Source organism: Diceros bicornis, chromosome 31 (assembly GCF_020826845.1).
Source record: "Diceros bicornis minor isolate mBicDic1 chromosome 31, mDicBic1.mat.cur, whole genome shotgun sequence".
Taxonomy (NCBI): domain Eukaryota; kingdom Metazoa; phylum Chordata; class Mammalia; order Perissodactyla; family Rhinocerotidae; genus Diceros; species Diceros bicornis.
This window is the reverse complement of record NC_080770.1, coordinates 21134533-21201460: the sequence shown is the minus strand read 5'-3', so window position 1 is coordinate 21201460 and position 66928 is coordinate 21134533. Positions and strand designations below refer to the sequence as shown.

At 35.7% G+C, this 66928-nt stretch overlaps 4 protein-coding genes and 1 pseudogene across 4 annotated transcripts; 4 read left to right on the top strand and 1 right to left on the bottom strand.

The window, feature by feature from the left end:
- Positions 1 to 8900: 8900 nt before the first annotated feature.
- On the top strand, positions 8901 to 9831 carry LOC131395788 (olfactory receptor 4C11-like; annotated as a pseudogene).
- Positions 9832 to 19542: 9711 nt separating this feature from the next.
- LOC131395787 (olfactory receptor 4C11-like) lies at positions 19543 to 20475 on the top strand. Its single transcript, XM_058527608.1, has one exon. It carries the CDS (start codon positions 19543 to 19545, stop codon positions 20473 to 20475), a length of 933 nt encoding a protein of 310 aa, XP_058383591.1.
- A 15126-nt stretch (positions 20476 to 35601) lies between these two features.
- On the top strand, positions 35602 to 36534 carry LOC131395785 (olfactory receptor 4C16-like). The gene has a single exon (XM_058527607.1). It carries the CDS (start codon positions 35602 to 35604, stop codon positions 36532 to 36534), a length of 933 nt encoding a protein of 310 aa, XP_058383590.1.
- A 17324-nt stretch (positions 36535 to 53858) lies between these two features.
- On the top strand, positions 53859 to 54806 carry LOC131395784 (olfactory receptor 4S2-like). The gene has a single exon (XM_058527606.1). It carries the CDS (start codon positions 53874 to 53876, stop codon positions 54804 to 54806), a length of 933 nt encoding a protein of 310 aa, XP_058383589.1. The 5' UTR covers positions 53859 to 53873.
- Positions 54807 to 60156: 5350 nt separating this feature from the next.
- On the bottom strand, positions 60157 to 61083 carry LOC131395783 (olfactory receptor 4P4-like). The gene has a single exon (XM_058527605.1). The coding sequence runs from the start codon at positions 61081 to 61083 to the stop codon at positions 60157 to 60159; it is 927 nt and encodes a 308-aa protein (XP_058383588.1).
- Between the last annotated feature and the right edge of the window lie 5845 nt (positions 61084 to 66928).

Below are 66928 nucleotides of genomic sequence, written 5' to 3'. Positions count from 1 at the left end.
CAGGCCCCTAAAGGTGAGGTACAAAGTGTGACACGTGAGGAGGTGCACTGCACTCCAAAATAACTACTTGAGTTTTCTAATTATACAGACAGAAATCTGGGAAATATGTATGGGAATAGATATTAAAGTTATGGGATAATCATAGAAGAAACATCAAGTTTGATCAGGCTGAGTTTATTGATGTGGGCTCACTAAGCGGAGATTCCACTTTTAACGTTGTAGCTGGGGGAGTTAAGAAAGGCTCTAGCAGTTTGTGTTGTTGGTGGCAAACACATGAACCAAATGGTGGCCCACAGTCAGAGACTTAGAAATACCAGACCTGCCTTGGTTTAATGTAGAGGAAGAAATTCAACAGAGTAAGGAAATTAGAATGCTAGAGTGGATTTTTCATTTAAGATCTACTCAGCCACACTGGGAGGGTCCAGAGAACATACCTTTCATCACAACCATAAAAAATAAATTGGAGGGGGGTACCCTGGCATCCTTGAAAAGCTCTGTGATTACTCTTTTCTGTAGACCAGAGCTTTAATGGGAACTATGGTCACTGAATTGGGAAATCTAAATGCAGTGGGAGTAATGTGATCCTGGGTGACAGTGGCCGAGTGATGGCACTCAATCCCTAAAGGCAAGGTGGGCATTGTTACTGTCGGGGGAAGACGGAGAATCTCCCTCTGCCCTTTTCCTTAAGGTTCTTATGGCTAGCCAAATCATCAACAAGACAGGTTAGCAGGAGAAAATAATACCAAGTTTAATAACATGTATACACGGGAGAAAGCAGGGACACTGTTTCTCAACACAATAGCAGAAATTGTCGTCTTAAATACCATGTTCAGCCAATGACAAAGGAGGATGTTGGGGGTGGGGGGAGTCAGTTACAGGAGATAACCACTAAAGCACAGTAAACAAGAGTAAGGTTATTATGCAGATTTAAGGCCTCACCTTTCACATTGATAAGCCTCTAGAAATGAGGCCATCCCCCCTTCTTCCCAAAACAGAGAGGGAGATACCTTTACAAATGGAGATTTCCCTTATAAATGTAAACGATTGTCTGGCAACTCCTCGCAGGGCCATCCAGAGAATGTGACCAGAGAGACAGAACTTCTGATAAGAGGGGCTTGTTGGTGCCTTTCCTATTGTAACCTCCATCCTACATTATCTTTACAGCCATCATGATAGATCTGTTCCAGGAAGGAGCCATCATGTCAAAATCTTTAGGCAGTTAGTTGGGGAGGTCAAATGTCCCTAGAGAAAACAACCAAGGTAAAGAGATAGATTTCAGGGTGGCCAAATCTTGATCTCCCACATTACCATAATGGACAGCAGAGTCAAAACAACAATCAGAATAATCAACACAAGAAGACTTAACAGTGTTGGCTAGTTGATCATGATGTTCCTAGAAGTGAAATAGAGAAAAAGCCAACTCAATTTTTCACTGATCTGTGTCAGCAGAGAGGTTCTAGGTTAAGAAAACAGTAGTCTAACTTGAATCACAAAAACAGAGCCATGGCCTCATAATCAATTCCCAGACTTGAGCCAGTTTACAGACTGAATGCTTTGAATGAAGGGGAGATCAAGTCCCCTTGAGGAAGGACCCCGGAACACTGCTAAAAATTTATATATTTTTATTTTTCCCAGCCTTCCCCAAAGGGACCTAAGATCTTTTATCAGGGTAACTGTGCACTGTGGAAAAGAAAATAATCAGACCTAATCAGGAACTACTGGACACTGGCTGTGACCCGACGATGATTCCAGGAGACCCAAAAACAACACTGTGGTCCACTAGTCAGAGCAGGAAATTATAGAGTTCGATGATCAATGAGGTTTTAGCTTAGGTCTATTTCACAGCAGGTCCAGTGGGTCACCGAACCCGTGCTATGGCTTTTTCCCCAGTTCCAGAATGCGTAATTGAAATACACATAATTGGCAACTGGTAGAATGATCACATTTGTTCTCTGACCTGTGGAGTAAGGGCTATTATGGTGGCAAAGGACAAGTGGAAGCCACTAATACTGCCTTTACCTAGGAGAATAGTGAACCAAAAGCAATACCACATTCTTGGAGGGGCTACACAGATCAGTGCCACTATTAAGGCCTCAAAGATATAAGGGGGGAGTTCCCCACCCTCACATTCAACACTTCTATTTTACCTATGCAGGTGACAGATGGATCATGGAGAATGACAGTAGATAATTGTAAGCTTAACCAGGTGGAGACTTCAATTGCAACTGCCGTACGAGATGTGGTTTCATTGCTTGAGCAAATTCACAGATCATCTGGTGCGGGTTATGTAGCTAGAGATCAGGCAAATGCTTTTTATTTCCCTGTCAATAAAGACCACCAGAAGCAGTTTGATCTCAGCTTGCAAGGCCAACAGTGTTGTCCTCTGGGAGGGGTATGTCAACTCTCCAGCACTGTGTCATAATTCAGTTCATAGGGATCATAATTATCTTTCATTCTATAAGATATCATGTTGATCCATTATATTGACATTGTTTGGGGTTGTGTCTGTGACGTTTGTCTGGATGATATTAACACTTGAATCAGTAGACTGAGTAAAGCAGATTGTTGTCTTTAAGGTAGATGGTCCTCATCCAATCAGTCGAAGGCATGAAAAATACGAAAAGCTGAGATCCACTGAGTAAGAAAGAATTTTGCTGCCTGAGAGCCTTTGAACTGAAACATCAGCTCTTCCTGTCTTACACCCTGCACACTGGCACATTAACTGCCTGATTCTACGGCAGCTTCCTACGGACCTGAACTGGGACATTGGCTCTTACTAGTTTACAGTAGTTTCTGGCCTTTAGGCTCAAACTGGGACATTGGCTCTACAGATTTTGCGCTTGCCAGCTTCCATAATTACAAGAGCCAATTTCTTATAATAAATCTCTCTCTTTCTCTCTCTCTCTCTACATATATAGCTATGCATCACTTAATGACAGGGATACATTCTGAGACATGTGTCATTAGGCAATTTCATCATTGTGCAAATATCATTCAGAGTATACTTACGCAAAACTTGATGGTGTGTGGTAGTAACCTTGTGTGGCCACCATTGTATATGCAGTTCATCATAGACTAAAATGTCCTTATGCAGTGCATGACTGTATATATGTTATTGGTTCTGAAAGATATTTCATTTTCATGGATTGGAAAACTTAATATTGTTAAGATGTCAGTAATACTTAAAACAATACAGATTCAATAAAATCACTATCAAAACTCCAGTGACGTTTTTTGCAGGCACAGAAAATTTATCTGAAAAATTCACATGGAATCTCAAAGAAACCCATAGTCAAGAAAATCTTGAAAGAAAAACGAAGTTGGCGGTCTCACACTTCTTGATTTCAAAACTTACTGTAAAGCTACAGTAATCAAAACAGTGTGGTACTGGCACTAAGACAGGCATATAGACCAATAGAATAGACTAGAGTTTAGAAAAACCCATCACATGAATGGTCAAATGACTTCTACAAGGGTGCTAAGACCATTCAATGAGGAAAGGACAGTTTTTTCAACAAATGGTATCGGCAGAACTAGATATCTACGTGCAAAAGAATGAAGGTGGACCCTTAACTTACACCATATGTACAATAAACACAAAATGCACTGAAGACCTAAACATGAGAGCCAAAACAATAGAATGCTTAGAAAAAGTAGAGAGGATAGCTTTAGGTCATTATATTAGGCAATAATTTTTGGAATATGACACCAAAAACACGGGCAACAAAAGAAAAAAATAGAACAATTGAACTACATCAAAATTAAAAACTTATATGCATCAAACGACTCATTCAACAGAAATAAAGGGCAACCCTTTGGTTAGGAAGAAATTATTGCAAATATACATCTGATAAGGGGTTAATATCCAGAATATATAAAGAATTCCTATAACTCAATAACAAATAATAACTAGATTAATAAATGGACAAAGGACTTGAATAGACATTTCCTCCAAAGAAGATATACAAGCTGCCAATAAGTAATGAAAGGATGCCCAACATCACTAATCACACTTGTGCACTCTTCATGGGAATGCAAAATGGTGCAGCTGCTATGAAAGACAATGTGGCACTCCTCAAAAGTTAAAAATACAATTACCATATAATCCATCATTTCCACTTCTGGGCACATACCCTGAAAGCAGGGACTCAAGGAGATATTTGCACACTCATGTTTGTAGCAGTATTATTCACAACAGCCAAAATGTTTAAGCAACCTAAGTATTCACCAATACATGAATAGATAAACAAAATGTGGTATATATACAATGGAATATTATTTAGCATTAAAAAGAAAAGAGTTTCTGACACATGCTACAACATGTACAAACTTGGAGGATGTGTTAAATGAAAGAAGCCGTTCATTTTTAGTAAACTTTATAACAGGTTTATATTTATAGGGAAGTTGTGAAATTGATACTGAGAGTTTCCATATACCCCACACTCAGTTTCCCCTATTATTTTCTTATGTTAGTATGGCATATTTATGACAAATAATTAATTATCATTATTACATTTTTTTTTAACTAAAATCCATGCTTTATCCAGATTCATTAGTTACTCTACTAAAGGATTTATCTTCTCCAGAATCTGCTCCAGGACACCACACTACATTCAGTCATCAAGTTTCCTTCAGCTCCTCCAGACAGTGACCGTTTCTCTGACTTGATCACCTGGCTGAGGTAGTGTTTGTCACATTTCTTCTCCATAAACGTACTCTTTTCCCTCCTCCCATACTGTGGTCTTGGAAGGAAGCCTCTATGTACAGCCTATGCTTAAGAGGTGAAGAGTTTGAGGGCAGAGTAGTTACATAAATCACGTGGAATTCTTCTGTATATTCTCCCTTATTTAGTTATTTATTCAGTTATTTATATCATTATAACACATGGATATTTATTTTGTACTTTGAGTTATATTTGAATTCAGCGTTATTTATTTTGTTGCTCAATTTTTTTTCCAGCTTTGGCCATTGGGGATCTTTCTGTTGGCCCCCGTGTCCGTTTGGTGTATCCTTATCACTGTGTGAGTGTGTGTGTGTTAGCACTTCTATACTTTCTAGCACTACAAAGTGCTTAAGTTCATCTTTACAATCCCTGCTCCAGACCTAGAATCAGCCATTTCTTCAAGAAGTCCTGATTGATTTTATTGGAGAATGGTGTTAGAAACCAAGACTGGGCACTAGATGACTAGCCTTTTTTATTCTAATCAAAAGATGTCATTTATGACCCGTAAGAACATCTTTAATTGCAAGAATAGGCCACCTTTTTTTTCATAACTTAAGATGGCAAATTGAAGATTAAGTTCTTTGTAACATCTGGTTCATGTTTCTTAATTGGAAGAGAAGGCACACTTTAGGGAATAACCTTACCCAGACTCCTATACTGTGCGTCATTCATGTTAAATCCTCCTACAGGAAAGCCAGAAGAGAAGCATTTCCAAGTCAAAATCCTGTGTGAGCATGGATTTCAGAAAGAGTGGGGTGAATCTGAGACCATTTTAGCCTGCCCTTTGGCATGAAGGTGAGAATTTAAGCCTCTTTGAGAGATGAAAGAGATCCTGGTTCCAGATAATCAGACAGAATTTAAGAAACATTTTTTATTCTCATTTGAGTAAAGGGTGTCCAAATTGCCTTGGGAAGAAAAGAGGGCAACTGAACATCCTAAGCTCTGCATAAGCTCTTACCAAAGCTGGTAAGATTTGTATTGGGGATTAACTTAATACTTGGAGAAAATGAATCTGATCAACGCTACTATGAGTATCTAATACATACAATGCATTTGCAGATGGATAGAAAATTTAAGACATTTCTAGGAGTGTTTTACATTCTAAAGTGAGATGATGGAAATAAAAAATGTGTACAGCAGCTCCTGATGGAAATAGCACTATTAGGTAAGGGGTATTGGAATGAAGGTGTGAGAGAGAAACAAATAGAAATACTATCCACTTTCCAGGAGTTCCAGGAAATGCTCCATAGACATGATGATGTGGTGGTGGATATAACAGGATGCAGGCTTCCCTTTTCCTCAATGGCATCTGAGTACAGAATAGCGCAGAACACTATTGGATTGTATTATAGGGTATTTTCTTAATTCTTTCATTAATTCAACAAATATTTATTAAGCACCTAATTTTTTTAGATGCTGAAATTCAGTAGTTTATGGACAAAAATTCTTATCCTTATGTTGCTTCCTTCTAAAGTGTGTCATTTGTGTATATGGAATTCTGATATGTATATATCTATATTTCTACATACACGTAAAGATAAACAGATATAGATAAGGAGAGATATTTATATAATATTCTTAATTGATATAAACTGCAAACAATTTTCCATTTGTTTGTTGAAGAGGTTTGAGAAGAGTGTATTTGGAAAACATCCAAGAAAGCCAGGGAGCCTGTAGTTAACGGCAGTGTGGTGGTGTGTGACGTGATTATAAAGCACTGAGTTCCAGAACTGCCTCTGTAGTTAGCTCACTGCCTCACTCACACTCTTAGTCCTTATTGTTGCCTCAAAAATATTGCTCTTCTTCCCGCCTACATCAGGCGACAGTGGTTATGTCTCAGTGATATGCCAGTGTGAACGACAGACCATCTCCTAAGATAAAATACTGTTTTAAAACACTGTTTTTTGGGGGGATGAAACACATGATAGTGATGTGTTTTTAAATTTTACCAAAGAACACATCTTAAAAATTAGGTATCGCTCACATCTCTGATGCCAAGAATGCAGTTTCCCCACACAGAGAGTACAAACGCACGCTTTTGTTGATATTCTTCTAAGTACAATTCACTTACATTAGAGTGTATGTATGTAATATGTTTATTCTGCTTTTAATTAAAACTTACCATCTTAGCATACAGTTCTGTCCTCTTATTTTTAACTTTAAAATATATTTTAGAGACCATTGCATACATATCAGCCTTTTTTAAATCAATGGTTATATCAATGGGCAGTATTAATAAAAGTACCATTCTTGATTCATTCAGCTCTCTTCAGATGGATTTTAGGTTCTATCCCATCTTTGGCAGTGAGAGTATATGTAGAATATAGAATCACTATGTGAAGTTATAACATTATTGATGTTGAAAATCATCCCCTGAGAGGTTGTACCCACTTAACTCCTACCAAAATGAGTGGGATTGACTATTACCCACAACTTGTCAGCACTACATGTCAACAAATTTGTATCATAAAAATTACTTTATTAAAATAAGTGAAAATTATATCTAATTGGAAATTTAATTTAAATGTACTAAACTAGGAATGAAATTAAGCATCTTTCCATACGCTTAATTATATTTAAGAAGTAGAAGAGTATCTTTTTAAATTGACCTTTTGGCCTATTATTCATTTTACTGTGGTTTTTTTTTTTTTGCAGGGGAAGGGTCGCCTTAAGTTAACATCTGTTACCAATCTTCCTCCTTTTTCTCCCCCCACAAAGCCCCAGTACATAGTTGTATAAAGTTGTAAATTCTTCTGGTTCTTCTATGTGAGCTGACATCACAGCACGGCTACTGACGGACAAGTGGTGTGGTTCCATGCCTGGGAACTGAACTCCAGCTGCCGAAGCAGAGCTCACCAAACTTTCACCACTAGGCCATCAGGGCTGGCTCAATTTTTCTGTGTTTAAGGTTGGTGAGTGAAATTCATTTATATTTGAAAATTATGCTTTGTCTGCTATATGAGTTGTAAATATACTTTACCAGTTTGGTACTTATAATTTGCTATTGACTGTGCGATTATTTGGAGAATACAAAGGCACATAAAACAATCTGTCCACTGTTTGGCATGTAATTAGATATGAGTAAATATAAATTCTCTTTTTATTTCTATCTTCTCTTACTTGAAGTGAGAGTACAGGACATTCAAGATATATATCACAAGAATTCTACTAAAAAGTTTCGGGTATGACTTAGAGCTTCATGAGCTCATTTTCTATATCCCTTATGCTTAATCTTCAGTCTGAAATTTGAAAAAATGTTCTGAGTTATGGCAAATATTCTCCCTCTATTTTTTCTTCATTTTAGTCTCAGTGAGTCCCTGTGTCTTAAGAAAACATATTGAAAGACTTAGAAAAATAATAAATAAGGGGACAAATTTAACTTTAGATAACATAGTATAATTTAGAAAGTACAAAGTTTAGTAATAGAAGCTGAATTTAGAATGTAAACAATTAGAAAGGTTTGAGAAGTAAAGTAAAGGAAATAAATTTAGTCAAGGCAACGGATTAAAATAAGTCTCATGATGGACTGGGCCAACTGGATGGGTGTCCATTGTTAAAATTTTAACTTTATTGTTTCTCTCTCTCCACCTCCCTCCTTCTATTGTGTGTGTGTGTGTGTGTGTGTGTGTGTGTGTGTGTGTTTGTTTAGGTTTTATCAAAGAAGACATTCGGAAATGTGTAGACAATCGTTCTCTAATACTATATTCACTAGAAGAGTATGTTATAACTGGACTCTTGGTTGAAGAAATGTGAAAGCACATTGAATAAATCATGTAAAACTTTCCTCTACTTCTGCAACACGCTACCCTGATATTGATACGTCCTTGATGAAAATAGAAGAAAACATTCAGCTGAAGAAGTTATTCACTCATGCCAAATAACCCAAATTAACATTTATTATGTCTGAAGAATCATTTACTTTTTCATTAATTTTCTATTTCTTGTATCATTATTTTCATAGGCATTGGGTAAATAGATTGAATAAGTATTATAAATTCCATTTCATTCAGATAAAAGCAGTACACAGCAGGGAAGGGATTACCTATTGGAAAGCAGCAGTTCCATGATCCAGCATATGTAGTCAATCTCCAAATGTAGTATTCATTTTAAAATTCTTTTTTCTTTTCTTCTTTGCAGATTATTTCTAACCAGTGCTTTCCCTACATTGACTGAAACAATGTAGCAAAATAACAGTGTAACTGAGGTCATACTGTTGGATTGACACAAGATCCTAAGAGGCAGAAAATAGTGTTTGTGATCGTCTTCATTTTCTATGTGGGAACTGTGGTGGGAAATTTGCTTATTATTGTGACCATCAAGTCAAGCCGGACTCTTGGAAGCCCTATGTACTGTTTCTTATTTTATTTATCCTTAGTGGATACCTGCTTTTCAACGTCCGCAGCCCCTAGACTAATTGTGGATGCTCTCTCTGAAAAGAAAATCATTTCTTACAATGAGTGCATGGATCAGATCTTTGCACTGCATTCATTTGGCTCCATGGAGATCTTTGTCCCCATCTTTATGGCCGTTGATCGCTATGTGGCCATCTGTAAGCCCCTGCATTATCCAACCATCGTGAGCCGGCAAGTCTGCATCATCCTGATTGTTCTTGCATGGATAGGGTCTTTTATACATTCCATAGCTCAGATTATCCTGGCCTTGAGATTGCCTTTCTGTGGACCCAATTTGATTGATCATTATTGCTGTGAATGCAGCCCTTGTCGAAACTTGCCTGCGTGGATATTTACGTGATCAACCTACAGGTGGTGTCTAATAGTGGGTCCCTTCGCACAAGCAGTTTTGTGATTCTGATGATCTCATATGTTGTCATCTTGCATTCGCTGAGAAACCGCAGTGCAGAAGGGAAGAAAAAAGCTCTCTCCACTTGCACTTCCCACATCATTGTAGTCGTCTTATTCTTGGGCCCATGTATGTGTATGTATACATGCCCCCCAACCACTTTCTCCGTGGACAAGGTGGTGGCAGTATTTTATACTATTGGAACTCCCTTTCTCAATCCACTCATCTACACGCTGAGGAATGCAGAAGTAAACAATGCTATGAGAAAGTTACGGCATATCAAAATTACCTCAGAAAGCAAAAAATGAATTGAGGTCTTGGCCTGATTATTTATTGAGTCATGGTTTGACTGAATCTGTACAGATATCAGATATGACAGTCTGACTATTGTGAGAATAACAAACAGTCATATATGATTGTGAGTTGCTATTTTTTTCCTACTTCACAGTCAAGATGAATGCCACGGCTTCTAATTCTCTAATTGCGCCAAACTTACCAGTTCCAGCTATATCCTCCTGTCAAAGATTATTTTGAAATAAATTCAGTAAAATAACCTGAGTTTTCTTGTTCTCATTTCATTTTACTTTCCAGGTCATTATGAAGCTCATTGTCTACCCTGGTGTCTCAAAATTGGCATGTCATACATGAGGAGGGCTGAGTATTTACCAGAGAATGGAAATGTCGTGATGCCATTGTAAACTCATTTAATCTATAGCTCCATAACACCAGCACACACACATACAAAAAATACAGGATTTCATGGTTATTTGCATTTCAGAGGAATGAATTAATGAAGGTAAAAGATATAGAAGAAAATAAAATAAGCTAACATGTAACTGAAAAAATGAAGTTAAGATAATAGAATAAGAAGTTACATAGAGAAGAAAATCTAGAAGGTTTATATGGTTCAAAAGAACTTGTAGTTAAATTAAAACTAGAAAAATAGTGTAAAAATTTTTTAAATTTCTGGGACACAATATCCATCCAACGTATAGTTTTGAAGAGACCATCCACCCTCAAAAGTGATTCTACTTAAAGAGAAACTATGAATTCTAATTATTCTTTCATTTTAGGAAGAAGTGGAATGCCTGAAATGTGTTCAGTGAACTTTTTTATCATCCTTGTGTCTCATAAAAATAGTACAAAGTTAGGTATGTTTACTGAAAATTTACAGATGAAAAATCTAAAGTTCAGAGAAGTGAACAAATTCTATGAGCTTGTTCTGCTAAGAAGGACTAGAAGCAAAGTTTTAAAGCAGTCCTGTATGTCTCCCAAATCACTAATAAATGCTTCTGTCTCACTTTACCTGTTAATTCAAATATCTCTACAAGATGGCTTAAAATAAAGGAAACATTTGGAAGTGGATGAGCGATCACGAACTATATTCATTCTGGCTTTAAGATGGGTGGTATAATACAATGATTGAGAGTATGAACTGTGGACTAGAACTCATAAATCCAAATCCTGGCTCTACCACTTTATAGCCCTGTAGCTTTAGAAAAGATATATGAAATCCTGGGCCTAAATTTTATCTGTAAATTAGAAATGAAAATAGTCCCTATTTTATTGGCTTGTCATGAGGATTAAACAAGACGGTATACATAAAGAGCTTAGGAGAAAAAAATTTAGTATGTGTTATCTATTTTCATCATGATAAGAATGAAATTTTCAAAAAGAATTTTCAAAATATATTTACTAAAAGTTATATTTTTAAAATAAAAACCCCCATATATGTTTACTAACAGTATTTTTATTTTATTCAGAGAATGTAATTTATAATTATAATGGAAGGTAAATTTTAACTGAAAATATCAGTGAAGTACTGTTTTAAGAGGATTAAATAGAAACCTAAGAGAATGTTAAACGCATTGGTATTACTTAAGAAAGAAAAGAGACTCTTGAGAACATGCTCCAGGCTGTTTACATTTTGCATCATGAGGTTTAAAGATGACTTATATGTGGAATCTAAAAAAAAAAAGAAAAGAAAGAAAGAAAGAAAAGTTAAACTCATAGCAACAGAAAGTAGAAAAGTGTTTTCCCAGTGCTGGGAGGTAGGGGAAATAGGGAAAGTTTGGTAAAAGGGAACGAACTTTCAGCTATAAGATGAATAAGCTCTAAGGATCTAATATAAAACATGGTGACTATGGCTGAAAACATGGTGACTGTATTGTGTAATTGAAATGTACTAAGAGAGGAGAACTCAATTATTCTCACCAAAAAAAAAAAAAAAAGATAAATAGGTGAGGTGACGGATGTGTTAATTAACTATTTGAAGAGAATCTTTTCACAATGTGTACAATATATCAAATAACAAATCACCATGATGTATCCATTAAATAGCTTAAAATTTTATGTCAATTATACATCAATATCTGAAATTAAAAAAAGAAAAAATATTTACTCTATGTAAAGGGAAGAGAGGAACGTCTATCTGTTGTGAGCATGTGAAGAAGTATTCAAAAATGGGGCAGATGGGCATAAATTCAGATTGACATCTTGCACGCAATTGAGGTTTGAAAATAGAAGAGATAAGAGATGCAAAAATTTCAGAATATCATTCACGCTGATAGTCAGGTGCTGCATAATGACTTTTCGGTCAATGATTGACCGCATATATAACGATGGTCCCATAAGATTAGTACCATATAGCCTAGATGTGTAGTAGGCTATACCATCTAGATTTGTGTAAGTACACTCTATGATGTTCACATGACGATGGAATCACCTACTGATGCATTTCTCAGAACATGTCCCCATCATTAAGTGATTCATGACTGTCCTGTAGCTTTGTAGTACAGTTTGAAATCAGAAAGTGTGATGCTTCCAGCTTTGTTTTTCTTTCTCAGTAACACCTTGGCTATTCAGGGTCTTTTGTGATTCCATACAAATTTTAGAATTGTTTGTTCTATATCTGTGAAAAATGTCATTGAAATTTTGATAAGGATTGTGTTGAATTCTATAGATGGCTTTGGGTAGCCTGGTCGTTTTAACTGTATTAACACTTCCCATCGTGAACAGGGGATGTTCTTCCGTTTATTTGTGTCTTCTTTGATTTCTTTCATCAAAGTTCTGTAGTTTTCATTGTACAGATCTTTCATTTTATTGCTTAAACTTATTTCTGAATATTTTACTGTTTTTGATGCTACTGTGAGTGGGATTGCTTCCTTTATTTCTTTTTTAGATATTTTGTTGTTAGTGTACAGAAACACAACTGATTTCTGTATGTTGATTTTGTATCCTGCAACTTTACTGAATTTATTGATTAGTTCTGACTTTTTTGTTTTTGGTGGAGTCTTTACTATTTTCTCTATATAAGATCATATCATCTGCAAATGGAAACATTTTTACTTCTTTCCAATTTAAATGCCTTTTATTTCTTTATCATGCCTGATTACTCTAGCTAGTATTTCCAGTACAATATTGAATAGTAGTGGTAAGATTGGACACCCTTGAGTTATTCCTGGCCTTAGAGCATAATCTTTCAACTTTTCACCTTTGAGTATGATGTTAGCTGTAGGTTTGTCATATATAAACTTTATTATGTTGAGGTATGTTCCTTCTATACCTAGTTTATTGAGTATTTTTACCATGAAAGTATCTTGTATTTTGTCAAATGCTTTTTCTTCATCTATTGAGATGATCATATGATTTTTATTTTTCATTTTATTAACATAGTATATCACATTTAGAGATCCAAGAATACGCAATGGGGAAAAGATAGTCTCTTCAATAAATGGTGTTGGGAAAACTGGATAACCACATGCAGAAAAATGAAACTGAATCCTTATCTTATACCCCTCACAAAAATTAACTTGAAATGGATTAAAGACCTAAACATAAGACCTGATATGATAAAACTCTTAGAAGTGAACCAAGGGAAAAACTCCTTGACGTTGGTCTTGACAAAAAGTTTTTGTATATCCCATCAAAAGCAAAATATCAACAAGTGGAACTCTATCAAACTAAAAAGCTTCTGTACAGGAAGATAAACAATCAAAATAATGAAAAACCAACTTATGGAATGGGAGAAAATATTTACAAACCATATGCCTGATAAAGGGTTAATATCCAAAATATAGGAACTGAATAGACATTTTTCCAAGAAAGACATCTAATGGCCAATGAGTACATGAAAAGGTGTTCAACATCAATAATAATCAGAGAAATGCAAATCAAAACCACAATGAGACATCACCTCACACCTGTTAGAATGGCTATCATCAAGAACACAAGAAATAGCAAGTGTTGGTGAAGATATGGAGAAAAGAAAACCCATGTGCCCTGTTGGTGGGAAGGTAAATTGGTACAGCCACTTTGGAAAACAGTACAGAGGTTCCTCAAAAAATTATAAATCAAACCATCATATGATTCAGCAATCCCACTCCACTCTATATATCCAAAGGAAATAAAAACAGGATATTGAAGAAATAGCTGCACTCACTGGTCCATTGTAGCATTATTCATAACAGGCAAGATATGGAAACTATCTAAGGGTCTGGGGTCCATCAATGGATGAGTTGATAAAGAAGATATGATGTATCTGTGAATATAAATATATATGTATATATAAATGGAATATTATTCAGCCATAAGAAAGAAAAAAATCCTGCCATTTGTGACAACATGGTTAGAACTTGATGGTATTATGCTAAGTGAAATATGTCAGACACAGAAAGACAAATACTGTTATGATGTCACTATTATGTGGAATCTAAAAAAGCCAAACTCATAAAAACAGAGAGCAGAATGGTGGTTACCAGGAGTTGGAGGTTGGGGTAACAGAGGAGGAGTTGTTCAAAGGGTACAAAGTTGAAATTAGAAAATGAATTAGTTCTAGATATTTAATGCACAACATAGTGATTATGGTCAACAATACTGTATTATATACTTCATATTGCTAAGAGACCAGATCTTAAATATTCTCACACACAAAAAAATAGATGATTATGTGACGTGATAAAGGTTATCTAACACTGCAGTGGTAATCATATTGCAATATATTAATATACCAAATCAAAACATTGCATACCTTAAACATACACAATGTTATATGTCAATCATCTCTCATTTAAAATTTAAAAATGGGGGCTAGCCCAGTGGCGCAAGCGGCTAGGTGCATGCACTACACTCGGCGGCCCGGGGTTCGTCGGTTCGGATCCTGGGCACACACCGAGGCACCACTTGCCAAGCCATGCTGTGGCAGCGTCCCGTATAAAGTAGAGGAAGAAGGGCACAGATGTTAGCTCAGGGCCAATCTTCCTCAGCAAAAAGAGGAGGATTGGCATCAGATGTTAGCTCAGGGCTGATCTTCCTCCCAAAAAAAAAAAAAATTAAAAATGGACAAGAACTTGAATAGACGTTTCTAAAAAGAAGATATGCCAGTGGCCAATAAGCAATGAAAAGATGACCAAACATCACTATTCACACTTGTATACCGTTCATGGTAATGCAAAATGGAGCAGCCACTATGAAAGGCAGTAAGGCATTCCTCAAAAACGTAATTAGAATCAGCATACGATCCAGCATTTCCACTTCTGGGTATATACCCCCAAAATTGGAAGCAGGGACTCAAAGAGCTATTTGTACACTCATATTCATGGCAGCATTGTTCACAATAACAAAAACGTGTAAGCAACTCAAGTGTCCATCAATATTTTAACAGATAAAATGTTGTATACATACACTGAAATATTCTTCAGCACTGAAAAAGAAAATAATTCTGACGCGTACTACAATATGGATAAATTTTGATGACATGCGAAATGAAATAAGCCATTCACTTTTATATTTTATAATACATTTATATTTACAGGGAAGTTGTGAAAATAATCCAGAAATTTCCCATATACTCCACACTCAGTTTCCCCTGTTATCCTTTTACATAGTATGGTACATTTGTCACCACTAAGTCATTGATGTTAACACACTATTTTTAAGTAAAATTTGTGCTTTATTCAGATTCCTTAGTTTTTAACTAATGCCATTTTCCTTCTCCAGAATCTGCTCCAGGAAACCACATTACACTCAGTTGTCATGTTTTCTTCAGCTTCTCCAGGTAGTGACAGTTTCTGACTTTTCTTGTTTTTGATGAACTTAACAGTTTTGAGAAGTCCTAATCAGATATTTTGTATAAAAGCCATCAATTGGAGTCTGCCTGATATTTCACTCAAGATTAGACTGGGGTCATGGATTACTGGGAGAAAGACCACCGAGGTAAAGAGCCATTTCCATACATCACATCAGTGGGTGCATATTCTCAATGTGACTTCTCACTGTTGGTGTTAAGCTTGATCACCTGGCTGAGGTAGTGTTTGTCACGTATCTCCTCTGTACATTTATTCTTTTCTCCCCATTCCACAGTGTATCTTTTGGAGGAAGGCACTACGTACACTCTAAATAAGAGATGGAGAGTTATTTTATAATTCTTGAAAGCAGAGTAGTTATATAATTGTTATGAATTCTTTTTCATGTGAGATTTGTCTAATCTACCCTATTTATTTAGCTATTTACTCAATTATTTACATTACTATGAACTCATGGATGTTTTTAATACTATGAGTTTTACTTCAATTCTGTGTTATTTATTTTGTTGCTCAATTTTTTTTCCAGCTTTGGCCATTGGGGCTCTTTCAGTTGGCTCCTGTGTCCCTTGGGCAGGTCCTAATCACTGTGTGTGTGTGTGTGTGTGTGTGTGTGTGTGTGTATTTTAGCACTTCCATACTTTCAAGCACTACAAGATGCTGCAGTTTATCTTGTGCATTCACTGCCCTAGACCTAGAATCAGTCATTTCTTCAAAAAACCCTGATTCATTTTATTGAAGAATGGTATTAGAAACCGAGACCTGGGCACTCAATGATCATCACTTTTTATACTAGTCAAAAGATGTCATTTATGGCCCAAATGAGCACCTTTAATTGTGAGAATAGGCCATCTTTATTTTCCCGTAGTGTAATAAGATAAATTGATTATTAAGTTCTTTATCACATCTGGCTTATGTTTGTTAATTGGAAGGGAAGGGACACTTTAGGGAATGACCTTGGCCAGACTCCTATATGGTGCATCATTCACTTTTGTATACTCCTACAGGGAAGGCAAAAGAAGCATTTACCAGTCCAAACCCTGAGTGAGAGTGGATTTCTGAAAGTGTGGGATGAATCTGGGATCACCCTTTCTGCCTTCTTTCATGCAGGTGAGAACATAAGCCATAAGATGGAAATAAAAGATGTGCACAGCAGCTCCTGTTGGAAATGGACACTAGGTGAGGGCTATTTTTAGACTAAGGTGTGAGAGATAAGCAAAGAGAAATAATATCTGTTTGAATGTTCCACGGATACGATGATTTTGCTGTGGAATATAGGAGGATGCAGGCTTCCCTTCTCAATGGTAACCGAGTATAGAATAGGGCTGAAAACTATTGGATATTATCTGTAGGAAATTCTCGTAATTTTTTCATTCATTCAACAAATATTTATTATTAAACACCTAATTTTGTGTAGATGCTTAAATTCAGCAGTGAACAGACAAAAATTACTTTCCTTGTGTTGCTTCATTCTAATATATGTCACTCTTTTATCTATCATTCAAATTTATACATATATATACACATATATATCAATTTTGTGAACTATACAAATGTATCCATCTGTCTATATCTCTATCTAGTAAGATAGATAAGTAGATAGATGATAGATAGAGAATCTTTTCATAATTCTTATTTGTTAGAAACTGCAAATAAGTTTTCATTTGTTTGCTGAAGAGTTTTGATAAAGAGCATGTTTGAAAAACCTCTAAGACTGTAAGTGGACCTGTAGTTAATGGTGGTGTGGGGGTGTGAAATGTGTTAAAGAGCACTCAATTCCAGAACTGCCTCTATGGCTGACTCATCATCTTACTCAAACTCCTAAATCTTAATGTGCCCTAAAAATTTTGCCGTCCCTCCAGCCTACATCAGAAGACAATTGTTTTAGATAAGTAGTATGCCAATGTGAATAACAAATCACTTACTGAGATAAGCTTTCTAAAAGCTTTATTTTTAATGCAGCATGATTATGACATATTTTCAAATATTACCAAAGGGAATGTATTAAAAGTCAGGTCATCTTCCCAACTCTGATATTAAGAATGCAATTTCCCCAGCTGGAGACCACAAATATCATGCTATTTTAGTTTTCTAAATACAATTAATTTATGTAAGAATGTAAGTGTATGTCATACATGTTATTCTGCTGTTAATGAAAATATTACCATCTTAAGCACAAAGTTCTGAATTCTTTCACTTTACAGCATATTTTCAAAACCATTGCATATATATCTGCTTCATTTTGATTAGTACTTGCATAAAGAACCATCCCTGATTCATTCATCTCCCTTCTGATGGCCCCTGAAGTTGTTTCCTATCTTTTGCTACCAGGGAAAGGGCTGCAATGGTTGTCTTTGTGCCTGTAAGTGAGATTTTCTGCAGCAAATGGAATCACTAGACTTATGTGTATATGCAGTTGTAATATCATCGATGTTGAAAATCACTCTCTAAAAGATTGCACCCAAACTCCTACCAAAAACGTGTGGGATTGATTGTTTCCCACATTATTTTCAGTACTGTTTGTTAGAAGACATTTATTCAAAAAGATCACTGTTAATCTAGTAGGTGAGAAAGGTGTCTAATTGGAATTTAAACTTGAATGTATTTAGTTGTGAATGAAATTGAGCATCTTTTCACATGCTTAATTATTTTTAATAAAAAAGATTTCTTTTTAAATCAGTTCTTTTGTCCATTATTCACTTGCTCTGTGTTTGTAAAGATTGCTCTCTGAAATCCATGCATATTTGAAGAAATTATGCTTTTGTCTGACACGTATGTTGCAAATATATTTTACCAGTTGGCACTTATCTTGTGTTTTTAACTTTGCTATATTTGGAGAATATATGTGATGAGGTACACAAAACAATTTGTTTTCTGTTTGGTATATATGAGTGAATATTAATTCTCTTCTATTTCTATCTTCTCTTACTGAAGTTAGCAGATGAGACACTCAAGAACATAGATCCCAAGAATTTAATTTGAAAAGTTTCAGCTATGACTCGGAGCTTCATGAGCTCATTTTCTAAATCCCTGGTGCTTAACACAACATGAAATTTGGGAGAATATTCTGATTTATGAAAAACATTTTCTCTCTATTTTTCCTTCATTTTCATCTCAGTATCTCCTTGTGTCTTAAGAAAATATGTTGAAAGACTCAGAAAAATAATGAATAAAGGGAAGAATTTAACTTGGGCCACACAGTATAATTTAAAAAGTATAAAGTTTAATGATAGAAGCTGAATTTAGAACTGTAAACAACTGGAAATGTTTGAGAGAGAATGTAAAAGGAGATAAACTTAGTCAAGCCAAAGGTTGAAAGAAGTCTCATGGTACTGGACCAACTGACTGGGTGTTCATTGCTAAATTTGTGTTTGTTTCTCTCTCATTCTCTTCCTCTCTCTCTCTCTCAATCTGTGTGTGTGTGTGTAAGTTTTATTAAAGAAGACACGATCAAATGTTTTATCATTCCTTGAATATTCAGAATACTTACTAGAAGATATTTTATAACTGGACTACCAAGTTTAAGTAATGTGAAAGCATATTAAGGTAAATCATGCATAAGTTTTCTCTATTTTCACAACATGCTTCAAATAAGTCCCTGCTGAAAACTAAAGGAAGACATTCAGCTCAAGAAGTTATCCACTCATACTAAATCTCCTAAATTAATGTTTATTATGGCTGAAGAATCATTTACATTTTCACCGTGTATATATTTCCTTATTTTCATAAGCAGTCAGGTGAGTACATTGAATAAATATTTTGCTTTCCACTTTATTCAGGAAAAAACAACACAGAACATAGGTGAGTACCCATTGGTAAGTGGCACTTCCATAATACAGTATATGTATTTGAACTCCAAATGTAGTATTTATTTCATATATTTTTTCCTCTGCAGGTTACCTATTTCTAACCTGCACTTTCTGCACTTTGACTGAAACAATGGAGCAAAATAACAGTGTAACTGGGTTCATACTGTTAGGATTGACACAAGATCCTATAAGACAGAAAACGGTGTTTGTAATCTTCTTCATTTTCTATGTGGGAACCGTGGTAGGGAATTTGCTTATTATTGTGACCATCAAGTCCAGCCGGACACTTGGAAGCCCCATGTACTTCTTCCTATTTTATTTGTCCCTTGCTGATTCATGCTTTTCAACTTCCACAGCTCCGAGACTAATTGTGGATGCTCTGTCTGCAAAGAAAACCATATCTTACAATGAGTGCGTGACTCAAGTCGTTGCACTACATTTATTTGGCTGCATGGAGATCTTTGTCCTCGTCCTCACGGCCGTTGATCGCTATGCGGCCATCTGTAAGCCCCTGCGTTACCCAACCATCGTGAGCCCGCAGGTCTGCCTCACCCTGATTGTTCTCGCGTGGATAGGGTCTTTTATCCATTCCATAGCTCAGATTAGCCTGGCCTTGAGATTGCCTTTCTGTGGACCCGATTTGATCGATCATTATTGCTGTGATTTGCAGCCCTTGATGAAACTTGCCTGCATGGACACTTATAGGATCAACCTCTTGTTGCTGTCTAACAGCGGGGCCATTTGCTCAAGCAGTTTTGTGACTCTGATGATCTCATACATCGTTATTTTGCATTCACTGAAAAACCACAGTGCAGAAGGGAAGAAAAAAGCTCTCTCCACTTGCACTTCCCACATCATTGTAGTAATCTTATTTTTTGGTCCATGTATATTTATATATACACGCCCCCCAACCACTTTCCCCATGGACAAGATGGTGGCAGTATTTTATACTATTGGAACACCCTTTCTCAACCCACTCATCTACACGCTGAGGAATGCAGAAGTGAAAAATGCGATGAGAAAATTATGGCATATCAAAATTAGCTCAGAAAGCAAAAAGTGAATTGAGGGCCTTGGTAGATTACTTATTGAGTCACAGTTTGACTGAATCTGTACAGAAATCAAATTTGATAGTTATATCTTGACTCCCTCATGCAATCTAATATAATGCACCTGATTTCCTTACTTTTGTCTGTGCTTCTGCCCTCAGTCTAGTAGCTCCTCTCACATTTTCAGTCTGACTCTTTCTTTACCTGAGTTCTCAGTTCTGGCATTGCTTATGGTGAACTACAGTTCACCTCATAACATAGTCTATACTCTGGTTTGATAAGAAGAAAGACATTATATAATCACAACTGTTCAAACGTGAGCATCTATAAGTAAACTGTAGCTAGTGTTCTATGATTTGTATTCTTTCTATTGCACATTTCAAATAAGGTATCCTGCTTTTTCTTGAACATCTCCAGAGCAAAGGAACTAACTTTGTGTATTAAGTTCATTTCATTATGTCATTAGTTTATCTTTGAAGAGTTTCATATTATTGAATCAATCTTTTTTCGTAAATTGATATTCTAAAATAATTTTTCTTATTGTTTTCTTTGGCTATTAAGATAACTGAGACATTATGTATGTGATTTTTTAAAAATAGTGTTACAAATGTACCTTGAGATAGTCAGCTGTTTGTGTGATTGGTGTATAGGAACTACAGCAATAGAGTCCTATAACTCTAAGAGGTAAGAAAGTAAAATGGTGTATGTTGTCAGGATATAATGAACATTGAAAATGCACCAGAGATACAACATATTTTCTGAGACTAAAGTACAGGAAGTAGAACCTGGTTTGAAGAAAAAAATGTATAATCTTATTTTATTTGAAGTTGGATTATGTCAATAACATAAGAGAAAGTACTACAGGCACTCAGAAAACGCTCACTAGACTGGTCTCTAATTAGTGGAGTTAGAGAGAACACACTACTGCAACAGGAAGCCACTTTCTCTATTTGTACTTTCTTAACAAAGGGATAATACAGATTCATAAGTTAGAGTTGTCAATAGAATGTTGGTGCCCAGAGTGGGCAAAGCAGATTAACACACGTGTGCCCTGGATGTGCATGCCAGGGGTTATATCATGAACTTTTAATATTTATCACTTTCAGTATATTAAAGTGTACCACATTCTTAGTGACTGTTACAATATTCCATTTCATTTTTAATACTGTTTCTCATTATTTAATTGGAAAATCTTACTAATATTAATATTATCTTCCTGTCAGAGATTATTTTAAAGTAAATTCATTAAAATAGCGCATTTTCAGTGTTCTCATTTCTTTTTGCGTCTGGGATATTTTGAAGCTCAGTGTCTGCACTGGTGTCCTATAGTTAGCACGTCATGTGTGAGCCAGGTCATATAACTAACTCTGAATGGAAATGTCATGATCCATCATAAATTCAATTAACCTCTTATACCTTCTCTATTACACCAGCACATGTAAACACACACACACATACTATACAGGCTTTCATGGTGATTTGCATTTCAGGTGAATAATTGAAAGTAGGAGGTATAGAAGAGAAGAAATAAGCTAAAATATAAACAAAAAAAATCAAGGCTGTAAAATAGAAGTAGAAGCAGCTACATAGGGAAGAAAAATTTGAAGAGTTTGAGTGGTTCAAAAGCACTTTTAGTCAAATTAAAACTGGGAAAATGAAGTAAAATTTTTAAAATTTCTGGGCTATCATATGCATCCAAATAGACACTTTTGAAGTGACCACCAGGTCTCAAAAGTAATTCATCTAAAAGAAAAAATTATGAATTCTAGTTATCCTTTCATTTAGGAAAAAGTAGTATCTAATATGTGTCCAAGCCTTCCTTGTTGTTACCATATTTGTGTCTCACAAAAATAGTAAAAATTTATGTACTCCTATTGAAAATATAGAGATGAAAAATCTAAAGGTCAGAGAAATAAACACATTCCTTCAGGTTGTTTTACTAAAAAGTACCAGAAACAAGGTTTGAAACCAGTTCTGTGTGTCTTCCAAGTCACTAACAAATGCCTCTATCCTATATCATGCCTTACTTCAAACATCTTTGTAAATGACAGAAAGCAAAAAAAACATTAAGAAGTTGAGGCAGTGATCATAAACTGCCCTTATTTTAGCTTCAAGGTAGGTGATAGACTATAAAGATTACAAGCATAACCTCTGGAGTCAGACTGCATGAATCCAAATGCTGGCTTCACTTTTGTTAACAGCTTTATTGAGATATTTTTTGACTTACAAAAATTGCACATGTTTAATGTGTACAGCTTGATGTTTTGATATATATATAATGTGAAAAGATCACCACAATTAAACTAATTAACATACTCATTTTCTCTACATAGTTTCCATTGTGTGTGCATGTGTGTGTGATGAGATTTAATTTAAAATTTATCCTCTTTGCAATTTTAAGCATACAACATGGTATTGTTACTCATAGTCACCATGCTATATATTAGATCGCTAAAACTTATTTGTTCTACATAACTAAAACCATGTCCCCTTTGACCAACATCTTTCCATTTTCCAAAACCCCCGGCCCCTGGTAACCACCATTCAATTCTCTGCTTCTATGATTTGAGGTCTCAGGAGATGCAGGAGAGCCTGGGGTTCTGCTTTTATTGGGCTCAAGGATGGGGGTCTAGGGTCTTGTCGGGGGAAGAGGGAGAATCTCCCTCTGCCCTTTTCCTTAAGGTTCTTCTGGCTGGCCAAATAATCAACAAGACAGGTTAGCAGGAGAAAATAATACCAAGTTTAATAACATGTATACATGGGAGAAAGCAGGGACACTGCGTTTCTCAACACAATAGCAGAAATTCTCGTCTTAAATATCTTTTTCAGCCAATGACAAAGGAGGATTTTGGCGGTGGGGGGAGTCAGTTACAGGAGATTACCACTAAAGCACAGTAAACAAGAGTAAGGTTTATTATACAGCTCAAGGCCTCACCTTCCACATTGACAAGTCACTAGAGATGACCTCATCCCCCTCTCTTCTCCAAACAGAGAGGGAGATACCTTTACAAATGGGGATTTCCCTTATAAATGTAAATGATTGTCTGGCAACTCTTCTCAGGGTCATCCAGAGAATGTGGCCAGAGAGACAGAACTTCTGATAAGAGGGGCTTGTTGGTGCCTTTCCTATTGTAACATTTACCCTACGTTATCTTTACAGCCATCATGATAGATCTGTTCCAGGAAGGAGCTACCATGTCAAATTCTTTAGGCAGTTAGTGGGGGAGGTCAAATGTCCTCAGAGAAAACAACCAAGGTAAAGAGATAGATTTCAGGGTGGCCAAATCTTGATCTCCCACAGTCTCTAGGGCTCACTCTTCATTGGCAAATTCAAAACATAAGGGAGGGAATTTAAACCAGGGGAAGGGAGAAAAAAGAAAGAAAAAGATAACAAGAGGCTCAAATAGCCAATTATCTAAATCAACCAGGATCTCTAAAACAAAGGAGCCACATGGTGGGGGCTGGAGGCCCACATCCTGGCTCTTTAGCTGGTCATGTGGCCGGCAATGTGTTTCTTTGAGATAGCCTTCCTTGAAGTGGATGCCTCTGTGAAATGGATGCCTTGGTAATCAAAGCTTTAGTCAGGCACTTGTATTACAAAATGAAAGGCCAACTGTCAGGGCTTACTAAACACACACACACACACACACACACACTCATACACACACACACACACACACCGTATTTTCTTTGTCTGTTCATCTTTTGGCAGAGTTAGATTGTTTCATATGTTGGCCATTTGACTAATGCTACAAAGAAGATGGAACTGCAGAAAGCTCTTCGAGATCCTCTTGTAATTTCCTTTGGGTCTACCCAGAACTGGGATTGAGAGATCATATGGTAGCTAGATATTTAATTTTTTGAGGAACCGCCATACTATTTTCTACAGTGGCTGTACCAATTTACATCCCTATCAACAGTGCACCAGGGTTCCCTTTTCTCCAAATTCTCGCCAACAATTCTTATCTCTTGTCTTTTTGATGGTAATTATCCTAACAACTGTGAGGTGATATCTCATTATGTTTTTGATTGGCATTTCCCTGATGATTAATGATGTTGAGCACCTTTTCATGTACTTGTTGGCCACTTAAACGTCTTTGGAAAAATGTGCATTCAGTTCTTCTGCCAATGTTTTAATCAGATTATTATCTTTCTGTGTATTCAGTCTCATGAATTTTTATATATTATGGATATTAACCCCTTATCAGATAGATGGTTTGCAAATATTTTCTCCCATTCCATAGGTTTACTTTTTATTTTTTTTTATTGTTTCTTTTGCTGTGCAAAAGCTTTTTAGTTTGATATAGTCCTGCTTGCTGATTTCTGCCTTTGTTGCTTGTGCTTTTCACCAAAAAACTTTTTGCCAAGACTAAAGTCAAAGAGGTTTTCCCTGTGTTTTCTTCCAGGAGTTTTGTGGTTTCAGGCCTTACATTTTAGCCTTTAATAAATTCTGAGTTAATTTTTGTGAGTGGTGTAAGTTATGGGCCCAATTTCGGTCTTCTGTTTGTGGTTATCCAATTTCCCTACAACATTTATTGAAGAGGCTATCTGTTCTCCGTTGAGTATTCTTGGCTCCTTTGTCAAATATCAGTTGACTATATATGTCAGTGTGTATTTCTGGGCTCTTACTCTGGTCCATTGATTTACGTTTATTTTTATGCCGGTCTCATACTGTTTAGAGAATAGTGTATAGTATAGTTTGAAATCAGGAAGTGTGATGCCTCTAGCTTTGTTCTTCTTTCTCAGGGTTGATTTGGCTATTTAGGGTCTTTTGTGTTTCCATAGTCCTTTAGGATTATTTCTGTAAAAAAGGCCTTGGAATTTTGATAGGGACTACATCAAATCTGTAGATGGCTTTGGGTAGTATTATCACCAACTAGGTGCCCAGAGGAACTCAAGGGTGGGTTTGGAAGCATTTAACTGTTTTTCCAAAATGTTTTTTTCCTTTGTTATGTTAAGGAGATGCAACCACCAACCACTCTGAACCAGACCAAGCCTCACCACAAGAGCTACACTCATGACCTTTGCCTCATTTTTAATGCTAAGATCTCTCCAGGAGGAGCTTAGGCCTTATCACCATAACCAGCAGTGTATATGAAAGCATGTTTTCCAACTGAGCCTGTGCAAATGAATACCCGTCTCTCCCTTTAGAATATTCATTCCCCATCCAAAATAAAAGATCTTTGCTTCCCTTTGTTCAGGGACTTTGGAAATGATTCCTCATAGTCTCCTATTTGCTGCAAATACACTTTACTTTGTAAGACAACTTCCACTGGTGTAGAGTCTTATTTAACTCGCCAGGAGGTGAACTCTCTTGGTTCAGTAACAGTGTGGATATTTTAACAATAGTGATTCTTACGATCCATGAACATCGAATATTTTTCCATTTGTTAATTTTTTCTTCAATTTCTTCCATCAAAGTCTTCTAATTTACAGTGTTCATATCATTCACCTCCTTGGTTAAATTTATACCTAAGCATTTTATACTTTTTTGTGCTGTTGTGAATGGGATTTTTTAAAATTCTTTTTCAGATATTTTGTTTAGCGTTCAGAAATGCAACCGATTTATGTACATTGATTTTGTAGCCAGAAAAATTAGTGAATTTGCGGATTCATTCTAAATTTCTTTTGGTGGAGTTTTTAGGATTTTCTAGACATAAGATCATATCATCTGCAAACAGATATTGCCCTACTTTCTCCACTTAGATTTGAATTCCTTTGATTTCTTTTTCTGGCTTAATTGCTCTGACTAGAATTTCCAGTACTATGTTGAATAGGAGTGGTGAGAGTGGACACATTTGACGTGTTCCTGATCTTAGAAGAAAAGCTTTCAGTCTTTCACCATTGAGCATGATGTTAGTCATGGATTTGTCTTATATGGTCTTTATCATATTGAGGCATGCTCCTTGTACATGTAGTTCGTTGAGTGTTTTTATCATGAAAGAATGTTATGTTTTGTCAAATGCCTGCTCTGCATCTATTGAGATGATGATATGATTTTTATCTTTCATTCTAATACGGTATATCACATTTATTGATTTGTGTATGTTGAACCATCCTTGCATCCCAGGGATAATTCCCTTTAGGCCATAGTGTATAATCCTTAATGTGTTATTAAATCCAATATGCAATATTTTGGGGGAATTTTGCCTCTATATTTGTAAAGTATATTGGCCTGCAGTTTTCCTTTCCTATAATGTCCTTTTCTGGCTTTGGTGTCAGGGTAATGCTGGCCTTGTAAAATGATTTTAGGAGTATTCCTTCCTCTTTAGTTTTTTGGATATTATATTTCATTGTGGCTTTGATTTGCATTTCCATGATGAATTGAGATGTTGAACACAGTTTCATATATCTTTTAGCTGTTTGAGTTTCTTCTTTTGGGAAGTGTCTATTTATATCATTGGCCCATTTTTAATTGAGTAATTTGTATTTTGGGTATTGAAGTATATATGTTCCATATATTTTTTCAGTATTAACCCCATATTTGACATATGATTTGCAAATATTTACCACATTCCATACATTGCCATTTTATTATGTTGATTTTTTTTCTGTGCAGAAGCTTCTAAGTTTAATGAAATTGCACTTGTAGATTTTTACTTTGGTTGCTTTTGTTTTGTTATCCCAAAAATTATTGTCAAGGCCAACATCAAGAAAGCTTTTCCCTGTGTTTTCTAGGATTTTTATGGTTTCAAGTCTTACATTTAAGTATTTAATCCCTTTTGAGTTGGTTTTTGTGTATGTTGTGAGATAGGTGTCCAGTTTCAGTATTTTGCACATAGATATACAGTTTTCCCAACATCCTCTGTGGAAGAGACTGTCCTTTTCTCATTATGTGTTCTTGTGCCCCTTGTTGAAGATAAGTTCAACATATGTGGATGGGTTTATTTCTGGCCTCTCTTATTCTATTCCATTGGTCTATCTGTTTGTCTTTGTTGTACCAGTAACTTACTGTTTTGATTACTATAGCTTTGTAATATAATTTGAGATCAGGAATTGTGATGTCTCAGCTTTGTTCTTCCTGCTCAAGACGCTTAGCTATTACTGGTCTTTTGTGGTTCCATACGAATTTTAGGATAGTTTTCTATTTCTGTAAAAATCATTGTTGGGATTTTACAGAGGTTACATTCAATCTGTAGATCACTTTGGGTATTAAGACATTTTAATAGTTTTAATTCTTTGAACACATGAATATGGGATGTCTTTCTATTTGTGTGTGTCTTTTGAAATTTTCTTCCTCAATGTTTTATAATTTTCAGTGTATAAGACTTCCATCTCTTTGGTAGGTTAATTCTTAAGTATTTATTCTTTTTATTGTTAATGTGAATGGGACTGTGTTCTTAATTTCCATTTTGGATACTTCATTCTTTCTGTATTGTAACACTGTTGATTTTTATACACTGATTATGTATCTAGCTACTTTACTGAATTTATTAATTTTAATAATTTTGTGTAGAGTTTTTGGGTTTTCTATGTATGTGTTCATGACATCTAGAGAGAGGTAATTTTACCTCTTCTCTTTTGACTTGGTTTCCTTTTATTTTCTTTAGTTGCCTAATTTCCCTGGATAGGATTTTCAGTACTATGTTGAATAGAAGTAGTGAGGGTTGGCATCCTTGTCTTGTTTTAGATCTCAGAAGAAAAACTGTTAGCTTTTCATCATTGAGTATGATGTTAGCTGTGGATTTTTATACAAGACATTATTTTGTTGAGCTCTGTTCCTCCTATACCTATTTTGTTGAGTTTTTATTATGAAAAGATGTGGAATTATGTCAAATGCTTTTTCTGCATCTATTGAGATAATCAAGTGATTTTTATCTTTTATTCTGTTAGTGTGGTATATGACGTTTATTGATTTTTATATGTTGAATGAGCCTTTCATCACAATATTTTTCTCTATTGGTTGTGATGAATGATCCTTTTAATGTGTTTTTGAATTCAGTTTGCTAGTATTTTATTGAGGATTTTTCCATCAATGTTCATCAGGGAAATCGGTATATAGTTTTCATTTCTTGTGCTGTCTTTGATTTTGGAATGAGAGTAATGCTGATTTCAAAGAAAAGAGTTTGGATGTGTTCCTTCTTCTTTTTTTTGGAAGAGTTTAAAAAGGTTTGGTATCAGTAATTCTTTGAATGTTTGGTAGAATTCACCCATGAAGGCATCTGTTCCTGGATCTTTTTTTGTTAGAAAGTTTTTGATTCAATCTTCTTGTTTGTTATTGGCCTGTTGAGACTTTCTGTTTCTTATTGATTCAATCTTGGTAGGTTGTATGTTTCTAGGATTTTATCGATTTCTTTTAGGTTATCCAATTTATTGGAACATAATTGTTTATAATAGTCCCTTATAATCCCTTACATTTCTGTGTCATTCATTGAACCGTCTCCTCTTTCATTTCTAATTTTATTTATTTGAATCTTCTTTTATTCTTAGTTAATCTAACTAAGGCTTTATTGATTTTATCTTTTCAAAAAACCAAATCTTATTTTCATTGATTTTTCTATTGTTTTCCTTTTCTCTGGTTCCTTTATTCCTGCTCTAATCTTTACTATTTTCTTTCTTCTACTTTTTTTGGGTTTACTAAGTTAATGTGTATTCTACTACTGTTGGGTGAAAATTTCTTTATATGTCTGTTAGGTCTGTTTAGTCTATTGTGTTGCTTAAGTCAGCAGTTTCCTTATCAATTTTCTGCCTGGCTGTTCTATCCAGTACTGAAATGGGAGTATTGAAGTATCCTACTATCGTTGCATTGCTCTCTTTTTCTCTACAGATATGTTAATGTTTGCTATGATATTGAGTACATATATATTTATAATTGTTATGGTCTCTTGATGAATTGGTCCTTTTATCATTATATGTCCTTTGTCTCTTTTGACCATTTTTGACTTAAAGACTATTTTCTCTGATATAAGTACAGCCACATCCGCTCCATTTTATTTAGTATTAGCATTGGATATCTTTTTCCATGCCTTCACTTTCATAATATTCATATCCTTAAACTGAAGTTGTTTTTCTTGTAGACAGCATATAGTAGAATCTTGATTTTTCTTTAAATCCATTCAGCTGCTTTATATCTTCAGATTGGAGATTTTAATCTAAATACATTTAAAGTAATTATTGATGAAGAATGGCTTATTATTGCATTTTGTTATTTATTTTCTGTGTGTCTTGTATTTCTTTTGTTACTTTGTTCCTTTCTTGTAGTTTTCCTCTATGTAGTGTTGTTTTTTTGCAGTGATATTCTTTGACTCCTTTCCATGTTTCTCAATTGTATCACCTATACAGGTTTTTGTGTGCTGTTACTATGAGACTTACATAAAGCATCTTATTGTTATAATAGTGTATTTTAGTGATAACGTTTTAACATCAACCACGTCTACACTTTTACTTCTTCTCTCATGTTTTTAAATAACTTTATGTTATTGATATCACAATGTATATATATGTATACTGTCTCCATTAAACAAATTTGTAGTTATAATTATTCATATGTGTTCATATTATTGTTTATTTTCCTTTCCTTTCATCTTGAAGAAGCCACTTTAGCATTTGTTGTAAGGCAATTCTGGTGGTGACCAACTCGCTCAGTTTTTGTTTGTGTGGAAATGTACATCATCTTTATTTTTAAAAGACACTTTTTTCTGGGTATTGAATTCTTGGTTGGCAATTTTTTTCATTCAGCACTTTGAATATATCATCTCACACTCTTCTCTTCTGCAGGGTTTCTACTGATAAATGCAGGGAGGACTAATTTAGGGCTCTGGTTAAGAGCAGAGTTGTTTCTGGGTGACCCACTACTTTTTTTCTGAATGATACTATTTTTATTATTTCTGTTCTTTACCACCCTCTCCACCATTCATTTGTTTTATTCTTCTTTTTCCCTGGTACTGTTGGTCAGTCTGAAGCAATTAAAAACTCCTAATCTTTGTTTGTATGTGGTTAATGAGCATGAGGAGGACCAACTTGCTATTCTTATAGGCTGAATAGACACATAAAAAGTTAAGTTTATTAGATATGAGTCTGAACAGCAAAGTAAGGAAAACTTTAGGGAATAATACTCTGTAGGATGCTAATAACTTATGTCATTATTTCTTAAAGTAGTCCCTCTGGAATGTAGGCAAGAACATTATTTTCAGTGCTCCGTGAGGAGGCTGCTATGAAAAAAGCACTGACTTGACTAATTCAGAGAGCCTTCTAACAAGTAAGTGATGGATTGTCTCCATCTTTTTACACAGAGAGGCATCATTACAAATAATCCAAAAAATTTTCTAATCTATTTCCATATTTATTTATTTGTCTACTTTTTTTTTTTTTTGGTGAGGAAAATTAGCCCTGAGCTAACATCTGTCACCAATCCTCCTCTTTTTGCTGAGGAAGACTGGCCTTGGGCTAACATCCGTGCCCATCTTCCTTCACTTTATATGTGAGAGGCCTGCCACAGCATGGCTTGGTAAGCAGTGCATAGGTCCATGCCTAGGATCCAAACCTGTGAACCCGGGCCACCAAAGCAGAGTGCATAAATTTAACCACTATGCCATTGGGCTGGCCCCTTCATAGTTGTTTTTGACTATATTGTTTCCACATATTCTGAGAAAGGAACAGAAAAAAAAAAGAATAATTCAAAGTTTTTTGATGTTTAGTGTTAATATACGAAATAAATAGAATATAAATGTTGGGGAAAAATGATATTTTGAACTCAATAAATGTTTTATGAGTACAAGGTATGTGAAAAGCCATCGTTGCAGTGTAGGAATAGATGAATGTATTCCATGTGGTAAGGTTTATTACAGTTTCTAGAGATGGCAGAGTTTTAGAAGAGTTCACAGATGATTTTGATGTGAGTTAGTGTGACAAGACAAGTCCACACTAAGAGGTATGGGTTCTAGAGAGTTAGAAATGATTGCACTTGCTTAGAAATTGTAGAAAAGGTTAATGGAGTCACTAGCTTCTGGAGAATGCCAGCTTTTCCATCTCCAAGAGACATTTTTGAATAGAATTTCTTTATCAGGGTATAAAATTATTACTCCATGTATGCTCCTAAAATAATATCGTAAGAATATAATTTGCAGTTGACACACTTAGGAGATTTAATTTAAAAATAGAATATTCACAGAAAGCTCCAAGGAAACATGACAATGAAGAGGCTAAAAATTGAAAGAAAACATGCCATATATGAAGGTGAAAGGTAATATGCCATACATGTGGGAGGAGAGTTCCTGAAAATGTTTTGGGTAAGAATATTCCATTTTCATTATTTGTCCCTGCTCAACACTCTTCCACATATGATCTTATCTACCCTTCCTCTTCCATGAGGCTCCTGCTCTCTTTAGTAAGATTGGGAAAGAAGAATAAATAAATATTAATTTCATGTCATTTGGGGCAACCAGCTATAGGAAACATAAGTAATGGGTATTGAGCTTATTGATCACTTTTTGGTTCTCAGGTAATGCTGTTTCCCAGGGCAAATCTTGAACAGATAAGCAGGAATCATGTGATTCAGTTACACAGAATGAGGAGTTCAGGGAAGATAGATTATATTACTCTTTTATTTGGGCTTTTGAGGGGTAAAGAATCTCAGCATAACTTATTAACATTCCCACAGAGACTGGTAAATTTTGTGTAGAGATAAACTGAGTGTAGGGATTCTCCTAAAGATAGAAGTCTAATGTAACTCATTTAGGGAGGAGTGGGTAGCTTAAGAGACTGTGGCTAAGGAAAGCAATGCTTCTCACTGTAGCATCTGCAACAAAACGCAGAAGGACAGAAGGAACAATCTAACATTTTGTATTACACCCTCATCTATTCTCCACCTCTTCCCGTCTGCTTTTTTTTCAGTACTTCTTTGTTTCCCACCCATTCTCAAACCAACACATTCTCTTATCATTGTTTTTGCAAATTTAGCCATTTTAAAGTTGGCTTATCTTGTTTGAAGAGTTGAGGTGAGTACAGTAGTTATTAGAAGATGTGCTATTTTACTGATGCTGTTTTGTCTGTTACTGATGCTGGATCATTGTAACCTGTTTTTGTGTCAGATTCTATTGATAATCTGGTGAAAGATGTTAACAGTCCTCTGGGGGGGAGGAAATTGGACATGTGGTCATATACATACCACACATAAAAACATGAATCAACATTAGGAGGATATGAAAAATGTCTCTCTTTGTATCCTTAAGGGCCTAGGATTCATGAAAAAAATGCTTTAAGATTATCATTTTTATGAATGTTAGAGATTCGATGTCTTATATGCCATGTGGTACTGTTCAGAGTACAACATCTTCTACTCCAGGTTTTACACTATTCAAACGTTATTAAAATTGATTTCAGTTTTCTATTCCTTTTTCTGGTATTAAAAATTGGAAGTATATTTGTCTCTCTACCATGCACAATAGACAGAAGGCCCCAGTAAATATATGTTGTGAATGAGTTTTGTCATCAGTATAGTACAGAAACAATGAGATAAATATTATCACATTTTAAGGGATAATAGAGAATATTCGGTTTAAAAGCTCTTATTGAGCACTTCCAAAGTACAAGGCATTGGGTTGGAACAGTGGAAAATAAAATCCTGAGAACACATAGTTTTCCAAGATTCTAATTCCAGGAAGGAAGCTAAAATAAGCACACTCATTCTTGTTTTATAAGCAATGATACCTAATATTATAAGAAAAGCTATTTAAAAACCCTTTAGAGAGCAGGAAAATGAATTTCCCTTCTCACAGGCAATCACTGAAGGCCGTCCGAGGATGTTTCTCAGCAGTTCAGTCCTAAAGTTCACAGAAGGTTGAAGAAGCTAGAAATGAAAAGGGGTTCCAGGAAGAAAGAAGAAGGCAAGGTGAGCTTGATTCACTATAGCTAGTTATTTTTAATCCTTGGCTTCTACATTACTTCCATTATAGAGATTCACTTGATACATTTACTAGTCTTTGCATGCTCCCATTGCATTGTGAACATACCCTGTTTATACATAGATTTCATTAAATATTTGTTGATTTGAGCAGTATATTCTCCCTTGTCTAAATCATGGGGTAGTATAGATTATAAAGTAGATTAAAAATCCTTTTGTTTAACATAAAAGAGAATCCTTAAAATGCACTTGAGGCTGCAGAGAAAATTTTTCAAAGAAGTTAATAAATTTATGACTAAATTAGCTTGGATTGTTCGAAACATAGATGGATAGAAATGAGCTTTATGAAGGAAGATTGGGTTGTAGGCTTTTAATGTCATCATGAAATTATTGATTAAATATTTGATGAAGACCCATAGTTATTAATGTTTACTAAATTATATGTGTATTATTATTAATTTTTAAGTATATATGTCCAAATGTAAAAAGGAAATGTTTGTCCTAGAAATGGACAGGCTAATGGGATTGATAGTGGACAAAATCATTGACTAAGTAGAGTGAGAGACTTTCGCATCATCTTGTTTCCAATGCCTACCATATTTTCAAATGCTAATATTATACGATACAGCACTCATTTAAGTGAATAAAGGAAAGAATAAATTCATCATAATGATTAATATACCAAGACTCAGTTCTCTTGTGGTTTCAGATCTTTGTCCAAGGTCACAAGGTCCAAAGAGACTTTTTTTAATCCTTGGAACTCCAAAGTGAATGACTTCATCAGACATTTTCCCAAGAGTTGTTTTTGATTTGGAGGATGATAAGGTAAATGTCAAGTCTGTTGAGAAGAAAATTTACTAAAGGAGAGAAACAATATATAAGGGTAATTTTGTGTCTATTTAGTCTACCATAGTCTGAGCTTTGGTCAACTCACAACTTCCAAGACAATGTATTGGAGGTATGGATGAGATTGGGGAGGAAGACAATAGGATAAGTAAGTCTTCCAGATTATATTTAAATATATTAGATCTCAGTTTATATTTTTGCTTTCATATAATGTCTCTTCCAACATCAACTTGGCATTATCTAGAAAAAAAGATTTTATTCTTGGAAATGAGGGTCATGGTATTTGTTTTCAAATTTGAAAAAAGAAATCTTCAGTGAAAGAAGTTACATTTCACAGTTCAATAAACTTTGACTTTGCTAAGAGAGAAAGAAAAATTAGTAAAGAAGTCCATTACCGACTATCTTTTATGCCTGTTTCTAAAACCACATCTCTCTCCCTTTTCTGCTTCTCTGCTCTGTTTCATGAGTGTGGAGTTTGGGGGATTACAATCAGGATCTGGTCCTACACCATCTGCCTGGTGACACCCCAACACTCAACCACTCTAGATCTATAATGCTTGGGTTAAAAACTTGAATTGTGAAAACAAACTATTAAGGAATATCTCTTGTTTTATTTAGAAATGTAATTCTAAGGGATGCTTTTTAGAAATTGAAGATATACAAGTAGAAATGATATATTTGAGATATTAACTATCAAAGAGCATTCATTTCTGTTCATTAGTATTTGTCAAGAACTAATATCACAATCTTGCTTGAAGTTTGCAGGAGATTACTTAAAGGCCATCAGTATTTCCTGTTCCTCCTTTCAAGCTAGACTATCTGGGAGAAAACGTGCAGAGAACTGAACACTGTTTATTTATAAATAATATATGATTGTATAAATGTGTATAACAATATGTGATATGTAAATGAATGTATAAAGAATACATTCTTTATCTTGTTGGGAGTGGTATGGAAGTTGTTCATTATTACTCTCGACCGACAAAGGCAGTCATGTATATCCTAAATGCCAAGTAGTACACCATGCAAAACATGAGCTCCAAGATGTATTAAAATTTAAAAAAATGAATGAAATAAGAAAACAGAGACTCCCTTAATTTTGTAGTTGTTGAATTGGCAAAATTAATCAGAATAATGTCAAAGTTAATAAACGGTTGGACTTTAAGAGTGCTATAGGAAAATATCACATTCACAAGCTTATTTGAGACTTAATATACCCAATGAACTTGTCATTAAAAATTGAGGAAGAAAGTATTGAAGTGACATTAAGAAATCACAATTAAAATGTACCTCTGAAGAATATCTGCTTAAAATATTCCATAATCTCACATATTATATTAAACTAATTTGCTTAAAATACTCCATAATTTCTCAAAGCACATCATGAATTAATTCCTTTATTTTTTGCAGATAATCTATTTCACACTCATTCTTTCTTCTTGTTCACGAAATCATGCAGCTGAAAAATAATGTGACTGAGTTCATTCTGCTTGGGTTGACCCAGGATCCTGTTAGGAAGAAAATAGTGTTTGTCACTTTCTTGCTTTTCTGTTTGGGCACATTGCTGGGTAACTTGCTGATTATTGTTACCATTAAGACCAGTCAAGCACTTGGGAGTCCAATGTACTTCTTCCTTTTTTACTTATCCTTATCTGACACCTGCTTCTCTACTTCCATAGCCCCTAGAATGATTGCCGATGCCCTTTTGAAGAATACCACTATCTCTTTCAGAGAGTGCATAATTCAAGTGTTTTCATCACATTACTTTGGTAGCCTAGAGATCTTCATCCTAATCCTCATGGCTGTTGACCGCTATGTGGCGATCTGTAAGCCCCTGCACTACATGACCATCATGAGCCGACGGCTCTGTGGTGCGTTGGTGGCTGTGGCCTGGATGGGGTTCTGTGTGCATTCTTCAGCTCAGATTTTTCTGACCTTGAGTTTACCTTTCTGTGGTCCCAATGTGATTGATCACTATTTCTGTGACTTGCAGTTTTTGTTGAAACTTGCCTGTACAGACACCTACATGGTCAATCTACTTTTGGTGTCCAATGGTGGAGCCATCCGTACAGTGAGTTTTGTCATGCTGCTGTTCTCCTATGTTATCATTTTGCATTCTCTGAGATATCACAGTGCTGAAGGGAGGAGAAAAGCCCTCTCCACCTGCATTTCCCACATCATCGTGGTCATCTTATTCTTTGGTCCTTGCATATTTATATACACACGTCCTGCAACCACCTTTTCCATGGATAAGATGATAGCTATGTTTTATACATTTGGAACACCTTTGCTCAACCCTCTGATTTATACACCGAGGAATGCAGAAGTGAAAAATGCCATGAAGAAGTTATGGAGCAAGACGTTGATCTCAGACAACAAAAGATGAATGGAAGTTTAAAATTTTTCTTCATTGTTGGGATTGACCTAGAAGTTCATACAGAATATGGTCTTATTGTGAAGTTATTACAATCCTAACTTGGCGGTTGAGAGTTAGTTTCTTCAAGAAAATAAAGAATGTGAACACATAAACTTGCCAGATTTCAGTCAAATTTATGAAGTGGAAAAGACAGTACCAGGTATAAACTGGTATGTAAGGCCCACTACCTTAGTTCCTGTTCACGGCTGTGTCTCTGCCTCTTGCCTTCCTAGTATCACTTCTGGTTTTGATTTAGTGTTTTTCCTTCTCTTCATCATGTTGACTTCTGGTATTTTCTGCTGCTAGACCAACCACCTCCCCTCATGCTTATATCCACAGCCTAGCTATTTTTACCTCTTCCAAAGTGTTTCATTTATTAGACACTTCTGTCTCATCAAGTTTGATCATGAACCTTCAACTTAGTTGTTCTTCTTGACTCAGTAGAAAGTACTAGATTCAAATAATTGTGGAGAGTTATGTAGTAAGGGAGAATATAAAATCTACTAATCTATCTTCCTATTCTTGAGCCTTTACTCCAAATTCTAACAAACTTAGATCTTTCTCCAACGGTGATGTAACAGTGAGGAAATTCACCCTACTGATTTTTTTTCTAATATTTTCTTTATTGCAGTAACATTGGTTTATAACATTGTATAAGTTTCAGGTGTAAATCATTATACTTCTATTTCTGCATAGATTACATCATGTTCACAACCCAAATACTAATTACAACCCATCACCACACACATGTGCCGAATTATCCCTTTCGCCCTCCTCCCTCCCCCCTTCCCCTCTGGTAACCAGCAATCCAGTCTCTGTCTCTATGTGTTTGTTTATTGTTGTTATTATCTACTACTTAATGAAGGAAATCATACAGTATTTGACCTTCTCCTTCTGACTTATTTCACTTTGCATAATACCCTCAATGTCCATCCATGTTGTCGCAAATGGCTGGATTTCATCGTTTCTTATGGCTGAGTAGTATTCCATTGTGTATATATACCACATCTTCTTTATCCATTTGTCCCTTGATGGGCACTTAGGTTGCTTTCAAGTCTTGGCTATTCTGAATAACGCTGCAATCAACACAGGGTGCAGGTATCTTTATGCATTGGTGTTTTCAAGTTCTTTGGATAAATACCCAGCAGTGGAATAGCTGGATCATATGGTAGTTCTATCCTTGATTTTTTGAGGAATCTCCATACTGTTTTCCATAGTGGCTGCACCAGTTTGCACTCTCACTAGCAGTGTATGAGAGTTCCCTTCTCTCCACATCCTCTCCAACACATGTTGTTTCCTGTCTTGTTAATTATAGCCATTCTGACGGGCGTGAGGTGATATCTCATTGTAGTTTTGATTTGCATTTCCCTGATAGTTAATGATTTTGAACATCTTTTCATGTGTCTGTTGGCCATCTGTATATCTTCTTTGGAGAAATGTCTGTTCAGGTCTTTTGCCCATTTTTTAATGGGGTTGTTAGTTTTTTTGTTGTTGAGATGCATGAGTTCTTTATATATTTTGGAGATTAAGCCCTTATCTGAGTTAAGTCTCTGATCTTAGGAAGTCTTTGACTATTGAGTTTATTCTCAGAATAGTATTGTTTTAGTAAAATCTATTTTCTGCTATTAACTTGATTCCTTCTAATCTGAGAGGGGCCTATTAAGGTTTCTTTTGAATCATATAAATTAATTGTATCATAGACGGCCCAAATTAAGGGTGATGTATTTATGTAATCAAGAAGTAGAGAGAGTAATCAATTGATGTTACTAAATTTTAAAATACTAATGGAATAAAACAATGAATGAGATAACATTGAGGAGGATATTTAGTTTTTAAAATAGCAATATTTACATGATAGCTACGAATTATAAATTCCCTTTCGGGAAAATGCAAAACTGTGGAAACGGTAAAAACTCAGTGGTTGCCAAGGGTTCAGGGAAAGCGGAGATGAGTTAAATAGGTGGAGCACAGGTCATTTTGAGGGAAGGGAAAGTGTTATTTATGATACTGTAATGATGACTACATGACATAATGCACAACTCAAAACACATAAAACTGTGCAGTACAAAGTGTAAGGTCTAATGTAAACTTTAATGAACTTTAATGCAATGTAATTGACTTTAGTACAAATTTAACAATATTGGTTCATCACTGTAACAATTGTACAAATTAATGCAATATGTCAGTAAATGGAAAACTATGAGGGGGACAGAGCAGATATATGGGAACTCACTGTACTTTTTGCATAATTCTTCTGTAAACCTACAATGGCTCTAAAAAATAAAGTCTATTTTATTTATTTATTTATTTATATTTTGTGAGGAAGATCAGCCCTGAGCTAACATCTGTGCTAATCCTCCTCTTTTTGCTGAGGAAGACCAGCTCTGAGCTAACATCTATTGCCAATCCTCCTCCTTTTTTTCTTCCCCAAAGCCCCAGTAGATAGTTGTATGTCATAGCTGCACATCCCTCTTTTGTATGTGGGATGTGGCCTCAGCATGGCCAGAGAAGCAGTGCATCGGTGCATGCCCGGGATCCAAACCTGGGCCACCAGTAGCGGAGCATGCGCACTTAACCACTAAGCCACCGGGCCGGCCCAATAAAGTCTATTTTAAAAAGTTATATTCACAAGAGAAAGGTTACCTTGTTTGAAAATATTTTATTTTAATTTTTCATACTACTTAATTATGTAATACAAATATGTATATTATTAAGCCACATATTGATATCCTCAAGTTTTTTCAAGTTTGCTCTTTTATGCTATACAAATATCATTAATGAAGATGCAAGATTTCATTTTCTGTGTGAAAACAATTTTTAATTGAGATATAATTATAAAGTCACAAGTATTAATTTAAACAATGTTACTGATCATGAAGAATTTGCATTAAAAGACTTTAGCTAAATTCCACAGGATACTCTTTAATACTATATATTTACATATTTAAAAAGTTTTCTTCTTATCTTTTTCTTTATTTTCTCTTTTTAAATACCATCTTCATAGATATTTTCATGTCAATAAACACAGAAGAGGATACAACTTTTTAAAAAATTTGTCTCCAATAATAACAAAATGTGTTATTTCTTCTGACTCCCTTCATTCATTTTGCACCTCTCCCCACCTCTGGCAACCACCAATCTATTTTCTGTATCTATGAGCTTGGTTTGTTTTGTTTTCTTTCTTTTAGATTCTGTATATAGGTGAGATCATATGGTGTGTGTCTTACTCTGTCTGACTTATTTCCTTTAGCATAATGCCCACAAGGTCCATCCATATTGTCATAAATGGCAAGGTGTAAATCTTTTTTATTGCTGAATAGTATTCCATTGTGTAGGTAGGTATAAATATATATATATATATATATATATATATATATATATATATATATCTCCCACATACTACATATTCTTTATCCATTCATCTACTTAGGTTGTTTCTATACCTTGGCTATTGTAAGTAATGCTGCAATGAACATGGGGGTGGAAAAATCTTTTCAAATTAGCTTTTTTGTTTTTTTGGATAAATACCCAGAAGTAGAATTGCTGGATCATAAGGTAGTTCTATTTTTAATTTTTTTGAGGAAGCTCTATACCATAAAAAAAAATAAATAAATAAAAACATCTAACTATATGTTGTCTACAAGAGACCCATTTTAAATTTAAGGACACACAAAGGCTGAAAGTGAAGGAATGGAAAAAAGATCCCACATAAATGGGATCCCAATAAAGGGCAGAATTGCTAATATTAGACAAAAAATAGACAAAAGAGACAAAGAAGGTCATTACAAATGACAAAGGGTCATTTCCATACGAAATTATAAGAATATATATGCATCCAACATCAGGGCATCAAAATACATAAAGAGTATATTGATGGATATCGAGAGATAAACACACAGGAATAAAATAATGGTACAAGATATCGATATCCCACTTACAAAATCAGGCAGATCATCTAGACTGAAAATCAATAAGAAACAACAGACTAGAACAACACTATTGGTAAAATGTATCTAACAGACATATCCAGAACATTCCACCAACAGTAGCAGTACACATGGGCAAACAGAATTTACTCCAGGATAAACCATATTTTAGGGCATGAAACAAGTCTTAACAAATTTAAGAAGATTGAAATCATCCCAAGAATCTTTTCTGAGCCCAATGGAATGAAACTAGAAATCAATAAAAAAAGGAAATAGAAAAATTTACAAATACATGGAAATTAAACAACACACACTTGAACAACAATTGACCAAAAAGAAGAAATCAAATGGAAATTAGAAAATATCTAAGACAAATGAAAATGAAAACACAACATACCAAAAATTATGGAATGTATCAAAAGTGTTACTAAGAGGGAAGTTTATAGTGATTAGCATACAAATTTAAAAAGAAGAAATATTCCAAATAAACAACCTAACAAACATTTTACCTCAAGGACCTAGAAACAGAACAAATTTAACCTGAAGTTAAGAGAAGGAAGGAAACACTGAAGATTACAGCAGAAATGAATAAGTGGAGAATAGTCAAATAATATAAAAAAATTGATGGAAATAAGAGTTGGCTTTTGAAAAGATAAATAAAATAAAAAAAAAAAAACCCTTAGAGAGACTAACAAAGATAAAAAGAGAAAAGACCCATGTAACTAAATAAAATTGGAAGAGGAGACATTGCAGCCGATGCCACAGATATGAGAAATATCATAATGGATTATTATGAACAATTGTATGCCAAAAATTGGATTAACTAGAAGAAATGGATAAATTGCTAGAAGCATACAACCTACCAAGACTGAATTAAGAAGAAATAGAAATCCTTAACAGACCAGTAATTAATAGGGGATGGAATCACTAACCAAAATCCTTCCAACAAAGAAATACCCAAGACCACATGGTTTTACAAGTGAATTCTATCAAACATTTAAAGAAAAATAATATCAATCCTTCTTAAATTCTTCCAATAAGTAGAAGAGGGAACACTTCCAAAGTCTTTTTATGAGGCATCATTCCAATGCCAAAGCCAGACAAAGACACAAAAAGAAAACTACAAGCCAATATCCCTGATGAACACAGATGCTAAATCCTTAACAAATTATTAGCAAATTTAGCTCAACACCACATTAAAAGAATCATACACCATGACAAAGTGGGACTAATCTCTGGGATGCAAGGTCCGTTCAACATATGCAAATTAATCAATGTGATACACCATATTAGCAGAGTGAAGAATAAAAATCACCTTATCATCTCAATAGATGCAGAAAAGGTTTCACAAAATTTCATACCCTTTTATGATAAAAAAACTCTCAAAACATTTGGTATAGAATGAACTTTATTCACCGTAATAAAGATCATATATGAAAAGCCAACAACTAAGATCATACTTGGTGGTGAAAAATTGAAAGCCTTCCTCTAAAATATGGAATAAGACAAACAACCCCTCTCTCTCCAGTTCTGTCCAAAATAGTACTGGAAGTCCAAACCAGAACAATTAGGCATGAAAAATAAATAAACAGCACCCAACCATAAAGGAAGAAATATAATTACCACTGTTTACAGCAGACATCAGTTTTTAACTAGAAAATCCTAAAAAACTCTACAAAAATACTATTAGAAGTAATTAAGTACTTCAGCAAACTTGCAGAATAAAAAAAATCAACATACAAAAATCAGTTGCGTTTATATACACTAACAATGAATTTTCTGAAACGGAAATTATGAAAACAATCACATTCATAATAGCACAAAATTTTTTTTAGGATAAACTTAACCAAAGAGATGAAAGCTTTGTACACTTAAACTATAAAACATTGATTAAAAAATTGAATGAGACACAAATAAATGGGGAGACATCCTGTGTTCACAGATTGCAACAATTAAATATTGCTAAAATGTCCACATTACTCAAAGTAATGGATAGATACAATGAAATCCTTATCAATGCCCTAAAGGCATTTTTTACAGAAATAGAAGAAACAATCCTAGAATTCGCATAGAACCACAAAAGACCCTGAATAAACAAAACAATTTTGAGAAAGAAAAATAAAGCTGGAGGCATTACAATTTCTGATTTCAAACTAAATTACAAAGCCACAGTAATCAAAACAGTATCATACTAGCATAAAAACAGACACATAGACCAATGGACTAGAATAGAGAGATCAGATATAAACCCTCTCATATGCAGTCAACTGAAAGTTGACAAGGATGCCAAGAATAAACATTGGGGAAAGGTTATGTTCTCAATGTATGGTGTTGGGAAAACTGGATATTCACACTCAAAAGAAAGAAATTGGACCCTTATATCACACCATACACAAAAAATCAACTCAAAATGGACTAAAGACTTAAATGTAAGACATGAAACCATAAAATTGCCAGAAGAAAACATAGAGGAAAACGTTCTGGATAATGACCATGGTGATGATTTTTTGGATATGACACCAAAATCACAAAAAACAAAAGGAAAAATCAACAAATGGGAATACATCAAACTTAAAAGATTCTGCACTGCAAGAAAGTATTTGATATTTAAATATGAATATATATATATATATCTATTATAAAAAATGCCTCTGCATTACAAAAGAAACAATCAACAAAATGAAAAGGCAAACTATGAAATAGGAGAAAATATTTGCAAACCATGTATTAAATAAGGGTTAATATCCAAAATATGTAAAGAACTCATACAACTTAATAACAACAACAACAACAAAAAAGCCAATTAAAAATGGACAGAGGAAATAAATAGAAATCTTTCCAAAGAAGACATCCAAATGGCCAACAGGTACATGAAAATGTGCTCAGCACTGCTAATCATCAGAAAATGGAAATCAAAAACACAGTGAGATAGCACCTCACACCTATAAGTATGGTGATCCTCAAGACTACAAGAGATAACAACTGTTGGCGAGGATGTGGAGAAAAGGGAACCCATGTGCACTGTAGGTGAGATTGTAAACTCGTTCAGCCACTATGGAGAACAGTATGGAGCTTCCTAAAAAAAATTAAAAATAGAACTACCATACAATCCAGCATTCCCACTTCTGAGTATATACCTAAAGAAAATGAAAACAAATTATTGAAGAGATGTATATACTCCCATGTCTATTGCAGCCTTACTCACAATAGCCAAGATGTAGAAATAACTTCATTTCTATCAAACAATGAGTGGATGAAGATATGATATGTGCACGTGCATGTGCGCGCACACACACACAATGGAATACTATTCAACCATGAGACAAAGGAAACTCTACTATCTGCCATTTGAAACAACATGGATGGACCTTGAGGACATTATGTTAAGTGAGATAAGTCAGAGAAAGACAAATACTGAACGACGTCTCTTACATGTGGAATCTAAAAGGACTCCATCTCAAAAAAACAGAGAGTGTTGTTAATTATAGCCATTTTGACCAGCGGGAGGTGATATATCACTGTAGTTTTGATTTTTATTTGCCTGATAGTTAATGATGTTGAACATCTTTTCATGTGCCTGTTGGCCATCTGTATATCTTCTTTGGAAAATTGTCTGTTGAGAACTTCGCCAGTGGGAAAGAGGAACCAATGGATACATTTGTCCCCTTTCTAGATATTTACAGATGGTTTGGAAAAGGAATATGTAGCATCTCTTAAAAGGTGCAGTGAGATCAGTAAATCAGCTATGCTTAGTAGCAAGTGATGGGCAGCTCATAAGTTCCCTCTATGAGTATGAACAAGTAAAAGCGTGATTTTTGGAGGTTGTATGAAAAAAGAGGAAGGAGGTGGGATGAGAGTAGAAAGGGGAAAGAAAGAAAAGCCAGAATGAGGCGAAAGGAAAGAGTGTAAATAGGAAAAAAATAAGAAAGTATATTAGTGGTCAAGAGTCAATTTTAATGGTTTACTATCAAAAAGTAAAAGAACGAAAGCCTGCACTATGATTCACCTCGGGTATAGGCTGGAAGTGAACGTCTTCCCTCAACTTCTCCAGAAATCAGCACAGACTCAATTAAAAAGAAAAGCAGTAAACCCCAAATAGCACTATTGAACCCACTATTTTCCAATCAAATAGAACTTTCAAAAAGAGTAGAAAAATTAAAATTCAATAGAGAAATACTCCAAAAAGTGATATTTTAATATATATGTTGTATTAAATATGTAATATTTAATATATATAGATGCACATTAATCCAATGAACAAGATATATAATCATAATACAATTACTTCTGTTTGCTGAAATGCTTTGGATTAGTGTTATGGTCCTAAATGCAAGAATTGATTGAGTTTTAAATTTAGCAAATAAAGAAAATTTTTAAAATCTTTTCTTAATAAATTGAAAAGCATCTGGAAATTAAAGCTCATTGTTAGCTCTCTGATGTAGTTCTGATTATGGAGGGAGACTTTGGGAGAAGGGCTTTCCCCAAGGTCATTAACATTTTGCATCATTCTCTTTAAATAGACTTTATAAGATGTAGAGAAAAAAGCATTTGTTGCCAAAGATACTGTGAAATGGCAGATTTCAGTAGATGAGAGAGAGAACCAGGAACAATAAAGACTTGACTTCTACCAGTCTTTGAGTTTCAGAGGTCAGCGGTTTTCCAGTACTAACTATTCATAAGGCAATTCCTAAGGCATCATTCTTACTTTATTTTGGACAGCTGCACCCAAATTATCTCAAGAGAGAGAGGAAAATACAGCAAAACTCAAGCCGCAGACAATACTGGTGAGATTTTTTTTTCTTCTAAAACTAATATAAAACATTTATGGAGAAAGGAAATTCAATCAAATGTCTATATTTTGAATACCTGTAATACAGTTGCAAGACACTGTTCTCAGAAATAAATGGAGAAGAAAATTATTAAGATGATGATAAGATGATGAAGTGCATCCGTACATGACGATGAAGTAGGATAGCATGATGGTGAATAAGAAAATGCCAATAATTTTAAAAGAAATTGAGTCATTATGTGTGAAATGCTTAGAAAGTGGAGGGATGGGTCTTGATTCAAGGGGAAAGAAGAATTCCTCTAGGACTTATGCTATGGACAATGGAGGCACAATTCCCAAGCTTCTTCTAGATGAAAAGCAAGCAACACAATTCACGGTTGTCAAAATCTGCTATGATGAGCTGTCTTAAATTGAAGGGTTCTCTCAGTGAGAGCAGTATTTTTTTTAATACAGAAGGAAAAACCAGAGGGGAATGAGCATGCAAGAAAAGCAGAGGGATGTACTTGAGTCTGAATTTGAATTATTGCTCTTACTGTTACTATTATTATTATTATTATCATTATTGTGTACTGATAAGGAAAGGTATACCTGTAGTGACTACTCTATCAGCTCTGTTATACAGACCTGACAAAACGCAGCCCTGTAGTTTCCGAAAAGCTGGAAGTGCCAGGCACAATGTTGCTGGAAAAGGATGCTGAGGACAGAGTTCGGTCAGAGTTGTAAGCGCTAACTTGACAAATCGTCACAGGAAGTGGCTTCAGGTGGACAAAATTCCTAATGATTATCTACGACACTATCTAATCCTATCCTAGCCTAAAACTAAAGGATCATTTACATCTGTGGCTTGGTTTGGGGAATAACTTGTAAGCCCCTTTAATCAAAACTATTCCACATACCACTTTCCACAATACGTTCCAGTGACCTCACTAGACTGCCTGAAATTCCACCACTGAAGACTCATCCATTTGAATTAAATATTGCCCTCTTCCTAAACCCGTCTTTACGTATACTAAAGTATCTCTCAGCGATGACCTCTTCCACAAATATTTAATTCATTCTACATGGGAGAGCTAATATAGACTAGCATGAAACTTGAAAGATTAAAAGGATGCATGAAAGAATGGCGACATGAAAGGGCAGAGATTTTTTCTTTTGTTGGTTAACAGACAAACCTTTCAAATACCAAGGCAAAGTAATTCCTGGGGCATGCAGAAATCACCCAAGACTTCTCTTCTCCTTTCAAATCAAACAGATCTTGCTTTGTCTCCAGCAGTTTATTTTATTGCTTTATCTTCTCATATTTCTGCCTCCTTACCAGAGTTTTATGGCTATTCCATGTTGATGGAATTGACTTAATTCATGGTAGAAGTAACTGTTAATATGATAGATGATAGTGAAATTGAAACTATCTCATTTAACAAATGGGATAACGAAGACCCATGAAGATACACAATTTATCTAGAGTTACAGCACCATCATGTCAGAATCAGGTTTATATCAGGTCCTCTTTCTACTACACCGCACCACCTTTTGACTGTAAGAGCTTGGTATTGTAGGGGGAAGAGGGAGAATCTCTCTCTGCCCTCTTCTTTAAGGTTCTTCTGGCTGGCCAAATAATTAACAAGACAGGTTAGCAGGAGAAAATGATACCAAGTTTAATAACATGTATACATGGGAGAAAGCAGGGACACTGTGTTTTTCAACACAATAGCAGAAATTCTCGTCTTAAATACCATGTTCAGCCAATGACAAAAGAGGATTTTGGGGGTAAGGGAAGTCAGTTACAGGAGAGTACCACTAAAGCACAGTAAACAAGAGTAAGGTTATTATGCAGCCCAAGGCCTTACCTTCCACATTGATAAGTCACTAGAAATGAGCTCATCCCCCTCTCTTCTCCAAACAGAGAGGGAGATACCTTTACAAATGGAGATTTCCCTTATAAATGTAAATGATTGTCTGGCAACTCTTCTCAGGGTCATCCAGAGAATGTGGCCAGAGAGACAGAACTTCTGATAAGAGGGGCTTGTTGGTGCCTTTTCTATTGTAACATTTACCCTACGTTATCTTTATAGCAGTCATGATAAATCTGTTTTAGGAAGGAGCCACCATGTCAAATTCTTTAGGCAGTTAGTGGGGGAGTTCAAATGTCCCTAGAGAAAACAACTAAGGTAAAGAGATAGATTTCAGGGTGGCCAAATCTTGATCTCCCACAGTCCCGCCTTTTAAACTAAAAGTTTTACAGTCTTTTTGAAACTTAAAGAAGTTTCATAGTCTAGAAGCTGAGTTGGTAGGCTGTTTTATCTCACTGAAGACATTTTTTTTGTCTTGATAATAGATCAGTTCAATTAAGTTCATTTTGGAAGGTGGTGATGCAGGTGGGCTCTCAAGGTTACGCCTATATTGTGGAAGCAAGCAATCAAGTATTTAATAGAAGCATTTCTATGTAAACAAAAGAAAAACAAGGTTAATGGTTAGAGCAAGTTGTAAAGTAGTTTTTGAGTTTAGAGGACAGCCAGTGAAGAAGAATTTTAGACGTCAGCGTCAAAGCATCTTTTGTAGTTTAAAATGTCTCTGATGATGTCATCAAGTAATCTCTTAAGTTTGTATCAAGTCCATCGGCTTCACTTTGTAAGGCTTCAGGAAAAAGGGCAGGTTCGGTTTTCAGTGATTCTAAATGAAAATGATGGAAAAAAATCAAAAATGTTAGTTTGGACATCTGTAACCAGATATTTCAGGAGACTAGAAGAAATCAGGATCTAGTCCAGTCAACAGATATAAAACAAAAACCTTAAAAGACAATTAACAAAACTAGGATCTAATATCCGCAAATGTATATTATAGTTTTTACTGAAATATAATTTTTTTCTCTAAAATCACCCTCATTTTTATTAAGATAGCAAGTTAAAACTAGTTTGCAAAATAAGTCTAGTTTTAATAGAGTTGGCCCAATTATTTACATAAGTACAGCAAGAATAGCAATTGATCACATAGGCTCTTTTAAATCTGCTTTGCTGGAACTTTTTGTAAGGAATCTCACATTGAACTTCAAAAGCCTCTCGAGGCCAGGAAAGCCAAGCCAAGGATTTTGTCATCAGACTTTGCCTGCAATATCTACAGATTTGGGTGAATTCTTCTCTTCCGAGGTTCCCCCAAAATATTTCGAAGTTCTTTGTACCTGCCAGATAAGTGACATTCTTTACTTATCCTGGTAAGTGCTGTTTGGAACATAAGGTACCAAGCCAATATTTCCACGTGGCTTTATTCCATAAAGTCTAATCTTCATTCTTCAAAAGCTGTATGGTTATATCGCAAATATGATGTTCCAGTCACAGCCTTGGTAATATAACCAGTGTTTCCAATTGTGTCCTGTTATAAGGAGAACAGATTCTTATTGAACTTATGCAGATAACTATATTGCCATGAAAACAACAATACTCACTTACTAAGAGTCTTTAAATTTGAGGGATCAGATAGAGAGAAAAAGATAAATTTTTCAATTTTGCTTACAAAAGTATCATTTACCAAATTGTTATGTCATAGCTATCTCGGGAGAAAAGAGAAAAAATTTTCTTTAAATCTGAAAAAACAAAACATTAAAAATTCAGCAATACTTCAAATGAAAAATCATGAAAATTATAATCATCCTCATCAGTTCATTCAGTCCTGTGTAATCCATTCTCGATCCCAGTCTTTCTGTTAGCAGCTTCATGAAGTCAGTCTCTCCATCAGATTTCTGTAATTTCTTACCAAGTTCAGTTTTATCATCAGAAAGTTTATCAGAAGCCTGTACTTCAGTGTAAATGTCAGAGTACTTTCCATGAATTTTTCTGAAGTTGAAACATTTTGCAAAAGCATTAGAGCAAAGAAATAAGTCTGTAAACAACAAGACCTCAAAATGGCAATTGACAGAGAAATTTGGTTAATTTTGTGACATATAACACTTTAAAATAATAACCAGAATTATGACTGATAACCAGGACAGATCAGAATTTCAGTAATGTTATACAATTTTAAAACGCCTATATCATTAACATTAACCCACAAAATACCACCTAAGCAGGCTTATCATCACTTTTCTGACAATGCTTTCCATGTAGTTTAACATACTGAATAAGCCTAATAAGTTTAGTATCTTTTTCTTTATAGGAAGAGAGCAAATTTTTTTGAGAAGTTCCAGGGCCCTTTGAAAATTTTCAAAGAAAAAAAAGACTTTATTTAAGATATGAATTTTGGTGGAGCTTGTCAAAAATATAAACAATCAAGTCAATGCAAACAGAGCACTAACAGTCTAAAAAGCCTTAATAGAGAGACCTCAGTCTTTTGAACACAGGAAATTATTTTAACAGTTTTTTTTTTAGGTAGACTTACTCAAAGGTAAAGAAAAATCTTTTATAACCTCTTTATTAAGTTTAAGCAAATTATCCTTTTACGAGAAATTTCAATTTTGCACCAGCTTACTTCTGCTACTAAAACTCATTTATTTAATTAAATTCATTAAAAATTTTTTTTTTAATTTTTTTTTTTTTATTTATTTTTTCCCCCAAAGCCCCAGTAGATAGTTGTATGTCATAGATGCACGTCCTTCTAGTTGCTGTATGTGGGACGCGGCCTCAGCATGGCCGGAGAAGTGGTGCATCAGCGCGAGCCCGGGATCCGAACCCGGGCCACCAGCAGTGGAGCGTGAGCACTTAACCACTAAGCCACGGGACCGGCCCTAATTAAATTCATTTTAATCTTAGCCAACTTGACCATGTAAAAACTCTTTTTCCAGAATTCTTCTTCCACAAACCTTCTATAACTTTTTTTTTACATTCAGAATTTGTCCCATGTCTTTCTTTTCCCTTCTAGTACTTGAGGACAAATTTATCTTTCTTAATCAACCAAACAAAATATTTCCATTCTTTGTTCCTTCTTTATACATCTTATTTTCCCTGTACACAGACATATTTTTTTTAATTTTTCTTAATTTTCAATCACATATACTAATTAGAAATTTTAACCTTTAGAAACCTCAATTTGTAAGTAAAAACTAAACAATTATAAACTTTCTTTTATATTAGTATCTTGTGGCTTGGAAAATTTATAAACACTTCATAACTTTTAGAAACATGTTACTTTATAGTACAATCTTTTAATAAAACACATGTTTACCAATAGACCCAAAACACCTTTTAGTTTTCCTGTAATGAAAAGCCAAAAGTAGACAAATGTACATTTAGCAATCAATGTCTAATATCCTATCTTATTTGGAAATGATGATATTCAGAGAATTTTTTTTATACAATTTAGCAAAACTCTAAAAGTCACCAAAAAGAGTTTGGAAACTGTAACCACCATAACACATAATTATTGTTTAAAGTTCACCCAACATTCATCTTTTCCACAACTATTTAGTTACTTATTCCCAATAATTATTTAGATTGCCTATAAGACTTTATAAGACATTAGATAAAATTAGCCATCATTTAAATTACTATTTTTGTTAACCAGTTCTGTAATAGAAATAACATCAGTTTTTTTCCTGCAAAATTTCATGTAAATTTTATCACCTCTTATAACTCTAAACATAGTTATCATTAAAATTTTTATTAATAGGTCTTGGTCTTTAATTTTGGACCAGGGATGCATTCCCAGTCAGACATTTTAAAATCTACTCAGGCAAAGTTGATGTAACCTCTTTATATAAAATTAGCTCAAACATTCCAACATTTATAATCTTATCAACACTTACACTTTTACATGTTCTCAATTCAATTGCAACCTGAGTCAAGGTCTTAAGGCTAGTCAAATTTTTCCCTTCCTTTTTTTTTTTTTTGGCCTTTTTTTAGGTACCAAATAAATAATTATGTGAGAGCTCTCAAAACATTTTTTTTTCCCCCCAATTTAGAAGTTTTTCCAATTCAAAGGATCCATCGTCTGGCTATTGACGAGTAGGATCTTCATTTGTATATTTATTCCAATAGTGACTTGAACCAATAAGCCTTTTTAAGGAAAGACCCGGAGGTAACTTTCCACGATTAGAATAAATCTACCATGGACGCAAAGAGGCGTCCCTGGTGAGGGCGCAGATGATGTAGCCCTCATGATCCACAGAATTCACTCCCAAAGATATTCAGAGACAGTAAAGACCTTCGTTGCACAGGCGGTAAGGATGGTGTCTCTGGTGTCCCACAATAGTGTGGGACGCCTCCAGTCACAGACCCTCTAATCTGTGACACCGGGCAGGCGATACTGGAATGGGATTTTTCCAGCACTAACAAGCAACAAAGGTTAAGACGACAAAAGCCCTTATGGACTGGGCCCTTTATGACAAACTCCCCTGAGAGCTTGGCACAGCCGGACAAAGAGACAGTTCGGAACCCCAGTCTACTTGACTGGCCACCAAGGTGCACCCCGGTAAATGCACCTTCCGTATGGTGGAGACCAAGGAGAATATTCTCACTGGTCACAAAGCCAAGTTTTCAGGACACAGAACAAGACAGAAGGAAAAACCTCATCCGGTTTTTTTTTTTTTTTTTTTTCTTTGCACAATGACAGCTTTAGCCACGCCTTAGGTCTCTTGGAGCCAGAATAATACCTAGAGGGGGAGGTGCCGCGGGGTTGGGGACTGTGTGCTTTTACAGAGTACCTCGTCGTTGCACGGACATTTTCTTGCAGTTGGCGGGGGACCTGTGTCATCTACCCCATTCCGTGACCCAACTTATCCTGTCACGGGAGTCTTCTGAGAGTGGCGAGCGCCCTAATGGCTCTTAACTGCTCGACCCGCGCCCACCAAATTTGCGGACTTTTTGGCTTCCAAGATGGCCTTGGCAATGAACTTCACTTCATGTGCATAATAACCCACAGCAAAGTTTGTAGACGCCGGTCTGGTGAGACCCGCCAACTCACCAGTCTGTGGGGCCGGCCCGGACAGCAGGCTTACAGGGCCTATGCCTGCGTCCTACCCTATGGTATTTCCTTCTTATGACAAAAGACACAGACAAAAGAGAAAAAGAGAGACTACCTCTGGGAGGAAAAGGGATCAAGATCAAAACCAAGAGTACTCTACCAAATTTAAACCAAGAGTCACTAAAAGCCCAAGAAACTAGTTTCCCAAATATTTTCTCCTGCCAATCTAAATTTAGAAAGAGAAAAAATTCTCACCATTTCCTTCCGCCGGACTCCGCAGATAGAGATTCCGGGAGGCTGACGTGGTAAGAAGTCTTACCTTTTGCCGGCTTTCGTCAGGCGTTCCCGTATCTCACCATCTGCAGTAGTCCAGGGAGAAGGCAGGTCTTCCAGCCAGAGAAGGCAACTTGCCAGCCAGTGTGGCTCCTGGCGACTACGCCAAAACTGTAGGGGGAAGAGGGAGAATCTCCCTCCGCCCTCTTCCTTAAGGTTCTTCTGGCTGGCCAAATAATTAACAAGACAGGTTAGCAGGAGAAAATAATACCAAGTTTAATAACATGTATACATGGGAGAAAGCAGGGACACTGCGTTTCTCAACACAATAGCAGAAATTCTCATCTTAAATACCATGTTCAGCCAACGACAAAGGAGGATTTTGGGGGTGGGGGGAGTCAGTTACAGGAGATTACCACTAAAGCACAGTAAACAAGAGTAAGGTTATTATGCAGCCCAAGGCCTCACCTTCCACATTGATAAGTCACTAGAAATGAGCTCATCCCCCTCTCTTCTCCAAATAGAGAGGGAGATACCTTTACAAATGGAGATTTCCCTTATAAATGTAAATGATTGTCTGGCAACTCTTCTCAGGGTCATCCAGAGAATGTGGCTAGAGAGACAGAACTTCTGATAAGAGGGGCTTGTTGGTGCCCTTTCTATTGTAACACTTACCCTACGTTATCTTTATAGCAGTCATGATAAATCTGTTCTAGGAAGGAGCCACCATGTCAAATTCTTTAGGCAGTTAGTGGGGGAGGTCAAATGTCCCTAGAGAAAACAACCAAGGTAAAGAGATAGATTTCAGGGTGGCCAAATCTTGATCTTCCACAGTATCAAATAGGGGACCATAAATTCATGTACAAAAAGATCTGAGTTTCCTAAGAAGAAGAACCTACAGAGGTCACCTAGTTTCAACTACTTGAACACTCATGGCAGTATTCAGAAGGAAAAATGCAGACATACATTTACATTTTTGTGTCAAAAATACGATGAATCTTTTCAGATATATAAATGGTACCATATCCCCACACACAGAAGTTGTTTCAAAATTAGGTTGAGTGCCTTATACAGACTAAAAACTAAGTACATTTTTAGAAACAAACAGATGAAAAAACCTTAATAAAAGGTGAGGGAGGTGAGACTCTTGGTTAGATGTGTGACTTAGGGGATTTGCTTTATCTCGCTGGACTTTGTTTCCTCATCTGAAGTAAATGAATGGACTATCATATGGAGGTAAGATGACCAGATTATGTGCACTTCAATTTCTTTAAGTATGCATGCTAAGAAGCAGTAAGTATCCATTTTTCCATTTTCAACTACTGTGATTATCCATTTGTTTTGAGTCAGAAGTAAATTTTGTTGATCCTGGTTATGTTTTTTTTTCAGATAATTAATTGTATCTTGGTAACTTGGCCTCCCAGATTAATTCCATGGAAAAAATTAGCAATGTAACTGAATTCATTTTCTGGGGTCTTTCTCAGAACCTAGAGGTTGAAGCAGTTTGTTTCGTGGTGTTTTCTTTCTTCTACACAGTCAGTCTTCTGGGAAACCTCCTCATCATGCTGACAATTTATGTCGGCAACCTTTACAAGTCTCCGATGTATTTCTTTCTCAACTATTTGTCTTTTGTGGACATCTGTTACTCCTCGGTCACAGCTCCTAGGATGCTTGTTGACCTATTAGCCAAGGGCAAAACTATCTCCTATGCGGGGTGCATGTTGCAAATCTTTTGGGGGCATTTCTTTGGTTGCACTGAGATCTTCATCCTTACTGTAATGGCCTATGATCGTTACGTGGCTATCTGTAAACCTCTGTACTATGTAACCATCATGGACTGGGACAGATGCAATAAAATGTTGCTGGGGACCTGGGTTGTTGGGTTCTTACACTCCATTATCCAAGTGGCTCTAGTAGTCCAACTACCCTTTTGTGGACCTAATGAGATTGACCACTACTTTTGTGATGTCCACCCTGTGCTGAAACTTTCCTGCACAGACACATATGTGGTTGGTGTTGTTGTGACAGCCAACAGTGGTACCATCACTCTGGGGAGCTTTGTTATCTTGCTAACCTCCTATACCATCATCCTGATCTCCCTGAGAAAGCAGTCAGCAGAGGGCAGACGCAAAGCCCTCTCCACCTGTGGCTCCCACATCACTGTGGTCATCATCTTCTTTGGTCCCTGTACTTTCATGTATATGCGCCCTGACACCACCTTTTCAGAGGATAAGATGGTGGCTGTATTTTACACTGTTATCACTCCCATGTTAAATCCCCTCATTTATACACTGAGGAATGCAGAAGTAAAGAATGCAATGAAGAAAATGAGCAGGCAGGTTTTCTGGAAGGCTAATGATAAATAGTTGGAAGAAACAATGTAAGCTGGATGATCTAAAATTTTCTCACCTGTACAATGAAGACAATAAAAGCAGCTTCACAGGTTTTCTCTTTTGGAGGAACAAATGAGAGAATAACACATTCTACAGAAGTAAAGTATTATTAATTATTATTTTTATTATATTTGTTCTAATATTTCATAATCAGATAATTCTCTGAATTATCTAAGCCAGAGAAATCTTATTAATCTCAGAAGATCAGCATGATCCTACTCAGCACCATTATATTCTTCTCCCCAGTTTTGCCTTCTTGTAATTTTCTTTAAAGAATGAGAGTCTACTGTGAAATACTTAAGGCTGTTTTCTAGTGTTTAGAACTGTGATTAGTACATACTCAAGACTCAATGTGTATATATTGTATTAAAAATAACAGAGATCTGAGCTAAAATGTTCTTATATAAGTCCTCCAAAACACAGTGAAAACTAAACCTAGTAAACTTAGAATGGGAGGGGAGGTGTTGCAGAATGTGACAGAGAGAAAACACAGACAAAAAACAAAAGACCATTTTTCATCCTCTGGTCTTGGGAAATTTTTTTCCTTTCTCTAGAACTCATTTTCTTTACCCAAACAATAAGGAAATTGGAAAAAAAAAAAAAAAAAACCTCTAACATCTCCATTTTAATTGTAACATCCCATTAAAATTCTTCCACTAACTGACTCTAATCTGTACTTGTCATCTGTAGCCACTAGTCACTAGCACATAAAGTGGAAAAACTGAAGAATCTGAATAAAAACAAAGACTCCTGTGATGAATAGGCGACTGTCACTCAATCAACGGGATATACATAGTGTGTGGAAATGCATGGTTGGGAAACTATATTTCCTCCAATGTTTGAACCAAGCAGCCTTACTGAATACAGGGAGCCATTTATCACTGCTTCCTTGACTAACCTCACCCAACTTCCAACTGTGGACTCCAGAGAGACTCATTCTGGACAAACACGACTTTCTTATGTGAACTGACACTGGCCCTGGCGACACATTCCTCCTTCACTGTGTGCACCCTGAGCTTTATTTTTCTATCGCAAAGGAACACATCACTGATGATCTCTTTGCCATTGTTTTATTGTCTTTTCCACAAAGCTGATTATTCAAGTTACTGCCTATACCTGGGTATGTGTTGATGGTTGCGGAGTATGCGTGTGTGTGTACACTATGTTAAAGATTGTACACAGTTAGTGCTTTAAACTATGATCGCTGATGTTGATGCCTTCACAGAATTAATGATAAGAAAGACCAAAAGGGAGCAAGACATCTGGAATAGAAGTTATAATTAAGAAACCCTTGCCCTGGACCACAAAAATGCATGTTTAATGTCCCAGCTTCGACATATACTCACTGGATCTCTATGGACCTCCCTTTGCTCAACTTAAAAATGATGGCTAGGTCAGTGCTTCTCACACCTGTCCAATCATTGGAATCATCTTGAGAGGTTTTTGGACTATAACTGTACCTATTCTAAGAGTTTCTGATCCACTAGGCCAGGGTTAAAGGGTATAAAAAATCTATATTTCTAATAAACTCCTCTGGTAATTTTTATACAGTCAGTGGTGCATCTGGGAACTTAGATTTGGAAACACTGGGACTAGATGATGCTTGATGTTGTTAGAGCACGAGAGGTCTATGAGTCAATAAGATCCAAAGAGCCCTACCTTTGGAGATATACCCCCATCAGTTCTGCTGACAAACACAAAGGGAGCTAAACTTGAACTGAATTTAGAAAACTGTGAAGTAAATAAATGTTACCCATTTGATAACTTTTCTCCACAATACTCTTTCCTTTGTATCTTTGCACTAAAGTCTTGGCTATCAAGGGACATTAGTGATATTGAAATTCTGAAGTCCCTAAGAAGATAAAGCTGACAGATTCTTTATTCTCAAAGACCAAGAAGTGGAGCATATAGAATAGTATTCAAGTTTCTACCAGTGACTTTGTAAATGTATTCCTGTTCTCAAAATTGCCTCAGAGTCAATCCCAAGCAGAGGATCTTAGAGAGTCTCCTCTTGGTTTCTTGGAAAGAAAAGGCCAAGAATCATGAGAACTCAGACTCTCCCCACTTTCAGTGTGGGTGAGTCAGGTCAACAACACCATTTTATTTCAGGGATGTATGATCACAGCATTGACTGCCAGCTTTATAGTTTTATAATCTTGCTGTTACAAGATTGTTGGTGTGACTTTGATTGTAGCCTTCACTGATGAAAATAAATGGCAATCTTTCTCATTTTCCAGATGAATAAATTAGCTTATTTTATAGTGGAAAACAATAAAGGTTTGTCTCCCTATATCTTTTAACCAGTGATTATACTTCTGTCCCTGGAGGAGCACAAAATATTTTAAATATGTTTCCATGCACTGCTCAATTGAATATGTAAAGATAGCTTTTACATTCCTCAATATGTTATTCCTTTCTCATTTAAACATATTCAGGAGATTAAAACATTTATCACATGTCAGAGCCTCCAGAATTTCACTGTTTTTTATAGTAACTGAGAGGGAATGCCTCATTTTGACAGTGTTCTGATGTGTCTAGTTCTTGCATGGTGGCCAGTTTTGTTTTGTTTTGAGGCATAATGCAACTTCATCACTTTATTCACATCTTCAAAATAGTGTTTATTGTACAGTTTTAGTATGAAAAATCTGCAAATTAAGTGCACCACCGGGTAGAGAAAGACAAACAATGCTGAACTTCCAAACCAGTTAATGTACAGTCAAACATCACATGTACAGAACACAAAAGTTCAATTTCAGCAAAGACTTAAGATAACACTTCTATTTTATACATGAGAAAAATAAGAACTACATGAATTATATCCAAACATACTCTGAAGTCTGGAATTAAGCCCCATCAAGCTCAACCTAGATCAGCTGAACCCCAGCTTACCAAAAGACACAAAACAGAGAATTAAATGCTTATTGTACAAGCCGTGAGTTTTGAAATGGCTTGTTACATGGTGTAATTGAGCTGGCTGATCCAACAATAGCATGGTCAAACTGTAGAAGTAGGGATTCTGAGGCATATTCTTGAATTAATAAAACCTCTAGTATATTTAGTGTAAGGTACTTTGACAGTATAAGAGGCCAACTAGAGAGAATGGACATGAAGGACAGCACAGAACCTTGGTCATGTACATAAAGGACAAATTCTAAATACCTAAGTGTGCAGCCAGTCTCCCTCCCACTATTTCATCCATGGATAACACACAGGAAGAGAAGGACATAATCTAACCACACTTGGGTAGATTCATTTTCACCCCTCTTTTGTTAATAAATTATATGAAGAGAGTTAACAAAAGATAAACATGAGCCATATGCAAACATACTTCTGAAAGTTCTGTCTTCTTTTGGGAGAAACCAAATAGCGAATTTATCACAATAAGCAAGTTTAATTCATTACCGGAGAATGTGGCCTACATATGCATCAATAACAGGCTTATTAAAAATAAACACCAGAATTAGCCTCGTGGCTGTAGACATTTCTGTTCACCTTAACGGTCCTGAATTGAATAGTCCCACCAGGAGGTAATTGCCACCAGATGGTCAACATCAAATCTAAACCGTGACTTGATCTGCTATTGTCTTTGTTATCTCCTTTTCAATATACTTCATTACTTTTCTTCCTCCCCTTATGTTCTAAGTTCTCTGACTTTTCAGACAGTACTCATGTCAGGATCTTTTTGGAAGAGAAAAACTATTGCTGAAATCTTGACCAAACTATGGCTAATTTCTGCAAATGTACTCCTCACCTTAAAACTTGGATTGCTGTTGAACAAGGGACAATAATAATTTAAGTATATACAATACAATTTCTTAGTGTGGACTATGGTGGAGAGGATGGAGCGCAAGAAAAAGACAGAAATGTCCATATTTGAACACTTGGTGAACCCACCCCATAGCCTCAGTTCCTCAGGTGTATGTTGTGCTAGTGGATGACCCTAGAGGACATCAGAAGTCCCTTCCGATTCACAAAGCTTGAGGATTCTTGTATAAATTAAGGACATGCATCAATGTACCAAAGATGATCTTGGCTTGTGCCCCAGTTTTCAGTTGGTTTTACCTGCTTCTTAGTCTAATCTTCTTTAGTTCTCCCTAGTATAGGGGCCTCCCTGAGTGGAAAAGAGGCAGATTTGCATAGTTTGGATGGTAGAACAAAACATCAAAATATGCTAATTAGCATAAGGAGCAGTGAAGATTAACAAAATGCATCCCAGGAACATCCATTTATTCAGCTATGTGCCTTCTTAAGCCCAGGCCCTTTCACAGGATGGGAGAATTTCTATGTTGCACATTTACATAGAGCATTAAGTTGTATACTAATGAAGACTTTTAAAATGAGGTAATAAATACAGTCATAGAATTACACTTATAGGCTTGAAAAAGATGTTCATCATCCAATTTGAAACTTCCAGTTACAGTCATCTCTCAGTATCCATGGTGGATTTGTTCCAGGACTCCCCCATACCAAAATCATCTAATGCTCAAGTCCCTTGTATAAAATGACGTAGTTATTTGGATACAACCTATGCACATCCTCCTGTATACTTTAAATCATTTCTGGATTACTTATAATACCTAAATCAATATAAATGCTATGTAAATAGTAGTTATACTGTATTATTTAGGAAATAATGACAAGAAAAATGTCTGTACATGGTCAACGATCTTAGGCCTTTGGATCCATGGTGGGTTGAGTCTGCAGATGGGGAAGCTGCAAATATGGAGGGCAGACTGTACTGTAATACACCACTGACAGGGTACTAAGAATTAACGACAATAACTTTCATTACTAAAGTGTGAGTAGTATAATACATTGCATTGCACTATTTTAGAAGCATGATGTTAATATAGAGAATCAAAATATACAACACGTAAAATTTCTGGCATTTATTTTTTTATTGCAATGGAAACCTCAAAAGTATGGAAGTGCTTAGGACTCTACCTGTGAAAAGTGTCTCAGCCAAGATATCTGTTTCCAAAGCAGGGCACAACTGCCAAACCATACAGTCTCTACAATTTGCCCTGATAAAAGTGCTATAATGTCCACTATGTCAGGGATCATAAAAAACAGTAGGGTCCAGAATGTAAGGCATAAATTCCAAATCGTCAGAGCTGGAAGAGACCTGGAGATCATCTGATCCACTCCCAGTCTATACAGTCTCAGAAAAGCAACAGAAAGAGAGTGGCTGAGGGGCCTTTTCTCTTCAAGGCTTGCAACTTTTGATGACAGCACACCACCTCTCTGTACCTGTTGTATTTGTTGACATTAATGAATCTGTGGATAGAGCAGGATTTGCCGAAGGGCTTGAACACCAGAGGCCTCATTTCCCTCCAAACAGTTTGTCTCGGCACCACACTTTCCTCATGGCATTCTTCATGTCTGTGTTTCTCAGCGTGTAGATGAGAGGGTTGAACATGGGGGCAATCATGGTGTAAAACAGGGCAAAAACCTTGTCGTTACTGACAGAATCAGCTGTGGGGACATAGGTGAAGATGAGGGGGAAGAAGAACATGAACACAACAGCGATGTGTGAGCCGCAGGTGGAGACGGCTTTGCGGCGGCCCTCAGAGGAACGGGTCCTCAGGGTGGACAGGATGATGATGTAAGAAGTTACCAAGGCAACAAAAGTCAAAATGGACAGCACCCCTGTGGTGGTAATGATCGTGATGACCACCAAGCGGGTGTCCGTGCAGGCCAGCTTCAGCAAGGGGAAGACATCACAGAAATAGTGGTCGATTTGACTGGGGCCACAGAAGGGAAGCTCAATAATAATCAGTACATGCAGGATTGAATGGATAAACGCTCCAATAATAGAGGCCGTCACAAGGACATAGCACACCCGTCTGCTCATGATGACCATGTAGTGAAGGGGTCTGCAGATGGCTGCATAGCAGTCATAGGCCATGGTCACCAAGATGAAGATCTCAGTGGCACCAAAGAAGTGGGCATAAAACATCTGGGACAAGCAGCCGTTGTAGGAGATGGTCGACCGCTCGGCCAGTAAGTCTGTGATCAGTTTGGGGGCCACTGTGGAGGTGAAGCAGATGTCCATGAAGGACAGGTAGCTGAGGAAAAAGTACATGGGCTGCTCACTGAGGCAGCTGCCCCTGATGGTGAGAAGAATGAGCAGGTTTCCTGAGAGAATTGCGATATAGAAAAGTGAGAACAGGACAAAGCAGGCAACCTTCGCATCCTCATCACTAAAAAGTCCCAAGAGGATAAATTCTGTGACATTTTCATGCCCCATTGCTTCTGTGGGTTTGATTATGTGGAGGGGGAAGTTAATATACCTGAAACACTCGACGATTGAAATTATTGATTTATTTTAAAAGTCATTAATTTATTCAATAAAAATATATAGATTGCTTATCACTATAATTGGTGCTAAGGGTACAGCAGTGTACAAAATACATAGAATCTCTACTGACAGGTAGAGTACTGTAGAGCAGACATACAGTAACAATGATAGCACACATCACCAATTAATTGCAATTATGCTGAGTTACAAATCCTCTCACTTTCCATGAATAACAAGATGAATACTTAAAAGATGAAATGTTCTTTTTCAGGTCAATTTTGAGATGCAATTTCAGAATTATACTTTAAGAGTGATGCTTGAATCTCTAGTATGTATAAAACAGCACTGAGGTTACCTGTGCTTCAAGGGCCAGAAGGTCATTATAATTCTCAGTCCTTCCCAGGGACTTAATCTCTGCTAATTCCTAAAAGTTCAGTAATGTCATCAGACTTCAATGAGCTCATAATTCTAAATATTTGGCCTCTGGGTGACAATTTCAGAGAGTGCCCTTAGAACCATTTCACCAACGTTAAAAACAATGGAGGGAGATAAAGAGCAACAAGCAGATCTTTGAGGAAAAGTGTTGCTCCATTGTATGGGCTTATAGTACGTTTACGGCTTCCTGGAATTGACCTTATTTCCCGGTTCACTTCCCATCTAACCCAAGAGTTCTAATCATTTATATCCTTTAGTCACATGTTCTGGCACATCCTTTTATGACAGTAACCTTGGAGGGGCAGACTGCATCCAGAGATTCTTTTTTACTTGATCTGTTTCAACACCTTGTATCTCTTTGAATTGAATCACTTTCTTTCTTTGCCAGGCTGATTATAACTCCTGCAACCAAGTCCTGGAATATTTTAGTTAAAAACGAAATATTTCTTTGGTGCAAAATATGACCCTACATCTCTTACTTCCTTTCTGAAACCTAATCTAAGATGTATTAAAAAAATGCTAAACTCAAGGCTTAGTTTTATAAAAAGACAAACCCTACACATTGATAAATTTTGTCAGCCTGTTTATGAAGAGTTACAACATCAATTGGACACTGCGATTTACTCCGAGTTCCCATTACATTGTTTTAGAAAAATGCACATTTGACATACAAAGAGATTTTTAATAGGATTTTAAGGAAGAACATGGACTTTTGATTTGCATTCCATCCATGACCCCTAAGATAACACCCTGAGGTCTGATTTCATGCAAAATCTCTAGAAGTATCACTGTCACACAAGCAAAACTCTAATTGTGATGGTTCACAATTAGAACCAAGTGGAGATATACCACGTTTATGAGTAGAGGGGATCAATATAGAAAAGATGTGAATTCTTCCCAAGTTAATCAGTTCAAACAATAATTAAAATGAAATTCTGACAAAATTTTTCATGAAATTTGATGCAAAAGTACAGAAATAGTTAATATCTAGAGCAGTTAAGCTAACTTTGTAAAAGAAAGAGCAAAAAGGATTGACATACCTTTTAGAATTGGAGTATATTATAAAACTATGACAATTGAAGAGTTGTTCGTGAAGACAGATTGCTGGAATGAAGAGAGTCATAAATAAACACAGAAATATATTGGAATTTATCCTATATTTAAGTTGAAATTTCAAATTGATGTGAAATAATGAACTTTTCAGTAACTGATGTTAAGACTTTGCATCTCTCTTTGGAGGAAAAATAAAACCTCGCAAAGCGCAAAAAATTATATTCCAGATGATTGAAAGATACAAATGTATCAAACAAAACTAGGAAAAATATTTCAGAAGTAATTAGCATGGATTACAGCATAGAGTAGGGAAAAATTTTTAAGCAAAGCACAAAAAGGAAATTCATAAAGAAAAAATATAATACATTTAAAATTTCTGTATGACAAAATTTCATTTGAACAAAGTATTTTAAAAAGTAACAAATTGGGAGTAAATATAAATGCTACAAATCAATAATGTAACAATAAGTAACCCAATTTTCAAAAAGAGCAAAATATTTGGCTAGGCAAAATAAAGAAAGGAAATGACTACTATCAAAAAACATACGTAAAGGGTCAGCCCCGTGGCTTAGCGATTGGGTGCGTGCGCTCCGCTGCTGGCGGCCGGGGTTCGGATCCTTGGCGCGCGCCGCCGCACCGCTTCTCCGGCCACGTCCCACATACGGCAACTGGAGGGATGTGCAGCTATGGCGTACAACTATCTACTGGGGCTTTGGGGGAAAAATAAATACATAAAAAATTAAAAAAAAAAACATACATAAAAATACTCAACCTCATCGGCAACAGATTAAAGAACAATGAGATACTATTCCCACTCATCAACTTCATAAAAATAAAATTAAAAAGCCTGTTCATATACCATTTTGGTAAATGACCCAGTGAAACTACTGCAGAAAGCATACAAACATATATTTTCTGCAGTCATTCAAATTTGGAAAATGGAAATGATCTGAATTCCTGCTAATAGAATGGAAATAATGTGTGGTATGTTCTTGTAACAGAAAACTAGGCATAAATTTAAATGTTGGATCCATGTGGCATATCTACCATGATACACATCACTAAGATATATTTTTAAATGGAAAATATAATAAAGTGTACAAAGATAATCACAGTGTGATAACTTGTATGTTAAAAAAAAATCACACACATAGTTGCCAAGAAACCTCTGTGCTTACAAATTAACAGGAAAAGGTGTGGAAGGGAAGATTTACTTCTCAGAAACAAAAAGGGTGATAGTCAAAGGGGATTTTAGTGTTATACAATATTTTGTTTTCTTTTTAATTTTTTTTTTTTTTTTTTTGAGGAAGATCAGCTCTGAGCTAACATCCATGCCAATCCTCCTCTTTTTGATGAGGAGGACCGGCCCTGAGCTAACATCTATTGCCAATCCTCCTCCCTTTCTTTTTCCCCCCTTTTCTCCCCAAAGCCCCAGTAGATAGTTGTATGTCATAGTTGCACATCCTTCTAGGTGCTGTATGTGGGATGCCGCATCAGCATGGACTGACAAGAGGTGCGTTGGTGCACGCCGGGGATCCGAATCCAGGCCGCCAGTAGCAGAGTGCGTGCACTTACCTGTTAAGCCATGAGGCCGGCCCCCTTGATTTCTTTATCAAAGAGATTACATTCAGTATTATTTCTGTAATTAAAGTTATTTTAGAAACTCATTATTTTGTAATATGGTTTAAGAAAAATATAATACATAATGAATGAAATTAAAGAAAATAAAATATAAACCATAATCCTTTACTGGAATTTAATAAATCATATAACTTACCACATTATTTCCTCTGTTACTTCAGTAAATGTAGACATAGATGCTAGTCCCTAAGCATTAGATGCCATCAATTGTCTTAAAAAATGTAAACATAACTAGACACATGCATTTCTTACCCCCCTACTCCTCCGGGAGGAGATATTTGACATAAGGAATCAGAAAACACATCTATATCTGCATCTACGTTTATACCAATATCCGCGTGTTCTTTTACACCTATCTCTGGATTTGGTTTTTATATCAGCATTAAAAATCTAGTTATACTTTCATAATCCTGACAGGATTTAAATAAACTCCAAGATGATCTGTTAAATCTAATAGCTGTTATTACTAAAAACTCAAGTTCATAATTTTCTCTTTTTCGTGGCTCCTTATTTGGCTGAACTAATACTGGCTCTTACTATAATTTTAGTGGAAGGAAACAATAAATTTGTAACAGAGGATGCTGAATAATCAGGGTCTGTTGCATGAAAGGATAACAGCCTCTGATATGTGTGGACTAGTAGAAATGCCACCACATCTAAAACTTCTGATTAGCTGAAATCTTCATCTCTGCTACAACAAGTTCATTAAGAAAATCTACTCTGGACAGCATCCTAAAAGGGATAGTCAGGACACAATGTTCACTCTCTCTTACCACAACCTCTAAAAAGGAATAAAACGGGAAAAAAATACTCAACCCCTGATTTTCAGAGTTATCTGGGTTTCCATTGTCTCACAGAAAATGTTTCTTAGGAAACCAGACTGGCTAATATCCAATTTCTAAAATAAAATTGTCAATTGTGTCTTCAAAGGAGGCAGGTTATAATTGGTGGGTGAGAGTGCCTGAGTTAGAGTAAATGGGTTCCACTATATGGTGCACTCCTTAACCGATAAGTAATCATAGGAATGTTACATACTCTCTGAGCCTTGTGTTTTTTCATGTGTAAAACAGTGATAACAGTACCTATCATATAGGATTCTTCCGAGAATCAAAATAAAAGATCCATATACAACGTTTAGGTACAGATAGGTGCATCTAATACATTGCAAGAATTAACTAGATATTAACTCTATTATTATTAATTGTAAAAAGATTAATATTTATAAATGTTTCACCGTTTATAAGCCAAGGGGAGCTCAGGAAATAAATTTTCTCCAGTGAGTTTAACAGGCCACTGAATATAGATTTCCACAGAACTTATAAAGATTTTGGCAACTAACCACTGCCGAAAATCCCAGACTACTTCCAGGACACGGGGTAGGTAATAGGATTTCCCATTTCACAGATGGGAGAACTGAAATCAAGGTAAAAATTCATTTATGAAGACCTACCCTACAAAATACAATCTCTGTTTCGTAATTAGGAATAATTGAATCAAGCCCTTCAAGAAAATAATTATTTTATCCTTATATTCTGCTTAGGTCATTTAGTAGTTCTCTGCAGTTTTGTTTTTCAATTTTAATAATACATGTATGATCTACCTTTGTTAAAGAAATAGCCATTAATGATATAATTTGAACTTCTCCAACTGTGGCCACCGAAATTTCCTTCTATACTACCCCTGTCCATTTCAAATATCAGGGATTTTTGCAAAGTGTTACAGACCTGTGACACAGTAAGGCAAGAATTGGATGTTCTGGTCCTGATCAGCCACTCCCTGATTATGTGATTTATGAAAAAGTCCCTCAAATTCTCTAGGTATCTGTTTCCTCTTAAGAAAATGAGGAATTGTAGTTTTCATGGATTCTTCCAGCTGCAAAGAACTATATTTTTTTTAATGAAATGATTTCTCAATTAACTTATCAAAATGATCAGTTATCAATTCTATCATTTTCTTAATATCTTTATTCTGCTATTGCTTGTCTTATTCAATTATTTGATTTTTTTCAAACTTTCATGGTGTTTTATCATTGCTTTTCTATGTGAAGTAGAGTACAAAACATTCCACAATTTTTCTTAGCCTCCCGTCCCAGCATCTAACAGTCCCAAGTTTCAAATAGGATTTCAAGAGAGCATTCCCATTGTCCGTTTTCTGTTAGAACAAGCCTCCTAAAGTTGTTTTGTAAACTATTAAAACGTTAAATTCTGACATGAATTAGAAGCCTGGAAAGGTTATAAAAGAAATAGTTACCAACCAAATATATTTTTGTAATACGTACTCATGGAAAAAATAATTTCTTTAGAAAATAAACAAATAAGGATAGATGAGTCTGTAGCTATTCAAAGAGATGACTTTACATAGATTCAGGCATGCAAAAAAAAAAAAGAAATGCAAAAAGAAAATAAAAAACAATAAGAACTCACATACTTGGTATCAGCCAATTGCAAACAACATCTGAAGGGATATCCTTGTCTTCTTGAACTCATGACAACAAATGAAAAAAAAAATCTATCCCAAATGAAAATAAGTAAATCTCTTAGAGGAAAAAAGCAATGAAAGAACTCTCATGCTTTGTATCTAGCTTTTAAATTATATTTAAAATAAGTATATCTTAAAAGCTGGCTTTATGTATACCCAGAATGAGAGTGAGAATTATATCACAAAA

Bases quoted from the DNA above. Each gene is read 5' to 3' on its own strand.
- LOC131395784 (XM_058527606.1), top strand. From the start codon at position 53,874: ATGGAAAAAATTAGCAATGTAACTGAATTCATTTTCTGGGGTCTTTCT.
- LOC131395783 (XM_058527605.1), bottom strand. From the start codon at position 61,083: ATGGGGCATGAAAATGTCACAGAATTTATCCTCTTGGGACTTTTTAGT.
- LOC131395785 (XM_058527607.1), top strand. From the start codon at position 35,602: ATGCAGCTGAAAAATAATGTGACTGAGTTCATTCTGCTTGGGTTGACC.
- LOC131395787 (XM_058527608.1), top strand. From the start codon at position 19,543: ATGGAGCAAAATAACAGTGTAACTGGGTTCATACTGTTAGGATTGACA.